This window comes from Brassica rapa, chromosome A09, assembly GCF_000309985.2.
Source record: "Brassica rapa cultivar Chiifu-401-42 chromosome A09, CAAS_Brap_v3.01, whole genome shotgun sequence".
NCBI lineage: Eukaryota > Viridiplantae > Streptophyta > Magnoliopsida > Brassicales > Brassicaceae > Brassica > Brassica rapa.
Window position 1 is genome coordinate 20,914,008 of NC_024803.2, and position 62,968 is coordinate 20,976,975.

The 62,968-nt window shown below is 37.8% G+C and overlaps 1 long non-coding RNA gene, 2 other non-coding genes and 1 pseudogene across 3 annotated transcripts; 3 read left to right on the top strand and 1 right to left on the bottom strand.

The window, feature by feature from the left end:
* Positions 1-5,938: 5,938 nt before the first annotated feature.
* Positions 5,939-6,045, top strand: LOC117128670. The gene has a single exon (XR_004452065.1). It is a non-coding gene; the product is annotated as a small nucleolar RNA R71 (small nucleolar RNA).
* A 13,577-nt stretch (positions 6,046-19,622) lies between these two features.
* LOC117128259 lies at positions 19,623-43,475 on the top strand. The gene is made up of 2 exons (XR_004451535.1): positions 19,623-21,513; positions 25,600-43,475. It is a non-coding gene; the product is annotated as an uncharacterized LOC117128259 (long non-coding RNA).
* An 8,567-nt stretch (positions 43,476-52,042) lies between these two features.
* LOC103838819 lies at positions 52,043-55,038 on the bottom strand (annotated as a pseudogene).
* Positions 55,039-58,021: 2,983 nt separating this feature from the next.
* Positions 58,022-58,128, top strand: LOC117128691. The gene has a single exon (XR_004452085.1). It is a non-coding gene; the product is annotated as a small nucleolar RNA R71 (small nucleolar RNA).
* Positions 58,129-62,968: the final 4,840 nt, after the last annotated feature.

Below are 62,968 nucleotides of genomic sequence, written 5' to 3' on the forward strand. Positions count from 1 at the left end.
AGGACATCGTAGAAAGGCAGGCACTTGTCCGTCGACCGTGAAATAAATCGGTTAAGTGCTGCGACTCTACCAGTCAACCTTTGAAATTCCCGCTTATTCTTTGGTGAAGGCATCTTGATCAATGTGTTGATCTGTTTTGGATTAGCTTTGATGCCGCGATATGTGAGTAGGTAGCCGAGGAATTCTCCTGATGCCACGGCAAATCTGCATTTTGTCGGGTTGAGCTTCATGTTATGAGAATTTAGCTGCCCGAAACACTCCTCGAGATGCGATATGTGATCTTTTGCTTGAAGGGATTTGACGAGCATATCGTCGATATAAACCTCCATCGTTTTACCGAGTTGTTTGGAGAACATACGGTTAACGAGTCGTTGGTAAGTTGCGCTGGCGTTTTTGAGACCGAAGGGTATTACCTTGTAGCAATAGGTCCCGCGATCAGTAATGAACGCAGTCTTCTCGCTATTCATCATAATTTGATTGTAACCCGAGAAGGCATCCATGAAAGACAGAAGTTCGTTGCCTGCCGTTCCTTCTACCAATCGATCGATGTGAGGCAGGGGGAAACTATCCTTTGGACAAGCCTTGTTTAGACCGGTAAAGTCCAAACTGACTCGCCACTTCCCGTTCTTCTTTTTGACTACTACAGGATTGGCGAGCCAGTCTGGATATCTTACTTCTGTTATTGACCCGACATTAAGCAATTTTTCGACCTCGTTGTTTACCGCGGAAGCACGTTCGGGTCCTAGCTTTCGTCTTTTTTGTTTGACGGGTTTGAAAGTCGGATGGATACTAAACTCGTGACACGTTATGTTGATGTCGATCCCTGGCATATCTTCTGCAGCCCAGGCGAAAGTATTGAGGTTCTTTTTCAGACAGGTTATGAGTTATGTCCTCAAGGGCTCGCGGAGATTGGCTCCGATCTCGATGCAGCGTTCTGGGAATGCTTCGTCGATACAGACTGTCACGACTGGTTCGCAAGTTGATTCACGTTTCTCCTCTAGGGCCGCGTTGTTGCGGGATCGCCAGAAGAGTTCCGCTAGGTCTTGACTTCGCGAATTTTTGTCAGAGACCTTTTTCTCCACTTTTCTAGAAGTGGTTTCGAGGTCTGGTATTTTTCGTTTTTGTTCTGCGGTGAGACACACCTGCGATACTCTCGGGTTTCCCCATATTACCTCAATTCCATTAGAGGTTGGGAACTTTATGCAAAGGTGGTACGTTGACGGGATTGCACGCAAGGCGTTCAACCATGGCGTTCCCATGATAACGTTGTGATATTACGTGTATACACACACCAATTAACCTAATGTGCACACTACCACAATCGAATAGTATGTCGATGTAGCACTTCAGGATCGAATCCACAGAAACCAACTATTACACTTTATCTTTATGGGATCAATATCAAGCTAAAACTATACGGGGGTTTTAAGATTTGAGGGTTTCATGAGAAATAAGTAACAAGATTAATTAAAGAATTCAAATAATTAAAAATGCTAGCCAAGGGTGGTTTGATCGGGTGTTAAGCAAGTGTGAGCCAAACAATTATTCAAGTTTAATTAAGAGCAAGTCTAGAACTCGGATCACTTAAGATAGATCAGCCCACTGTCGTGGTGCTTCACCTTTTGTCAATCGATCTCAGTACCTAAACTGTCCTTTGGACTGAGATGCGATGACGAACATTAAGATCAAGTCCAATATGTTCACAAAATACCCTAACATCTACTTTCGCTGGTTAGGGATATAATGCTCATTCAAGTTATGTCTAGCAACCTATAACACTTTTGATGAATAGATTAAACCTAGGATCAGGCACTAAGTGGTTAACTTGATGCAAGCCTTAAGAACAACAGTGAATGAAGACAATCGATTTATAACTTATTTATGTCAAGCTCACGGATCTAACACCCTAACACCCTAGACTTAGCAAGCTGACTACTCAGCCATGAAGTAAGAAAACACAGAGACAGAGATATAAAGCAACATGAAATATGACTGAAATAAAGTAATAGGGTTCAGGGGGTTCTTCTCTAAAACGAGAGAGATGGCCTTCTCCCTTTACAAAGTAGCAAAATCTCAAGTCTCCAACTCTAAGGTCTGGTTTCTTCTCCAAGAAAAAGCGTAGAATCCTCAGGAGAAACAGAAAAAGAAGATATATCAAAGCCACAGGCGGCTGGGAGAGAAAATAGAGAGATTAGGGCAAATGCCGAAAAATGTTGTAGTCTCCTTAAAAATCTCTGCCGCTGGAACAGTCACTCGGGTTGCTCCGCTATCCGGAACAGTCATCAAGTCTGTTATGCGTGAAAATCACCAAATTGCACTATTTTCTGCCTCTTTTGTTCCAGTTGGTCCATCTCCCATCCAATGCAACTCCAGACCTGTAATGACTCGAAAAGGACTAGGAAGACTCGATAAAGACTTGAAAACCAATTGAAAAGCATATATACAAGATGTATAAAACACCATATATCAATTCCCCCAGACTTAGATCCTTATTTATCCTCAAACAATGTCAAGTATCAAGAACAGGGAGAAAGGTTTGAAAGTGTGGGAACTCTCCTATTCTCAGCAACCATACTTTAACCACAAATCTCTGAACCATACAAGTGGTAAAACTAGGATAACACACCCTTACCGGAACCCCACTGACTGTTGTTCGAAAATCGGCTCCATACTCTACATCTCAAGCCTGAAAAAGCAACACTATCGAGACAGAACTCCCTATATTCAATTAAGAGTAGCGTGAGCTTCTCATCACAGACACTATTCAGGGTAGACGGTCTAGGTGTGGAACAAGCTATTTAATGGTGGAGTTAAGAGTGTTTAGGGGCTACCATTTCATTGTAGAGGATGCAGGATATCACACAAAATGGCAAGAGAGGATAGATCCATTGATGTTCACAGCCTCTACTCGTTTTTGCTATATCTGGTGCGACTGTTCTGATGACGGAACAGACGACTGATTGTTCTGCTTTCCACTTTCCAACTTGCTCGACCTTTCTAGTGGCTCCATGTTTCTTTTCTTTCTTCCCCTTCTCCATCACATTATTCTCGTTTTTTTTTTTTGAAGACTGATATGGTGATGTGACGAAGAAAAAGGTCATACATGATGGTTCTGAGTGCCACTGGTGGTTCTGATTTCGCAACCATTCTGGTTCTCCACCCCTGCTCTTGCGAAGTTCATTGGTTATGGAGCGGTTGCTCCCTTAATCTGCTTGTTCTCCTTTCTGACAGAATTTCTGCAGCAGTAACGAGTAGGAGGCTACGTTGATCCTTTCCTCTCCGACCTTTTTGCACATATCTGCACATATGACATTGAAAAACAAATGCATGAAGGTGGAATAAAGGCTAAGTTATAGGGTGGGAACTAGCTAAAGATGAGTTAGCCACTCAGGATCAGCAAGATAGATAAAAAGGATAAGAAGTCCTGAGTGTGTTCTCGTTTCCCTAATCTAATACCCATAACAAGAAGAATTTCAGTCAAGATTAGGTTCAAGTTAGGTGGAGTTAAGTCTACCCAGTGCAACCTTATCGGCTGAGAACTTCTGGAGAATCAAGTGAGATATGTCAGGGTGTTCCAGGTCCACATGTGTGTCCTTCGCCACTGCTAAGGTCACTGAATAAGATAACTAAAGCACGAGGTGGTTAGTGATCAACACGGAATAAGGTCCTAATTCCCACAAATTTTGGACTGACTCAATCTTAAAAACAGACTTAACTTGACCCAAAAGAAAAAACAAAAGAAAGAAACGAGTTAGTAAACAACGAAAACCCTCCCCCAGACTTACTTCACACTGTTCCTGGTGTGAAAATAAATCAGAAAGAAGGTGAAACAAGAATAAAAAAAAAAATTTTGGTTGGGATACTTACCTGAGTGGAGCGGGCGCTCCATCCAAATTCTGGGTGTTCTATCGTCAGATCGTCGCCTGGAACAATTGCTTTTTTTTCATGGGGCAGGTTGTTTCGTTTCTGCAACCCAGAATTTTTGAAGTATCTCAGATTTTTTTGCTTTTTGACCTGAGACTCAATAAACTAAAACGAAAATAAGCAACCAAAAACAAAACCAAGTTATATTTACACTTACCAGTGGGTTGCCTCCCACCAAGTGCTTGGTTTAAGTCTCTAGCTTGACTTGGTGACTGGGATCTGTCGGGTTGAACAGGAGGGCCTGTTCCAAAACAAGCTCCACAATCAGACATGTTCAGCTTCAAAATCCTGCTCTACAACCCTTTCACAGCAGCTTCCCCTTTCTCCGTCAGCTCATGTGTGAGAATAGCTCTGACTTTAGAGAATGGTTTAGAGGTACCCTTGCACTTTACCTCATACTCAATGAAGTTCTCATCACACTTGAGAGGTATCAAAGTCATTGTACGATCTCCCTTGACCCTTTTCTTCTGGACTTTCTGTTTCACCCTTGAATTCCCTCTGAATTTAGTAGGATCAGTGCATGGATCTTCATCAGATAACAGCCTGCTCTCACCCTTATCACCATGCTCCTTCTCTGGAACAACCTTCAGCTTTTCTACATCAAACACTGAGATGCGAGAGGCGTGTGATGAGGAAGATTTGGTGGGTACAGCCTTGTAGAAAACTTTCTTGTTGATGTTGGAGAAGCAGACTCTCTTGTTGGACATATCGATGGTTGCTCCAGCAGTAGCCATGAATGTCCTTCCAAATATCAAAGGCATCTCATGATCCTTGTTCATCTCAACAACTTGAAACTCAGCAGGAACAACGCATTCTCCTACTTGAACATGAAGGCTGCGGATGGTTCCATATGGGACTGCTCTGAAAGAGTTTGCAAAGGTCAGGGTCAGCTGAGAACGCTCAATATCAGCAATACCCAAATCGTCTACAATAGCCTTTGAGATGAGATTCACACAAGAACCAGAATCACAAAGAGCGTCCTTAAAGGTTGTTCCTGCGATGGAACATGGGAAAACAAATTTTCCAGGATCATCAACCTTAGGCAATACCGTCAGTGCGGGTGTAAACAGTGCTTTGGTATGGAGGACCTTGATCTCCTCTTGAGTCTCTCTACAGTTTTTAAAGAACTTGAGCAATGGACGAATCTGCAGAGCATCTTCGAATGCAAGTTCTTTAGGAAGCTTTTTTCACCATCTTGTTAAAACTTATCAGCTGCTCTTCACTAATGGGATCCATCAGATGTCTAGGTGGAATTGGATAGGGAACCTTGGGAACATAGACTCGAGATGGTGGAGTCTCAGCAGATTCGTCAGGAGCAGTTACTGCAAAGCTAGCAGACTGCTCTGTGTTCTCTTCTGCGCCTAGAACAGTCTCAACGAACGGCTGCTCTATTGCATTACAGTGCTCAGTCCTAGGATTTTTTTCAGGGAGCATCTCTTGTTGCCTCTTGACACTCTCAGCTGTTTGAGCAAGCTGAACATCGATCTTTCTTATGTGGATCGCAAGAGCGTCATACTTGTTATTCAGCTCAGTGAACATGTTGCCCATCCTGGTGTCCATTTCCGTGGTTACCTGATTCAACACCTTGGCCTGAACCTGCTGACCCTGCAACAGCTGTTGCATCATCATACCCAGACCCTTCAGCTCATCTGTTTGACTGTTCCCGTTAGCTGGAACAGCTTGCTGATTGCTCTGCGGTTGTCGCTTGTTTTGGTTCTGAATATGCCCGGCCGTAGCTTGCTCCATGCTGAAGACGTGCCCTTGGTTGTTTTTCAGTAGCTGATCAACCTTGGCAGTCAGCTCATCTATTTACTGGGTGTCGGAACTGTTCCCTTTCATGGAGCAATCACTCTCCTCTTTCTTATTAGCTGAGCTAGCAGTCATGTTCTCAATCAGCTTAAACGCTCCATCAGTGGTTTGAGTCATGAGGTCTCCATTGCTCGCAGAGTTTAGAGCACCTTGGTATTTCCAGTCCAATCCATCATAGAAAATGTCCAAGAGGTAATCATTATCAAATCTATGGTGAGGACATTCTCTGCGTTAGTCATTGAAGCGCTCCCATGCGTCGCAGAAAGGCTCATCCGTGAGCTGTCTGAAGGAGGCGATCTTGTTCCTCAATGCAGCTGTTCTCGCCTTAGAGTAGAAATGGCTGAGGAACGCTGATCGGACCTGTTCCCATGAAGTGAGAGAGCCGGTAGGGAGAGAGTTCAACCACCGTGCAGCTTTTCCATCAAGAGAGAATGGGAATAGCATGCACCTGATGTAGTCTGGTGGAACACCATTCGCTCGAGTTAAACTGCAGACTTTTTCGAAGCTCTCAATATGATCCATTGGAATTTCTGTAGAGAGACCAGAGAACACCTTTCTCTGTACTAGACCAATCAAAGCAGGATTGATCTCGAAGTCCTGCCTGGTGCAGGGTGGAGGAACAATGGCAGAGCGCGTAGTAGGGATGTTGCAAGGAAGGTTTCTCTGCCCGATTGGAACACTCTGCGCCTGTTGTTCCTGCCGCGCGAGAGCAGCCTGTTCAGCAGCATCCTTCTGAGCTTGGATGGTCTGCTGCATTTGAAGCATTTGTTGTTGCATCTGTTGCAACTGAGCAGTGAGTTGCTCTTGATTGGCGTGATCACCAATAGTGGTGTCGGTTTGCCTTGGCTGTTGACGAATTGTTCTTTCTAAACTTGCTAGCTCCTGGTTGCTAAATGTAACTAACTCTCCTTGTGCGTTTCTCCGAGTATGTCTACTGGTCATGCACCTGAAAAATTAGCTGAAACAAAAAGGATAGGGCAAGCTAGAGGTCTTAGACTAAATAAATAACCGAAAAATAAAGGTAAAAAGAAGGTCCCTGGTAACGGCGCCAAATTGATATTACGTGTATACGCACACCAATTAACATAATGTGCACACTACCACAATCGAATGGTATGTCGATGTAGCACTTCAGGATTGAATCCACAGAGACCAACTATTACACTTTATCTTTATGGGATCAATATCAAGCTAAAACTATATGGGGGTTTCATGATTTGAGGGTTTTGTGAGAAATAAGTAACAAGATTAATTAAAGAATTCAGATAATTAAAAATTCTAGCCTAGGGTGGTTTGATCGGGTGTAAAGCAAGTGTGAGACAAACAATTATTCAAGTTTAATTAAGAGCAAGTCTAGAACTCGGATCACTTAAGATAGATCAGCCCACTGTCGTGGTGCTTCACCTTTTGTCAATCGATCTCAGTACCTAAACTGTCGTTTGGACTGAGATGCGATGACAAACATTAAGATCAAGTCCAATATGTTCACAAAATACCCTAACATCTACTTTCGCTGGTTAGGGATATGATGCTCATTCAAGTTATGTCTAGCAACCTATAACAGTTTTGATGAATAGATTAAACCTAGGATCCGGCACTAAGTGGTTAACTTGATGCAAGCCTTAAGAACAACAGTGAATGAAGACAATCGATTTATAACTTATTTATATCAAGCTCACGGATCTAACACCCTAACACCCTAGACTAAGCAAGCTGACTACTCAGCCATGAAGTAAGAAAACACAGAGACAGAGATATAAAGCAACATGAAATATGACTGAAATAAAGTAATAAGGTTCAGGGGGTTCTTCTCTAAAACGAGTGAGATGGCCTTCTCCCTTTACAAAGTAGCAAAATCTCAAGTCTCCAACTCTAAGGTCTGGTTTCTTCTCCAAGAAAAAGCGTAGAATCCTCAGGAGAAACAGAAAAAGAAGATATATCAAAGCCACAGGCGGCTGGGAGAGAAAATAGAGAGATTATGGCAAATGCCGAAATAGGCTGTAGTTTCCTTAAAAATCTCTACCGCTGGAACAGGCACTCGGAACAGTCACTCGGGTTGCTCCGCTATCCGGAACAGTCATCAAGACTGTTCTGCGTGAAAATCATTAAATTGCACTGTTTTCTGCCTCTTTTGTTCCAGCTGGTCCATCTCCCATCCAATGCAACTCCAGACCTGTAATGACTCGAGAAGGACTAGGAAGACTCGATAAAGACTTGAAAACCAATTGAAAATCATATATACAAGATGTATAAAACACCATATATCACGCTGTAAGACCCGGGACGGTCAACTACTAGAAACTCTGTGATTCTTGTCACGGTCCCAGCCTTTACTGCAAGATTAATCGACCCGTACGCCGTGGTCGTTTCTCCCGAAATTCCCAACAGTGGGCTAGGGTATTTCGCGATTTCAGATTGATAAATCTCCATTTTTTCGAAAGTATCTTTGAAGATGATATCAGTCGAACTTCCAGTGTCAATTAGTACCCTAGCGACGTCGATATCTCGAAACGTTAGCTCGATAACAAGGAGGTCATTACGAGGTTTGGCTCGATCGACCATTGCTCCCCCCCTTGAACGAGATGGTGTTCGCGCATGTCGAGTCTTGCATATAGTTCCTGATCGTTGAGTGGCTTTTGCGGGTTAGATTGATCCGTACCCCCCCCCCCTCTTTCTAGCGCAAAATTGTGGGAACAGAAATTCGCACTGTCGATTTCCGTCTAAATTCGGAAACTAGGAAAACCTTAATTTCCCAGAGGTCCTGGAGATCTGTTAATACCACACGCTAAGCAATCAGAACACAACATATCAATGACAAAGTATAAAAATCGTAAGAAGAGAGCAAAATAGATCTTATTCCGAATATGTGTTTGAGCGTTACAACAAGGTATAAGCCTGGGCTCGAGAGCTGTCGGCGAGATTTCTAGTTCTAGCAACCCTAAGACGGCTAAACCAAATTGAGACGCAGCTCGAAATAACAAAAACGGAAATAGGCCTAAATCGTTCTAAGTGCTAAGTTTGCTCTGAAAAAGTCTTCCTCCATGCCTCTCGCCTAGGACTCCTTATATACTCGCTCCTAGGTTGGTTTACGCTTTTCCTCTTCTGCCCTTAAGCCGTCATAGCATAAAAATGGAGATATTCCATTTTGCCGATCTTCGTAATTATCTTCAAAATTTCTTATTTATCCGCGGAAACTTGACATTTATCTTTCCTTGCGAACTAGGCGTAAACCGTCATACGGCTTACGGGCTGTTGGTTAAGAAACCGCAAGTTGGCCCTCGAGTCATGTCTTAGGTCCCTTTGGGCCGTCTTCTGACACGAAGCGTTTATTACGGCTTCTTTTGATAAAGAACGAACTTTCCACGGTTTTTACCGTAAAGTTTGATTGATTCCTAAGAATGACGGAAAACATGAAATGGGTTCGCTATGGTCTTCGGAAGATAGCATCGAAGGGTAGACAAGAATGCATGGACTAGTGTCTTATCGACGTTTCGGAAGAGCTCGGTCGCTATGCAGCGACCGAACGGAATGCACGCTCGGTCGCTACGTAGCGACCGAGCGGGACGTGCGTTTGGTCACTATGTAGCGACCATGCGACCTTATTCGGGCCTTTCTCTGATGTCTCGTGTTTCCTCTGCAAAGTTCTTCGTAAGAATGAATATTTTCCGAAAAAGTATTTGTCGAAGTTAGTTCTTATTTTCTTCCTCGGATGTTTCGAGTGTTAACTTCGTCGCAACCGTTTTTGACCCCAACAAATTTTATTATAAAATGATGATGGATGGTGCAAGCGAAGGAAACTTCAAGACCATGACTCAAGAAGAAGCTATGAGAATGATTGAGAATTTGGTGTCTAGCAAAAATATCAAGAATGCAGATATGCACTTGATGAAATCGGCTGAAATGGATAGTGATAAGATCGTTGTGGTCAAAGCCAAAATTGATTATTTTCATGAAGTCTACATGGTGTAACAGGCTGCCGGGAAGGATGTAAATTACATCAATGAAGAGGCACAATACCAATGACATTTTTATCTAACTTGGTGAAGATAAAGGAAGAAAACATGATAATGGAAGATTTTCGGGAAGGATAAACTCGAATCCCGAAAAATAACGCAAGATAAAAGGAAATGTGACATGAGTATTTGTGGGGAAAGGAGTATATTAGAAAAGGTTAGGCAGAGAAGATAAGAAGAAGTTTTCTCTATATCAACTCTTTGCACTTAGAAACCTTAGGCTTTATTTTGTAATGCTTTGTTTTCTGTTGCTTGCACCCGATTACGAGAGGAACATTGCGAAAGCAGTTCGATCTCTTGTTCAACTTTTTGTATATTTAATTATGTTTGTCTTGATCCTCAAAAGTGGTACGTAGGCCACTTTTCATAAGGTTCAATCAAAAATTAGCGAGAATTCAAGACCACATCATGGTTTCATTGAGGTTCAACTGTTGCGAATCTTCTTCAGGGGTATTTAATTTCATTATAAAATGATGATGGATGGTGCAAGCGAAGGAAACTTCAAGACCATGACTCCAGAAGAAGCTATGAGACTGATTGAGAACTTGGTGTCTAGCAACAATATCAAGAATGCAGATATGCACATGATGAAATCGGCTGAAATGGATAGTGATAAGATCGTTGTGGTCAAAGCTAAAATTGATTATGTTCATGAAGTCTTCATGGTGTAACAGGCTGCAGGGAAGGATGTAAATTACATCAATGAAGAGGCACAATACCAATGACATTTTTATCTAACTTGGTGAAGATAATGGAAGAAAACATGATTATGAAAGATTTTTGGGAAGGATAAATTCGAATCCCAAAAAATAGGGCAAGATAGAAGGAAATGGATCATGAGTATTTGCGGGGGAAATGAGTATATTAGAAAAGGTTAGGCAGAGAAGATAAGAAAAAGTTTTCTCTATATAAACTCTTTGCACTTAGAAACCTTAGGCTTTATTTTTGTAATGCTTTGTTTTCTGTTGCTTGCATCCGATTACGAGAGGAACATTGCGAAAGCAGTTCGATCTCTTGTTCAACTTTTTATATATTTAATTATGTTTGTCTTCATCCTCAAAAGTGGTACGTAGGTAAATTTTCATAAGGTTCAATCAAAATTTAGCGAGAATTCAGATCCTCAAAGAAAGTTACGCTTTATTTCATTTCAAATTTTGAAAGTATGAATTATGGTTTCCACAGTTTGGCCCTCACCTCATTGCCTCACCACATCACATCGTTGACACCTCTCTCTCTCTCTCTCTCTCTCTCTTCTCTCTCTCTCTCTCTCTCTCTCTCTCTCAGTCCACATCTCCCCTTGGCTCTCCGACATTGCTCATTGGCTCTCCCACATCACCCTTGGCTCTCCTTGTCGTCCAAAGCCTCGTTCTCATCCCCCTTGGCTCTCCTCATCGTCAAAAGCCTCTTCTTCATTGCCCATTGGCTTTCTCTCTCTCTCTCTCTCTCTCTCTCTCTCTCTCTCTCTCTCTCTCTCTCATCATCACCCACTTTTCTGTTCATCATGTTGTAGCTTGAATCTTGTACGAAACTATCTTCGTTTTGTCGCAATCGGAATTGTCAAATTGAGATTTTATGAAGAAAAAAAGAATCACTTTGTTTTCTTTTAATATTTAACCAAACGTTGAGTCAGAAACGGTTAACTTACAGGCCAATATATTTTCGATGAAACTATGATTTTGATCATTTCGACTGAATTGACAATTTTTCTGAGAAAAATCGTCAAAACGTGTAAGTTGTAAAATAATGTGAAATGGTCTAAAACACATCACAGCGCCCACATATGACTCAGAACATTAAGCGGTCAAATCCAATGATGCTTTATCTAACTTGCAGAGGATAATAGAAGAAAATTGGATAATGGAAGAGTTCCAGGAATGATGAACTCAAATCCCAAAAAATAAGGCTATAGAGAAGGAAATGGAAGAAGCAAATCTGCGGGAAAAAAGAAAACTCAGCCAACCTTAGGGAAGTATATAAGCGAAGGTGAGGCAGAGTAAAAAGAGGTTTTCTCTAAAGAAAAGAGGTTTATTTTTTGTCATGCTCTATTTTCTATTGCTTGTACTCGATTACTAGACGAACATCACATTTTGGTTAGCATTTTGGTTAAGGTTGTTATGGTACAGTATGTTCGTTTGTATCTAGGTAACTAGGTTTCAACAATAGAAGTCTTAACATAGAAGCTAGACAACCCTTATCGGAATTGGAAGTTCCGACGTTTTCTATGTAAATAATTAACTGTTTTGGTTAAGCGGGCTCGGTAATACTTTGTAAAGCACGTAGCTCTAATGAACACAAGTATTACTAAAGAACAGAGGTTTATTTTTGTCATGCTGTATTTTCTATTGCTTGTACTCGATTACTAGACGAACATCGCATTTTGGTTAGCATTTTGGCTACAGTATGTTCGTTTGAATCTAGGTTTCAACATTAGAGTGTTAACATAGAAGCTAGACGAACCTTATCGGAATTGGAAGTTCCGACGTTTTGTATGTAAAGAACTAATTGTTTTGGTTAAGGGGGCTCGGTAATATTTTGTAACGCACGTAGCATTAATGAACACAAGTATTAACAATTTTGTATTGATCATTTTTTTTTTCTTTGAGAAAAATTTGGGTTTATCAGTTTCATATCAGCTTTTTTTATTTCTAACGATTTCATATTATTGGTTTGTTTTCGTTTGTCAACTATTATATTAGTTTTCTTTTGTCAACTATATGTATCAGTTGTCACACAAAATAAAATTACAAGCACACCAAAATGAGATCAGAATTTAAATTAAAATTTAACTTTTTGTCAAATATATGCATGCCCGTCCCTTTTACAAATCATTTGAACATGAAGATCAACTCAACGAAAATAAAACAGAAACAATCAAATCCTTAAAAGATAATAACAACCTACTAACCTATTCAACAATAATATCTAACCCCCAAAATTTAAGGAACGGGAGAACCGGGCTTCAGACCCTAAAAAGGAAGGCTTACAAACAAACAAAAAATTCTTATCTTTTTCCCTGCCGAGTTCACTTCTATATAAACCTCGTCTTCCTATATACCAAAACCAACCTAACACAAAGAAAACAATAAACAATAAGAACTTTCGAAGAATATAACAATAATGAAGCAATCTCTTCTTTCTATCTTAATATTTCTACTATCATCATCATTTGCACCCATTCATGCTCGCAACAAATCACAGCCGGCAAATTCTCCTTCATCGGTAGCAGCTCCAGCGCCGGGACCGTCGAATTCTGATTGCTCCAGCGTTATATATGACATGATGGATTGTCTCTCGTACATTACCCCCGGATCAAATGATACTAAGCCCACGAAAGTTTGTTGTGGGGGAATCTTATCTGTTCTACAGTATAACCCTACGTGTGTTTGCGTCGGTTTAGAAAGTAGCAAAACTATGGGGTTTGCCGTTAATAACACTAGAGCTCGTGCCATGCCTACGACTTGCAAGCTCCCGATTGTTGCTACTCATTGTCGTGAGTATTGTTGTTTTTTTTCCTCGATACTAATGTTTTTTGCGTTGTACATTCATTCATTGTTTCGAAGTTAACTTTTATTGCTGGTGTAGCGATGCTGGACGAAGTGACACCGGCTGCATCAACTCCTGGTATGTCTCTGAGTACTTGTTGAGTTACTTTGGCCTTTGTTCTTTAATTATTAATCGATTATGTTACATAATTAATATTTAAGGCTTTTCTGTGTTCTTTCATAATTAATATCTTAAGTTTTATTTTAAGGAAATTTACTTGATGTTCTGGTATACAAAACCATTTTCATAACTTGAGGATCACTAGACTTAATAGAAAATTACTGGTATCGCATTTGCTATAACTAAAAGTAAACTGCACAGTGGATATGTTATACTTTATTTTTAATTATATTTTTTATACTCGTAACCGAACTGAATATTGGTAAGAAAAAAAAGAAACTGAAATCTTTTGTTCTGTTCCATTTTTCTTATGGATTGATTGTTCAAAAGCCAGCTCACATCTTAGTTTGGTACTTTATGTGTTGTTAGTTTTGTTTTTAGATTTTTGGCTCACTGCAATCAAACAATTCTATGAGGAATTTTTTTTTTTTTGGTAAAATTCTGTGAGGAATTTTTTAAACCAAAGTTTTTGATTTGTCACTTACATTGCATTTGTATTTATTAGTATAATCTTACATTTATAAGTAGACGTAAATTATTATTTTTTTCAAAAACAAGGGTCACCTTTTAACTTTTAATATTATATTGTATGTTAATTAGAGATATAAAAGTAAAATATTGATACAGTTTCTCAATCGGCTGGAACACCTATGACTTCGCCATCTTCGGTCGCGTCACCGACATCTTCACCATCTTTGGCTGAGTCTCCGGTCATGACTGCACCGTCTCCCTCAAGTTCTGGCACCAACCACCTCTCAGCTTCAACACTGACCCTTGTTGTCATTAAAGTTTCTTTTGTAGCGTACATTTCGTTTTTTTTTTCTAATTAATTACAACTTTACTCGTTTTCATATATATATTTTCTAATGAGTTGGACTTTTAATGGTTGTACTTAAAGATATATGATGCTTTTTAAAATCGTTCAACATTAATATCTACTTGGGTTTTGTGTCTTCTTTTCTCTTAAAACAAACTAGATTTTTCACCCGCACATCCGTACGGATAGATTTTCATTTTATAAATATATAACAGATACCATCGCAAAACTTTCAAAGATATAATTTACATTTTAGTGTTATATATTGTGTAAATCTATAATGTTATTGGTTATGTTTCTTATTCGATATTATTAATGTATAATGATTTGTTTTATACATTTTACTTTATTATCAATTGTTATTATATATTAATATATTTTCGAGTTTGGTAAACTAAATTCATAGTATGAAATAAACAAATCGAGAATCTCGTTCATTTTTTTCTATTTTTTACAGACTGAATACAACACATTTTAAAATTTTATTTACTTACTATATAAATGATATTTTTTTAGCATAATTTATATTTCTATGTTATTTATTTTAGTATATTGTGGGATTTTATAAGTAAATAGATTATAATAATAATATATTATTAATTATGAAATCAATCGCTGCATTAATTTAAAAATATTTTAAAATTTTATTAAGATTTTGTTAGATTTTTTCCAACACATTTTGTTATAAGTAAAAATAAAATTTAAATTTACACTTAAAATTTATTTATTAATATCTATATAATTTATAAGATTTTTTAGAAATGTTATATATTAAATATATTAACTTAAATAATCAAATAGATTTAATTGATGAAATAGACCTAGTATGAATTTTTTATGGTATTTCTTTTAATAAAAAAGATATAGAATATAATTATAAAATTTGAAAAATAGCATATACTTTTATTTTTGTTTCTTATAATAAAATCTTACTTAAATTAATGTATAATAGTATATATTATTAATTACGAAATTAATCAATGGTATTAATTTAAATAAAATATTTTAAATTTTTAGAAATATTTTGTTAGATTTTTTCTTAATATTTTGTTATAACTAAAGATAGAATTTAAATTTACAATTAAAATTGATTTATTATTAATAGCTTTATATATTTAATAGATTAATGTAAATAATTAAATAAATGTAATTAATAAAATGGACCTAATAAAGCTAGTATGACTTTTTTATGGTAGATAAAAATGGTATATATCTTTTAATAGAGAAGATACGATGTGTTGGCTGCACAATTCCTTGAGTTTTCCAAATCCATATAATAACTAGTTGGGAAGTTTATTCAAACATAACTGATTTTAGGAAAATGACTAGAATCTTACAAATCTTTTTTTTATTACTGGTATTTTTCAAATACCAAGCATGCCTTTTTTTAACGTTATCAAAGAAAACGTATTTACAAGAATGTCATTACTTTTTGCTGCCACGTAAGCAAAAACCCGGTGTCACATAGGAATTCGGTTCCGTGTTTTCATTAAGTCAGCCGTAAATCACTACATACGTCGTTACGTCTGATTTATTGCTACGTGTCGGCTGAATTAATAAACGCGACTGACTTAAGAGGAAAAGGCGTATTTAAGAACATAAGTCAGCCGTCCGGTACAGCTGATTTACAGAAATGTGGCTGATTTATGGGATAACGGCTGACTTATACATCGGCGGTTTGATTTCTGGAATATTCGGCTGAGTTGTAGTTAAGACACGACTGAGTTATGTTTCCCTGGCTGAGTTAATGAATATCGACTGGCTGAGTTATTTAATTTACGGCTGACTAATGTGATGTTGTTACGGCTGAGTTTATATTTAATCAGCCGTAATAGGATGGATTAACAGTAAACTCAGCTTATTTACGACTGACTTATTAGCAAAAGATTAATTATGAGTTATTAACACTCTAGGTCAGTTTTCAAGTTTTTATTACACTATTGAGCAGTTTGTGCTACTAAGACAGTTTTTGGTGGCTAATTATAATACTAACCTCAACTACAAGAAAACCTAGTTACTGATTTAATTACCTTATACAATTTTTTATTCTGTATTTTAGTGTTTTTTATTGTGTTTGAATTTCAAAAGCTTAAATGAAGAAGATCTACTTTTTTTTTTTAATTTGTAACTGTCAAATTTATTTTGATTTGTACGCTATGGAATCCGAGACAAATATGTTCTATGGAAGTGATGGAGCATCTAGAAAAAACGTGGCGGACCTCAAATCGCGAGTTTTATTCCAGAGTATCGCCGCCATAATTTCCATGGCTTCAGTTGCGGGCACCGAAGACTCCGGAGAGAAAACGTGATGGAGCAGCCGGAGAGCTCTGTTTTCCGTGACCTCAAAATGTGAACAAAAATTCGACAGAGCTCTACCGTAATCCGCTTCAAAGTCAAGTCATCTCCTTCTCGATGTGGTCTTCATGCTCGTGATAGGAGTTATGGTCGCAGGAATGGTCATGGCTCAGTTGCAGATGAAAGAGAAAGCTTGATATGAGCAACAATGGACAATTTTTGATTATTTGAAACTATGGTCCTCCCATTCTTTCTTATTCTCCAATTTATCTCAAACTTTTAATCAGTTTAAGTTTCTTCACGAATTTATCCCCATACTTTAAAATGTGCAATATAGACCAAGCAAATATTTCATTTTTTCCATCATTAGTCCCTGTCGTATTGTTTTATTTTGTTTATGCCCCATATGTTTCTAACTTGCAAATAAACATCTTTTTTTTTTTTCCTTCAAACGGCTATTCTATTACTCAAGCTTGAGGTGGTCTGGCAAATAAACATCTTTTAAATGATAAAAATAAGCTATATATATATATATGAATACATCTTTAAATGATAAAAATAAGCTAAATGATTCATATGTACACTCGTCAAAATTCAATTCATCTTCACTGTGCATGTGTACAATAAAGTATAATAGCGTACATGTGTACATACAATATGGTGGTGTACATATGTAAAACAACCATAAATTAATCAAGGTAAGACCTACCATGAAGCTAGCTTGAAACACACACACTAATCAGAAACCCTTAAACGAGGTGTGAAGGATGATATTTGGGTGTAGTCAGATTTCAAGGATGTCCCGACCCTGCGTGTACATGGAAAGAAGGAAAATTAGATAGAAAACAATATGTGAGTTCATGAAGTCGCGGAGGCTTAGTTATTTAGATAGAAAACCTACAAAAATTAAAGTTCTTAACACATTAGAGACAGTGTTTAAACAATGTACATAAGGATTTTCTCCTCTTTTTGTTGCCTAATGTTCCATACATCAATAATTAGTTTTTTTTTTATGTACAAATGCACTATTAATATGACATTGTATACACATTTCAGCCATTGTACTAGTGTACACATTTCACAAATGCACTATGACATGTACACATGACTATGAAACCTATTGTACTTGTGTACGCATTTCACAAATGCACTATGAATATGAAACCCACAAATGCACTATGACATTGTGTACACATTTCAGCCATTGTACTTGTGTACACAAATATGATGTACAAATTCACTATGAATATATAACTGTATAAACATACTGCTAAGGTTTTACGGAGTGTACGTAAGAAATAAAGCTAAAATTTTATTAGTCATTTGATGTATACACTATACCATATACACAAATATTTCATTATCCACATGTACATTGATTCATATGTACACTGATTAACTTGTACAATAATATATGAATATCAGATAATTTCACTAATCTTATGTACATAAACATTAAACATGTAAGCCTTCCAACCTAAAGCAGTATCTATTTACAAAAAAAATAGGTACATCGATTTATTTGTACATTTCTCAAGTTGTTATGATGATTTTAACAGGTTTTAGTCAGTTGTTCAAAAATAAAGAAAAATCACATGTGTACATTTTTAAATTTCTCAAGTAATCACATATGATAAAAATAAAATTTTGGTACTACATTTAGATCATTTATACTAGTCATCCATAATATACTGTCCAAAATCATTGAATTTCTTTTGAAATTTGGTTTGCTTCAATGATATTTGCAAATTAAACATCTGAGGTATAAGTGAAAATAAAACAAAATGGCAGGAACCAATGTTTCAAAATCTGAATATTCGTTTGGTTTGGATTGCATAATTAAAAGTTTTGAGACAATTTCGTGAACAAACTTGAACAGAACAAAAGTTTAAAATAAATTAGAGAATAAACAAGAGTTGAATGACCAGATGTGCAAATAATCAAAAGTTCACCATTGTTGTACCAGTGAAGCTTTTTCATCGATCTGCGACTAAAGTAACGACGAATCTAGCGGCCACAACTCTAGGCACGAGCTTGACGACCACAGCGGCGGTAGAGCTATGTTGTAATAGAGCTCATGGTTTGAGGTTGCCGACAACGAAACTCTCGGTGGAGAAGAAAAAGCGGTTGTTCACAGATGAAGACAAAGATGATTAAGGTTACAATTTTCAATCGTGGAGGAGGAGTGCTTATGATGTATAAGTCAAAAAAAATATTTGGAAAAAATTGAGGTATAAGAAAATAAGATATGAGAAAGAAGAAAGTGAAATTTATTTTTTTAGATCTAGTTATTAGAAAATAAGATATGAGAAAGAAGAAGAGTGAAAAAAGCGAAACTGGTTATGATTTAACTAGTGAGTAACTGACTTAGTTAAGAATCATGAAAGAAGTGAGAGAAAAGTGTCTTGGTAGAACAAACTGACCTATTGTGTTAATAAAAACATAAAACTGTCTTTTGATGTAATTCTTTCATTAATTATTAGAATAACATTCGTTGACGGCTGATTTATGTGACGATACGGCTGATTTATGGTTTTTTATCCTAATTATGTATGATTTCAGATCAAAAGATTAATTACTGAAATAGTTTTCACGGTTTGGCTGACTTACATTGTACAGAAGGGCTGATTTACGTAGGCTGAGTTATATATTCGTTTGTCGGTTTTTCATGTCATCTGCCATGTCATCAACTTGGATTTTCCATGTCACTGCTAACGAACTACTTTACAACTAGGTTTGTGTGTGTTCATCTTTTTCTTCATCTTCTTTATCTATCTATCTATCTATCTATCTATCTATCTATCTATCTATCTATCTATCTATCTATCTATCTATCTATCTATCTATCTATCTATCTATCTATCTATCTATCTATCTATCTATCTATCTATCTATCTATCTATCTATCTATCTATCTATCTATCTATCTATCTATCTATCTATCTATCTATCTATCTATCTATCTATCTATCTATCTATCTATCTATCTATCTATCTATCTATCTATCTATCTATCTATCTATCTATCTATCTATCTATCTATCTATCTATCTATCTATCTATCTATCTATCTATCTATCTATCTATCTATCTATCTATCTATCTATCTATCTATCTATCTATCTATCTATCTATCTATCTATCTATCTATCTTCTTCATCTTATTTTTCATCTTTCTCAGAGATCTTATGGATCCGGTAATTATTGTTTCTGGTAACTGGATTAAGAAAAACATATATGTATTCAACACCGACAGTAGATGGTGTAGAGTTCTGCATTTAGATGAGAAAACAAAACGTGAAGAATTCGAAAAGTATGTACTCGATGATTACGGACTGAATGAATTGAGGCATCAGAACACAATTGCGCACGACATTCCACCAGTTTACAGAGAACAAGGACCCATAAATGAATCGGAATGACAGAGCAAGAGAGAGACGAGTAAAACGTTTTTTAGTTTTAGCTCAAAAGCAGAAGTTTCAGATGTTGAATCCAGAGACAAAAACTACAGTGGGAGTTACGATGAACAGAGCACTATCGTATGTTTTTATATTACGGCTGGGTTATGGATTTTAATGTTTTCGTATTACGGCTGAGTTATATTTTTTATGTTTCTATGACACGGCTGATTTTTGTGGTTTAACTTTTTGTGTTACGGCTGAGTGGATGAGTTATGGATTAATTTCCCGCTCAAAAAACAAAACGTCGCAAAGCGAAACGTCGCGATAATATAACCGTTCTCTGCCTATAAATAATGTGTCTACTCAAACAGTACAAATTTAAACTCTCTATTTTACACAATTACTCTCTATCTCTATTTTACACAATTACTCTCCGTCACCCCTCTCAAAGAAAATGAAATATTTCCCGATTCTTGAAATGCCTGAAGAAATTCAGGCATTGGTGGTTGAACGTGTGGCCGGTAACTCCTTCCAAGATCTCTATGGCCTTAGAGCATCATGTAAGTTGATGAAGGCGTTGGCAGATCGGCGTAGGGTATGTGTTGCAGGCTGGGAAGCTGGGTCGATGAGATGGTTGGGCGATGGGGCGATCTTATTGGTAAGGAGGAAGACCGGATGGAAAGATGGTGAAGATGGCCGACTTGCTGTTCCTTTTAATCCAATCTAACCTGGAAACAATGAAGAACAATTAGTTTATGAATAATTAAGATAAGAACAGGAGCTAAACAGATAAAGGGATGGAATGGTTGACGAATCAATAGAACACACGAATCACTCAAGTATCCTAAAGACAGATTTCTATTCAAACACTCTCTTTGATAAAATAAACAAACTGAATTTTATTTCTTAAGGATTGAAAGGTGGTTTCTTACAAGGGTCGACCAAGAGCTTATATATGCTCTGGAGACAATGATTACAAAGCTAAAAATCAGAAAGAAATCAAAGGAAAATAAAAACTAGCCGTTGGAATAGGATAAATGGATTTTTGGCTTAAAATGGGGAACTTGATGATTTCCTTGAATCTGGAAAGTTTTGGCAAGAAGGCATGGTGTCTTGGGACGTCTAGGTTCCTTGAAGTAGCTTCAGGAAGCTCTGGTCGTAGAAAAATAGTCGTTGGTTATTTATTCTCCAAGTTGTGAGTGATTTCGAAAAAAGAAAGTTGGTGTAAATGAAGATCCTCTTAATCCTATGCTTGTTGGTGTAGGGAAATATGATGGGAGGCTCTTCTGGACGGTTGGATGTGTATTCTGGAAGCCTTGGATCATGTAGAATACGTCCTGGTTGCTTTACCTCTGTTTGGAAACAATTGGACCAGTTGATTGTCCAATCTTTCCATAAGTTGCTCGGTTTGACCGGTTCTGGAAAAATGATTGTATCTTGAGATTTCCGTGGTATTTTCTCCTCTTCTTGGTCTTGTTGGCTTGATAAGACATCCATCTTGAAGTTCATGCTTTGGTTTTGGTCGGAATGCTTCTTTGTTGGGTTTGAAGCAACTTCTAAACTCGGATGCTCGCAGATAGACGAGATGGACGTAAAATTCTTATCTTCCTGGTCATAGTAGTTTTGGAGATGCTTACAATTGGAGATGACTCCTAGTTGAGTGTAGAATGCATGAAAATTTGTTTCATTGTAAAATTCCTCATTGTTGCGGAGATACGCCATTTTGACTGAACACTTATCCTGGTTGGTCCTTCGGTTGGCTGAATGGTACATCCGGTTGGCCCCTTTTTCAGGTGTGGTTTCTGTGCCTATATCATCCCCTCTCTCTTGAAAAGGTTTCAACCTCAAAACTGGATAACCTGCACCAAGATAGAGCAAGTCAGGTTTCATCCTCTTTTGAGATTCTAGGGCCTTACCTTGGTATTTTGTCGGTTTGGTCTTTGGTGACAAATCTGGTGGCTCTCCTTTGAGTAGGAACGACCGGACTACTCCTCTATATTGGTATGGCCTCCTGGATGTTGTTTTATGATATGATGGAGCGTCTAGAATCAAGAAGTTGTTGATGGTAACTTCTTGCTTTCCTTTGGCAATTAGACACCTTGTGATCTCTTTGTGTGGATCCCTTATGGGATCTTTGGCCTCTGTTCCTGAAATATTCTCAAAACTTTGGCAGAAAACAAGTGAATTATATCTGTGTTTGAAAATTTATAATTTTTACAAGTAAAATTTAGATTTACCCAAATGGTTTCAGCTAGTTGAAGAATGATTTTCTCTTTGGTAGCTTGTGTGCTTTTATTGTTTCTTGCATCTTCTTCAACGTTTTGTGGACAAGCCAGGTGCTGTTCCTGGCTTTCTTTCAACCTCTCGGACTTGTTTGGTCGCCCATTTCCTTGCCCTATACCTGGATCAAAACTTTTTGGCAAAGACAAGTGCATAAATCCATAATTTGAAAGCTCTAAAGGAACAAGACTATCACTTGCTTTACTTGGCTCTGGTTTCAACTCCAGTGATATGCTTCCTAATAACTTTCTAGATGGACAATTTACAGCAAAATGTCCCGTCTTATGACATCTATAACAAGTCTGAATTTTAATATTTTTAGGATTAGCGGACTTACTTTGATTTGATGATGCTGGTGGCTTCTACAAACCGTGTTGCATAGCTTCATCTTCAGGCTGTGGACCTCCTTTAATATGGAATAGTGTGGCCTTGCTCTCTGTATTTTCTGAAGTTCCTTTTGACCTTGGACGGATTGCTGGCTCTTTTGGAAGTTGTAGTGAACTCGGCTGTGAACTCTTTGATTGCTTGATAGTGGGTTTACCTATGGTCGGTTTCACCTCGTGTGGGCTGTGAGGATGATCAGCCTTCTTACTCCTAGTCCTAAAGCGTGGAGTTGAAGTGTGGAGTGCATGTGTATCATTATTTTGGGGCTGGTGGTATTGGGCAGCAGTTTCCTTCTCAGCCTCCTCAACTAATCTCCTCATTTCTAATCTGAAATCTTCCCAAGTATCAATAGATTCGTCATCAGTCTTCTCATCAGATAGTTGGTAACTGTGGTACCAGGTTTTCAAATTGTCCTCCCATTGTTGATAAGCAGCAGCTTCTTTGTTATAACCAGAAAGGTTGATGGAGGACGCTTCAAGCTCAGTAACATTTCTTCCGGCCTCACTTTCAAGTTCTTCCTCTTCAGGCAAGGCAAGTTGGGATTCTTTAACATTTCTTCCGGCCTTACTTATGGCTTCCTCCTTTTCAGGCACGCCTAGATCATATCCATGGATCTCAGCCTCATGGCTGGGCTGCCTTGCTTCATCTTCACTGATTTGAGAGTCAGTTTCCTCATACCATGACCCAAAATCTCGGTAAGGCTTCATAGACAATGCTTGTCTCTCCTCCGGACCAGAGAATGGTACTCCAGCCCAAGAAATCTCTTCTATTTCTTGATCAGAGTCAGGATGGGTTTGAGCCTCCCATGAGTCCTCTTTGACGTCCAGTTGGAGCTGAGTTTCTTCATCAGATTCATGCTCCCACTCTTCTTTGTTTTCTAGGCAGTTTTCAACTCCAACCGCTTCCTTCCATGAACCACTTTCATAGCCTTCTTCTAGGCCAGCTTCTCTTCTAGAACAATAAGTGGAGTGGTTATCAACATGGTAAGGGTCTGGTGGTACTGGCTCAGGATCTCCTACATAAGGATCCTCTTCAAAATCAGTGTTGGAGCCATCGTCGGACCATTGATCATCTCCACAACTACTTTCTTCATCAAGCATGGATTGCTCTTCTTCCCAATAGTGATCTTCCTCATCCATGGTACCTGAGATGAAAAATACACAATGTAGTTAAGTGATTTTAAAGGCAGTGGTCGAATCCTTATGCAAACAAATAATAAAAATGCTTTGGACCAACTTTTCTAAAACAATGATGCAAAAATATTTTTATTTTGTTTTTTTAATGCAAAAATGATGCAAGAACTAAATCAGACTAATATGAAATATGCAAACAAAAATAATGGCAAGTAACAAATGCAATTTTTTTTTTTTTCTTGGTTTGCAATGCAAAACCAAAAAATAAAATGGAAACAATTCTATATATCTAATGCAAAAGACTAAATAATTTTTTTTCTTTTAGATATTTAAATGCATAATATAATTATTATATGGTATGCACGAAATGGTATGAGATAAATATGAGATTCTTTTTTTATTTTTTTTTTTACATCTGAATGCAATAAACCGAAAATGAAAATTATGAAATGAACAAATGCAAAAAAAATTCAAATATGGCAAGTGGAGCTGATGGGAATGAATGCAAACAACTATACTCTGATGTTTCAAAAGATTTTCGTGGATCAAAACAAGATAACTCCTTCTTCCTTAATTTTCTTTTGTCAAGAACACAAAATGCAAAATTCAAACTCGAAGCAAATAACAATTTTTATGGCTTTTTGATTTTATAAATGAAAACTAACAAGGAATGAAACAAGAACAGGGATAGATATGGATTGATATCACCTGATGTAGGAGCTTTAAGCTCTGATACCAAATGTTGCAGGCTGGGAAGCTGGGTCGATGAGATGGATGGGCGATGGGGCGATCTTATCGGTAAGGATGAAGACCGGATGAAAAGATGGTGAAGATGACCGACTTGCTGTTCCTTTTAATCCAATCTAACCTGGAAACAATGAAGAACAATTAGTTTATGAATAATTAAGATAAGAACCAGAGCTAAACAGATAAAGGGATGGAATGGTTTATCGATAGATGATTGATGATGGAAGATGGACCAATGATGTCAGATAGATGATGATTGACTCTCTCAATCCGTGGGTTTGATTGACTCTCTTACTCTGGAATTACACTGGCTGTTGAATCACACAAACAACCTATGTTAGACGAATCAATAGAACACACGAATCACTCAAGTATCCTGAGGACAGATTTCTATTCAAAAACTCTCATTGATAAAAATAAACAACCTGAATATTATTTCTTAAGGATTGAAAGGTGGTTTCTTATAAGGGTCGACCAAGAGCTTATATATGCTCTGGAGCCAATGATTACAAAGCTAAAAACCAGAAAGATAGCAAAGGAAAATAAAAACTAACGGTTGGAATAGGATAAAGGGATTTTTGGCTTAAAATGGGGAACTTGATGATCTCCATGAATCTGGAAAGTTTGGGCAAGAAAGCATGGTGTCTTGGGACGTCTAGGTTCATTGCAAGTAGCTTCAGGAAGCTCTGGTCGTGGAAAAATAGCCGTTGGTGATTTATTCTCCAAGACTCCAAGTTGTGAGTGATTTTGAAAAAGGAAACTTGGTGTAAATGAAGATCCTCTTAATCCTATGCTTCCTGGTGTAGGGAAAGATGAGGGGAGGCTCTTCTGGACGGTTGGATGTGTATTCTGGAAGCCTTGGACCATGTAGAATACGTCCTGGTTGCTTGACCTCGGTTTGGAAACAATTGGACCAGTTGATTGTCCAATCTTTCCATAAGTTGCTCGGTTTGACTGGTTCTGGAAAAATGATTGTATCTTGAGATTTCCGTGGTATTTTCTCCTCTTCTTGGGCTTGTTGGCTTGAAAAGAGATCCATCTTGAAGTTCATACTTTGGTTTTTGTCGGAACGCTTCTTTGTTGGGCTTGAAGCAACTTCTAAACTCGGATGCTCGCAGATGGACGAGATTGAGAACCTCCGGTTTGTAAAATTCGTATCTTCCTGGTCCGAGTAGTTTTCGAGATTCTTCCAATTGGGGTTGACTCCTAGTTGAGTTTAGAATACATGAAAATTGGTTTCATTGCAAAATTCCTCCTTGTTGCGGAGATACGCCGATTTGACTGAACACATATCCTGGTTGGTCCTTCGGTTGGTTGAATGGTACATCCGGTTGGCCCCTGGTTCAGGTGTGGTTTCTGTGCCTATATCAGTATGCCCATTTTATGATGTGTTATCCGTTCCCTGGGGACTCAATATGCCTGCTGAGTTGTTGAAAACTTGCTACGCTGAGAGAAATCCAAGCACACTTTATATAAAGGGTGTTCAGTTTGTCTTCACATTAAACCTTGAAGAAGTTGCTCTCATGAAGCTTGCAGCGAATGCAGGATATGAGCGTTCTGTGTATACACACGCAATGACTCGGAAAATCTTTTGGGATGATGATGAGGGGTATTTTGCTCGTTTTCCAAGGGAATCCGTTATCAGGATCGGTAAATTAGTGTGATCTATGAAATGGGGATGGAGTTTGTGGCACGGTGATGCGTTCCGCACAAAGAGGGCCGAGTGCATTTCAGCGGTTCCGTCGTTCTGCAGTTGCAAATGTGCTCCTCTTTGAAGCGATAATGTCTCTGCTTGTGGCACATTGATACCACTAAGGATGACAACATGTGTGACCGCTGTTTCTGGATCAAAGAGGTAGGGCTGTTCTTCCGTGACTTTGAACCAATTAGTTTGATTAGGGATACAAGGAAGTGGTGAAGATGCATTGTATCAGAAACCTATATTTTTTTGTTCTTTGCTATGCCATTATGTATGTAGAACAACATATTAATGTATGGGTTTATGTTAATGGTTACGGCTGAGTTTTCGTTTAACTACGACTGAGTTATCATTTAATTATGTCTGAGTTATCGTTAATTTATATTGCTGAGTTATCGTTTAATTATGTCTGAGTTATCGTTAATTTACGGTTAAATTATCGTTTAATTAAGTCTGAGATATCTTTATGTCCGTTAATGTTTTCGCCCCTCTGTAACCTTTGTCGTCAACAGTTCACGTTTCTCCGTTAAAACAAAACACTCCGTTTCATTTAAAGAGAAAACATCGACATGTTAGCTCACATAAGTTAAATTCGCAAGGCTCATTCCAAAAACCCCCAAATTTGAAAATTAGGGTTCTTCAGAAGAGAGGATTAACTGTAAGTCTCTTTCGTCAAATCCGAGATCATATATTGGTTTTTTACTTGATTTTATAAAATCGCTTTGAGCATTTTGTGTGTTTCGCCTTGGCATAGTTTCAATCATTTTTGTGTGTTGTTGTTGCGGCCAGCAATTCAGCAGCTGAACCAGAGGTCGACCCAACACCTACTCAACCAGCCAAGGCGCCAACCAGGACATACATGCACTAAAAATACCATATCTTACAAACCAGGAGGGTTTAAATCACGAGCATAATATTTATGGATTCTACACTCAAGAAGGAGTCCAGGCCAATTGGAATCTGCCCAAAATATTCACGGAGGAAGAAGTTATGAATTTTACAATTCAGAGGTTTCTCAGCCCGTCCATCTGCGAGTATGCGACTTTAGAAGAGAATTCAAGCCCAAAGAAGAAGCGGCCTGAACCAAAACCGATCGTAGGAGTCAAGAGGAGTTTATTATCTTTCCAGAAAGCCCAAGATCTCGAGAAATTGTCAAGGAAATGGGAAGATATGATCAATTTCTCAAAACCGGCCAAACCAGCTCTATACTTGCCTTATTTGGAAGATCCGGGTTTCACATCGAACCAACCTCAAGAATGGCAACCAGGAGACCTTCTAAGTCATTCAGAGACACGCTACAACATCATAGGAAGCACCATGCCACACTGGATAAGGCGGATCCCAATCAAACCAAGAGATCAAGCCGGTTTGCATCAATTGGCCAAACCGACATCATTTAAGGAAAGTCTTCAACCAATTCAACTTGGTTCGACCCAGGGCTATCTATGGGAACCAGGAGATACTCTAGACCAGTCAGAAGACATCCAAGACGTCCTCAGCTGGACCAGCACCCAGGAGATCAGGCGGATCTCTCTTCCCATCAACCTTCCATATTTGGCAACATCTACACTAAATGCTTTGGAGAAGTTTCTACAGATTTTTGCCCAAGACCAACGGCCATATTCTCTTTTACTGAGGCCAAGGAGTATTTCAGGAAGGCTTGAAGATCATGGCCACGTCCAGAAGCTATCAAGATACAAGTCTTCACAAGTTTCTCTTTTGGAAGGAAGCAAATCAAGCCTAACGGCTATATTCCATGGAGTCATCAAAGCCTTTGCTCCCAAGACTTTAAGTTCAAGTTATTTTGTTTCTTTTTATCATTTTATGACTGTTAGAGTCTGTCCTTGTCGAGCCTATAAAGCTCTAGTCTTTGCTTCATTGTAAATCACCCATTTTTGAAAGTAATAAGAATTATTCAGTTTTCTAGTTTTCTTAAAACTATTGTTCTAAGTCTTTTGAGTTTGTGTGAAGCAGCTCCAAAGCACCTTGACTTATCAAGGCTCCTTTCCATAGAGTCTTGTGGCGTCCTCAATCCCCCATCCTTCCATTCCAATTCGTTTGCCAAGCGTGAGAGAGACATCAGTCCAGCAAGCAAAGCACCACCTCAATCCACTTCAATCATCAACTGATTAGGCTGAGAGTGTCTGAAGACCAGCAGCCTAATTCCATCCTATCTATCTTTATTTATCTTGTTTTATCATATTAGAAATCATATCTCATTTGTTTTTGCATTTGTTTTTAGGTTCATAACTTGCATTCCATCATATCGCCCATCCGATCATCTCTTTAGTCGACCCATCCAAGCTTCCATCATCCATCTTGCCCACCCTGAATCCCAGTCTGCAACAGTTGTGAAGTAGAATTCGATGGATATAGGGCGTGGAATTCCAAGGAGGTGCGACTGTGTATCTTCAACTGTTGTGTTAACGTCAAATACCGTAAGGAATCCGAGAAGAAGGTTTTATCGTTGTGGAGCAATTTTGGGTGAAAACCATGTTTTCAAATTGCTTGATGAAGCACATAATGAAGAGTTTGTAGTTGTGGCAAACAAACTGGCGACGATGGAGCAAGATTTGCCCACATAAAAGCAGACTTAGTTGATATGAAGAACGACATAAGTGAGATCGCAGTACTTATCGATTGTCTTAGGGTGGAGTGTTAGATGTATTAGTTGTTGTTGGGAGAAATAAAAATGTAGTCTTTTAATCACCATTTAATTATGTCGGAGTTATCGTTTGATTATGTCTGAGTTATCATTAATTTACGGCTGAGTTATCGTTTAATTATGTCTGAGTTATCGTTAATGCAAAGTCTTATCAAACTTTGTAAAAACTAAAGTATTATCGTCTCGATGTTATAAAGGCCTCGATATTAGTTCTGAGCCGTATTTTCCACACTTTTGAAGCGCCATAATTAATTATCATCACGGTCAAATCAAGAAAGACGAAACGTCCCATTATTGTAAGGGACGTTTAATATTATAGAAAAGTATTACTATGAATGTTAAATCAGTTTTTAAATAATAAAGTATTATAAAGGCCTCGATATTAGTTCTAAGCCGTGTTTTCCACACTTTTGCCGTATTTTTCACACTCAGCCGTCCCATTAATATTAACGGCTAAGTTATATTCTGAGTTATATCCATCAAAATGATGTCAGTGACTGCCGTAGTAAGAAACCATATCAACAACCTGTGATGTATCTTTGGCACAAGATCTACAAACTGCAGTAGCCTCATAATAAACCCCACTATTCTGACTTCTCCTGTCAACTGATGTTGTAAGAAACATCTGCCCATTTACTATGGTGTTTGTGTAAGACCTTGCAGAACAACGTGGACCATAAGCTATCAACTTAAGTGTTTTTGTATGCTCTGTAGAATCAAGAGGCACCTGACAAGGTAAGAACAAGTCAAAGACATGTATACAGTAATAAGAGAAATTATGAAAACAAAAATTAACGTGTTTTTTTACCAAGATGCGAAATTCTTAGTGTGCATACTCCATAAAGTTAATGCATCTCGGCGACATTTGTCATATGAGTCTTGTAAATGCTGTAGATGCTCACTTGTGAAAGATTGAAATCAAAAGAAATGAATCAATTGGTTGATCATACATATAAATGAGTGCGAAATGGAAGATAAATAAAGTGTTGTACTTACTCTACGTATGGTTTGACGAGAGCCATGTTCTAAATGATAGCAAGATGTGCTACTTTCTTTTCCATTTCAGTGAGTGTAATTGAAGTGCCGGTGGATATTGGAAGACCCTCTAAGATGGAATTGTTCTCATACTCTATGTTTCTGTCCATTTTATCTTGTACATTTGTTGTCTTCTTCAAAAATTCACTGCAAAACCGGATGCATTCTTCAGCTAAATATGACTCAGCGATGAACCCTTCTGGTCTTGCAGTATTTCTCACAAAGTCTTTTAGGACTTTCATATACCTGAAACGAAGGTGAGTAAAGTTTGATTAGCTAAAGCAAAGTGAAATGTAAAACAATCATATATATAGTACCTCTCAATTGGGTACATCTATCTAAATTGAACTGGTCCACCAAGCCGAGCTTCCCTTCCTAGATGCACAGTCAAATGGACCATGATATCTAAGAAACTCGGAGGGAAAAATCTTTCAAACAAGCATAGAGTTTCAACAATCTTAACTTCCATAACCAATAGCTTCTCCCTATCAATCACTTTCTGACACAGCATACTGAAGAATGCGCACAATCTCAAAATTGCTAGACGAGGTCTTTTAGGTAACAACCCTTTAAGCGCAATAGGAAGAAGTTGCTGCATTAGGACATGATAGTCATGTGATTTCAGACCTGTCACTTTACAATCATCTAATAAAACACCTCTTGATATGTTAAGAGCAATATCCGTCTGGGCCTTTGAAGTCAAATCGTCTCCTGCAAAAGATCTTCTTCTCTGACTTGGACAAAGACCACGGTGGTGGAGGAAGATATGTACGTTTACCCTGAATTGTAGGGTGCAACTCCGGCCTAATACCAAGCTCCTCCAGATCTTTCCTAGCCGGAAGACCATCCTTAGATTTCCCACAGTGCAACAATGTTGAAACTAAACTCGCAGCCACATTTCTCTCGACGTGCATTACATCTAAATTGTGCCTCACCGGAAGTTCCTATTCAAAACAAAAAGAAAACAGGAAATCAAAGTTAATCACAACACATTGAAAATGCTAAAAATCATAAAAGCACATGCAATAAGCGTCATCTACCTCCCAGTATGGTCGCCTGAAAAATATTGACCTCTTCTTCCATCTTGATAACTCATCCTCATCGACATGAACTTCTTCTTCTTCTTCTTCATCTTCCTCTGACTCACTCGGTAAACCCTTATTATCAGTGCCTAAATCAGTACTAATAATCTTTTTCCTCTTACTTGCAGATCGTTTAAAATTTACAAAGTTATTTTTGAAGTTTTTCAGGTTTTGAGAAATTTCACGCCCATTTAGTATTCTTCCCCTTCTCCCTTGTTCAACTTTTCCATCAAATCACTTCTTCTTTCCCCTAAAACTATGAGCTGGTGGTAGACCCTTTCTATGGCACATATAGACATGTTTTCTGCTGAACTTTAGCCACATACTATCGGTTTTTTTACCACATAACGGACACCCCATTTTACCCTTTAGTTTGCAACTGGCAAGATTCCCATAAGCGGGAAAATCGCTGATCGTCCAAAGCAGCATTTCCTTCAGAGTAAAAGTATCTCGACTTACAACATCATAGGTTAACTCTCCTGTGCTCCACAGTTGATTTAGATCGTCAATGAGTCTAAGTACACATCTATGCTATTACCTGGCTGTTGTGGACCAGGAATCAACAATGAAAGCATTATGTTCTCCTTCTTCATGCATAAGTTAGGCGGTAAATTGTAGTTCACTAACAACACATGCCAGCAACTGTACATCAAATTCTTCATATTGAATGGAATAAATCCGTATATTGAGAGACCAAGCGTGAGGTTCCTTTGTTCAGCTGCAAAGGTAGGGTATTTAGCATTCATCTGATCCCATGTGACTGAATCAACAGGGTGTCGAAGTTTTCCATCAGTGCTTTTGTTGCTGAAGTGCCAACTTAAATCCTTAACCATTTCCTCAAACCGGAACATTCTCTTCAACCTTGGGATTATTGGAAAGTAGCGTAATACTCTCTGTGGGACTCCTTTCTTCTTCTCGCCAGTATAGATATTAGTCTTCCATCTCGACGCCTTGCATTTTGGGCAGTACTCAAGCTTCTTCAACCACTTTCTGAATAGGCAGCAGTCATTCACACAAGCATGGATCTTCTCGTAACCCATATCAAATGATTTTAAAAATTTCTTAACCTCGTACAGTGAAGTGTGGAGCACATTATCCTCTGGTAACATCTCCGGTAAGGTCTCCAGCAGATCATTGAAGCTCTTGTCAGACCACCCATTGAGTTTTCAATCTTAATAATGAAACAATTGCAGATAGCTTGCTATGATTTACACAGCTCAGATACAAAGGTGTTTCAGCTTCAGCTATCTTTGCCAAGAATTCATCTTCTTTCTTGTCGTCTCCCTCTGCCATCTCAGATAACTCCCCTGTACCCGCTAACTCTTCATCTAAACACTCATAAGCTTGGTATAACCCAAAAATCTCATCATTCCACTGACTTGTGCTGCTTTCACAATCAACCCCTGAGTTCAGTTCTCCATGTAGATACCAATCAGACCGATTCTTGTATGCCTCCTCCATTTGCCTAGTAACGAGATGGTCAACTACAACATCTCCTGAGCGAAGATCTATATTGCGGCAGTCAATGCAAGGAGATACAATCATATCAAACCCTCCCAAAGCTTCAGCCACATCCCGTATAAACTTTGTAGCTCCATTCTCATAAGAAGGATCAACTCTTCAATGATAATGAAAAGGAAAACAAAAAACAAGTTAAGTCTCTAAACACCTACTGAAAGATAACATACGTTGTATGTTAAAGTCATTACCTGCTAAGATGAACCCAAGCCTTGTCAACCATTATACGTTCTAAACCTAAACTGAAACTTTAGTATCGACAGAGATGGCGCATATATGACACAAAAATTATCAGATAGCAAAAAGATGGGGCTGAAATGGCGGATGGGAGAAGCGGAATCGAGCTCACTTGATTTTAGGGTTCTAAGAGAAAGAGGGTAAAATTAGGTAAGATATAGAGAAAACGCGATTAGTGAGAGGGAAAATTATTAGATTAAAGATTTTCTCTAAGTTATTATGCGGAAAAGCTAATTTTGGGTTCCCGCTTACTGAAACTCTATAATAGCGTTTATATAACCCTATTATATTATACAATTTTTTTTAATTACCTAAGATAGCAGTTTAGTAAAACGTGCTATTATAATGTGCTATCAATGTGGACTTTTCTTGTAGTGATACATACAAGGAATCCGCCATGTCATCAACTCGGATTTGCCATGTCATCACTAACGAACGAAATTTACAACTTGGTTTATGAGACTGTTCATGTTATTTTTCTATCATTTTCATCTTTCTCAGTTGGTTATGGATCCGATAGTTATTGTTTCCAGTAACTGGATTAAGAAAAACATATATGTATTCAACGTCAACAGAAGAGAGTGTAGAGTTCTTCTTCATTTAGATGAGAAAACAACACATGAAGATTTCGCAAAGTCTGGTCTCGATGATTACGGATTGAATGATTTGAGGGATCATATTCATCTTAGCTACATGTTCTCGAATAAAGCATTGAAAAAAATGGCGCACGACACTCCACCACTTTACGTGTCCAATACTCGAGAATTGCAAGGTTTTCTAAGCCTAAAGAAAATAGAACAACTACGTCTATGTGTGGAGATTACAGACAACAAGTATGACAGAGCAAGAGAGAAGAGTAACGAGAATGACTGCTCACAAGTAGAAGCTTCAGAAGTTCAGTCCAGAGACGAAAACTACCGTGGGAGTTGCGATGGTTGCAGTTTGGAGAAAGAATAAGAGGACAATGAGAATGACTGCTCTAGTAATGTGGAAGGAGAAATACACGACTTAGTCAGAGATGATGAAATATGCAAAAAAACGAAGAAGATGATGAATTTGAAAGCCAACTTGATATGTTCGACGACTCGGACAGTGCGTCATCTGAAGATGATAAATTCAGCTCATACGGTGAGTCTCCTACAGAAGACGAAGATTCATTAACGCTACCTCCCAAGAAGAGATGAGCGGACCTAAAGGGAATCTGGAGGTTCTAAAGTTGGAGATGTTGTCGATAGACCTTGCGGTAGGGCAACGATACGAGAGTAAAGACGATTTGGAGAGATGACTGAAACTTCTTACAGTGAGGTACCAATTTGATTTTGATGTAGAAACATCAACCCCGACATCATACGTTGTTAAGGGTAGGGTTGAGGGATGTCTCTGGAGAGTTTGTGCTTCTACCCAAGGGGAATCCCCGGTGTTTTATGTTAGTATTTACGATTCGAATCATACATGTTCTTGTACTGACCGTTCTAATCGATCTCGACAAGCAACACCGGATATTTTAGGAGAGTTGTACAAGAACTTTCTCGGCAACGTTGGTCCGGCCATTCGCTCTACGAGTGTCGGAATAGCCATCACTAAGCAGTTTAGTGTAAAGATAATTACTTTGATGCAGCTGAGTTATGTTAACGATATGGCTGAGTAATATGAAACGTCGCGGCTGACATATTAATACAATGTGGCTGGGTTATTATAATGTTAGATGCGGCTGAGTTATAATAAAGCTAGGGTTGAGTTATTTTTATGTTGTAGCTGTCTTAATTTTATGATGAAGCTGAGTTATGTGTATCGTTCTTTCATGTGAACAGATGGATTATTGGAAATCACACCGGATGATGAAATTTGCAATGGAAATCGATGAGGGAACACCTGAGTGTGGGTTTGAAAGCTTGCCTTCTTACTTATACATGATAAGAAGGGCAAATCCGAGTACTGTTATGTATCTTCAAATTGATGAGCTTGGAAGATTCATGTATGTATTTCTTGCGATTGGTGCGAGTGTAAATGGGTTTCCTTTCATGCGCAAAGTTATTGTCGTCAACCGTATGTTTCTTAATGGTAAATACAAAGGGACGCTACTCACAGCACTAGCTCAGGATGGTAACTTTCAGATTTTTCCAATAGACTTCGTAGTGGTTGACACTTAAAATGATGATTCGTGGCATTGGTTTTTTATGCAACTAAAATTTTTATTCTTGACGACGAGGATCTTGCGATAATCTCGGATAGGCATAACTCGATAGGAAACACAATTAGAAATGTGTATCCGTTAGCTTCTTGGGGAATATGCACCTACCATTTATATAAGAACATATTAGGACGGTACAAAGGAAAAGATGTATTTCGTCTGGTGAAGAAAGCGGCAAGATATTTTATGATGTCTGATTTTACTGCGATTTTTGAGGAGATTGAAGCGGTTAATCCTGCACTCCACGGCTACCTCCAAAGAGCTGATGTCCGACTGTGGACGCGTGTTCATTTCCCGGGCGAGAGGTACAATTTGATGACTACGAACATAGCGGATTCAATGAACAGGGCCTTGTCGAATGCTAAAGGTCTTAACATTGTTCGAATATTAGAATCAATACGGGTTATGATGACCAGATTGTTTGCTGAACTGAGAGAGGATGCCAGATCGTAGCCAACCACGCTTACGCGTGGTGTGGAGAAACTACTACATGTAAGTCTGTCGTAACAGTAAACATAAGTCAGCCATTATAGTTCTTATGTCAGCCTTTATAGTTATTAAGTCAGCCTTTATATGTAATAAGTCAGCCGTTTCACATTTATTCTATTTTTCTTAATAGGGTCGTGTAACTGCTGCATGTGATTTGACAGGATTGATGATCATCACACTGAAGTTAAATATGGATCTTCTGGCGAGTATTTGAATGTTGTTAATTTGGTACAGCGAAAGTGCACATGTCGGCGTTTCGAACGCAAAAAATTACCATGTGTAAACGCAATCGCAGCCGCGGAGTACAGGAATTCTTGTTGTATATCCATGTGCCGTCCTTACTATAACAGCACTTATTTGGTGAGCGCATATGCTGAATCGGTCATACCGGTTGACTCAGCGCAACCTGTTCCAGAAATCTTGGCTAACCAACCATGCTTGTCCCCGTCAATTCGTCAACAACCAGGAAGACCTAAGAAAAATAGGATGAAATATGCTTTAGAAGTTGCACTTGCAAACAAATGTCCTAGGAAAGAACACACATGTTCTCGATGTGGACATAATGCGAAAACTTATCCGATGTAAGCAAGTGTTGTAGGGATTTTCATATTTTTGTATTACGGCTGGGTTTTTGGTTTTCAAGTTCTTCTATTACGGCTGAGTTTTGGATTTTCATGTTCTTCCATTACGGCTGGGTTTTTTATTTTCAAGTTTTTGTATTAAGGCTGGGTTTTGCTTTCATGTTTTTGTATTACGACTGGGTTTTGCTTTCATGTTTTTGTATTACGACTGGGTTTTGGATTTTCATTTTTTTGAATTACAGCTGAGTTTTTGGATTGTCATGTCTTGGTATTAGTTTCAGACGTATTTTTACACGCCAAAACAATGGCGGCATAATTAGCCAGTTACAGCTGAGGAAATGGCAAAAACATCGAAAAACGAAATGTCTGTACTTAATAGTCCCTACATAACTTAATAGGCCCTACGTAATTATTGATGTCTTGAAATATGAAACTTCGCGAAGTCAATTTTGGCTGAGTTATTATAATAAACGGCTGATTTATTGAATGAAATACATTACGGCTGGGTTATGGAATAACTTCCCGCCTAAAAGAAGACACGCCGCGATATGAAAACCGTTTTTCTGCTGATAAATAAGAAACAATTACATGTTCAACTCTCTATTGTTTTACACAATTGCTCTCTCTCTCTCTATAAATAAATTTCACCCCTCTGAGAGTAAATGGAATATTGCCGGATCTTGAAATGCCTAAAGAAATTCAGGCGTTGGTGGTTGAACGTGCGGCCAGTAACTCTTTCCAAGATCTCTATGGCCTCAGAGTATCGTGCAAGTTGATGAAGGCGTTAGTAGATCGGCATAGTGTATGCCATTTTTACGATGTATTATTCGTTCCATGGGGACTCAATATGCCTGCTGAGTTGTTGAAAACTTGCTAGGCTGAGAGAAATCCAAGCACACTTTATATAAAAGGTGTACCGTTTTTCTTCTCATTCAGCCTTAAAGAAGAAGGGCTTTCTCTAATGAAATGTGCAACAGATGCAGGACATGAGCGTGCTGTGTATACACACGCAATTACTCGAGCAATCTTTTGGTGTCATGGACAGTATTTTGCTGGTATTCCAAGAGAAACAAATGATAGGATCGGGAAACTAGTGCGATCTGTGAAATGGGGATGGGGTTTGTGGCATTCTGATGAGTTCCGTCAAAATAGGGCCATGTTCACTTCAGCTTATCTTCCGTCGTTCTACAGTTGCCAATGTGCAAATCTTGTGGAGCGACAATTTCTCTGCTTGTGGCACATTGATGTGACTGAGGATAACAACATGTGTGACCGTTGTTTCTAGATCAAAGAGATAGGCATGTTCTTACCTGATTTGAACCGATAAGCCTGTTTAGGGACACAAGGAAGTGGTGAAGATGTATTGTTCTCAAGTTCTTTGTTATGCCATTATGTATGTCGAACAACAAATTAATTTTATGAAGGCTGAGTTATTGTTTATTTTGGCTGTTTTATAGTTTAATGATGGCTGAGTTAGATCTGACTTAATAAAGGTTACGGTCTGAGTTACATAAAACATAGGCTGACTTATAATTACATAAAACATAGGCATAGTATAATTGTCGCTGAGTTATTGTTTAATGACGGCTGAGTTAGATCTGACTTAATAAAGGTTACGGTCTGAGTTACATAAAACATAGGCTGACTTATCATTAGTATGACGCCTGAGTAATTTAATACGTTAAGTCTGAGTTAAATAAAACCTAGGCTGACTTATAATTACAAAACACGACTACACACAATAGTAGTAGTATCAAAGTAACGCCATTCCAACCCCACAAACAACCACATTCCTCAAACACCGACCCTGACTCATACATTCTCCTTCTTTTCTTCCAAATTTCGTCTTCAATCCTTCAATCTCTTTCTCCAACTGAGTAACGTTAAGTCTAAATTTAGAGATGTCTTTGTTCATGCCACTTATCAGTGACTTAATATCCTAAACCTCTTCCACCAAACACTCATCCGCCCATTTGAATAAATGTCTCAGTTTTCACCAATATAACCAAATCTAAGTATTACGTTACAGAACATGCGAAATAAGAACTAAAACGAACCTTATTATATCCTTTAGCGCAGCAATAGTATATTCTTCCTGGATTTGTAGCGCTTCCAGATGTAAAAATGTAGAGGGTTCACCACACCAACATTGTATCGGCGTTCCTCTTTCCGCGTTCAAACGTCGTCTGTAAGAATTTCCTGAAACACAGGATGAGAAAAACATTTTTATTGTCAAAACAATTTCAAAAAAGCATTAGTGCGACTTTAAGGTGAGTAAGAAGACGACATCGTGAAACGGGAACGTTTACTTTTTTCCTTTTTAAGTATTAAATATATAAAAATTTAGTTTCTCGATATTGTAAGTTACTCGACACATGCGTGCCAGCCGTTTATTTCAAATTCATCATAATTAGTCTCGATATTCTCATATTGTTGGCGGAGTTATTCCTCACGCGCCATAATTAATCGACTACTCAGTCAAATCAAACAAATGGAAACCTCCCATTAATAATGAAATGGGCAAGCGATAATCTACGTTGTGGTATAAAACTTCACAGAAACATTTACGACTGAGTTAGATTAGTACGTTTTGGCTGAGTTAACTTAACGTTGTGGCTGAGTTATATTAATATTCACAGCTGAGTTACCTGATACGCTTTGACTGAGTTAACTTAAAGTTGTGGCTGAGTTATGTTAACAGATACAGCTGGATTATAGTACATAAGTAAATACGAATTCGACGTGTCGAATTACATTCAGAAACAGAAAATATCAGGGTCAAAATACAGACAACGCATCACTGTCAGAAACCAAAATTGTCAGGACTTAACTCTTCAAACATGTGGACGAGATCACGCCAAACTCTAGTTAGCATCCACGGAGGCTTGTCGCCTCCGTTTCCCCCAAGTGCTCTTCAAATGGCGCATCTGGCAACGAAATAGCGTTCTGGCCACAAGATTAAAATGTGTCCAAGCTGTCGAATTATGTCTTCGATCCGACGTGTTTTTGCGCTACAACAAAAAATATTACAAAACTGTTGTTGAGAACACACATAATGTAGACAGAGTGGACAAACTGTTGATATATCTAATGTGGACATATATCCCGTCCTTACAGCGAGTTGAAGAAACCAGCGTTCCTTAAAATGATTGGGAATGGCGCGGTATGTCCGCCAATCAAGAACCCATCCTTCTGAAAGAATCGATGGGATGACGAGGGAGATATCACTTAAAATTTGAACCAGGTAGTGCTGGTTGTGTCAAGCAAGTCACTCGGACCAGGGTATAGAAGAGGGAGGTTTTCACGATATGCAGAGCTTAGTATCGCATTGACACTGTTCTCTAACCTATTGAATTACCAGGAACAATCGGTATAACTTTTGATGGGGATAGAGAGATTTATTTAGGTTATTTCCAGAGAGAGAAAGGAGTAAGAAAAGGTGTAAGAGAGGGGACAATATATAGAGATGAATATAGAACGTCAAACGTCACGAGTTAAAATTTTCCAAGATTCAGTTATCTTTTTCCCGCCAAACGTCAAGATTAAGTTATACTTTACGGCCGAGTTACTTTAACATTTACGGCTGACTTAGTAATTGGGGTTTAGGGTTTAGGTTTGATTTTTTGGAGATTTAGGTTTAGGATTTGGATTTATGGTGCAAGAAATATAATAAATAACACAAAATCATGATAAATAACACAATAATAGTTTACGAGTTTTAAATATTGCTCACACCTTATATCTAAATGTAAGGTTTTAAGTAATCGTATGACAACGTATACCTCAAGAACATGATCGATTCTAAACTCGTAAATTCAATAAAGAAGACACATTCAGTTGATTATATATTCACTCCAAATTGATAATTGGAGTTTCAATAACATTTTAAAGTATAAACATTTCATCTTTTTGATTCTAGTGTATGTTTGAGGTATGACTCAGTTATAATAGCATAACGGCTGACTTATACTAATCGATACGACTGAGTTATATAAACATTTTTTTGATTTTAGGGTATGGTGGATGTATGGCTGAGTTATTTAAATAGATACGTCTGAGTTACATATAAGCTTTCGGCAGAGTTATATGAACATTTTCGATTTTAGAGTTTGTTTGGAGTATGGCTGAGTTATAAAAACGATAAGACTGAGATATATTAGCTAATGTCAAATACTTAATAACTTAAGTCAAGTACAAAATAACAAACACATGTTCAATTGGACAGCAAATTGTTCATCACATTTTTCCTCCTTCATCGAGGATCTCTGCTGCCATCTTCACCCTCAGACCTTGAATATTGTTATCGTTTATCCCATCAAAAGTTACACCAAGCGCTAGACACTCCACAAACTTCAACGAATACACCCCACAATCGCCAATCTGGGTGTTTTGTGGAGTGTATCTTTTGCTCCTCCTTCTGAATGCGAACTTCTTCTTACTAGGGGCTCGGAGATTGGCAGGTATAATTTCACTCAACATCACGGGAAGCATAAGCGTTAGCGGTTTAAATGAATCTAGTATTCTCTGCTCACTTTCGACTGTTACATGTCCAAAGATTGGATCGTAGCAATCAATCTTCTCCTTCTTCAGATCCACATGAAACACCACCCAGTGATTTCCGCCGGTTTGAAGACATCCGTACAAGAGATCCACATCTTCATACCACTTATAGTTTGTTGGACATTCAAGGGGAAGCTTACCATTTATTAGATCTTCATAACCATTGCCTTTGAACGTGATCATACTAGGTTTTATCTTGAACTGCTTGAAATCGTGAATCCAAAAACTTAACACCCAAACGTCAATGAAGGCAATCCGCTTGGACCAGAATGGGGTGGGATTTCGCATGGACCTTTTAATGAGCACGTTTATATACGCAGCGACATGCTACACAAAGAATATTAACAAGTCAGCCGTAATCAAATATATAAGTCAGCCATAATCAAATATATAACTCAGCTGTAATAGAATATATAACTCAGCCGTACTAAAGACTTACATTATCAAACACCCATCCATATTCCTTTTCCGACCACGGTCTTTCATGGATGAGTATGCTGTACAAGTCACTCTCATGAACAGCTGAGAGGACTGCTGGTTTATCTGCTGATGCTGGTGGTTTGGGTGGAATTCCCTTAATGTGTTGCATCAGTTTTTCGAATAGCACCGGATCAACAGGTGCTAGAGGGTCATATATTGCTAATGAAGGCTTAACATTATTCCTCATGCACGTCGTTCCATTGTCTCCAATGGATGGAAAAACTGGTGGTGAAGAAACTGTCGTCAATGAAAACCCTTTTGGAGATAATTGAACACGTTTCTCCCGATATTCCTTTACTACGGCTGATCTAACCACTTCATGATTCTCGACATCGGACTTCGGCGCAAATTCATTCTCTTCCGCAAGAACTTAGTCGTTCGTCACAGCACATTCACTGTCCTCTCCCGCATGTTTTTGCTTCTTTAACTCAGCAAGTTTTTGCTTCTTTAGCTCAGCCAGTTTTTGCTTCTTTAACTCAGCCTCTTTTCTCTTAGACTCGGCTTCTTGATTATTTAACTCAGCCAGTTTTTGCTTCTTTAACTCAGCCTCTTTTCTCTTCAACGATAAATATTCTTCTTCGCCGCTGTTTTCTTATGGCAACGATAAAAATTCTTCTTCGCCGCTGTTTGAGAGGTTATCATAGTTTTCGGGAATTTTCCCTAGAACTTTCAGACGCTCCTCCACTGAAGCTTTCACCATGTCATCAATGGTCTTCTGGTCCATCAATGGTCTGTTCCGTTCTAACTCGTAAGCATCAAACCGTGAGTCAATCTGATCAAATTTTTTGGAAATATTCTCCAGAGTACTCACAATGGTCGTCAGAGTCACTTTCTTCTCCAAATCTTTGCTACTTTTCTCCTCGCTAGAACCCTTTCCCGTTGCAACAGCTTTACCTTCAATGTTGTTCACTTCGTTATGTGTCTTAACTTTCTTCTGCTTCTTAGTGGGTGGCTCAGCTTCTGACGAAACTCTACCCTTCATTTTCTTCTTCTTCTCATTCCCCTTCCCCTGCGCATTCCCCTGCACTTCTCAAAAACCTTTCAAAAATCTACCTGCATGTATGTCTATTATCAAGCTAACGAGTTGTGGGTCGTCAGATTCACCCGGCCATTTAGGAAACATCTCTTCAATTGAGTCCTTCAGAACCATTCTCCTCACACGCACCTGCAACACCAGGTTATAATTAAACTCAGCCACCAAAATAACACATAACTCAGCCATCAAATATAATAAATCAGCCATCAAAAAACTAAAAACTCAGCGTTAAACCTTACCTCGCCATGCTCTTTGATTTTGGCAGCCAACAAGTTATTAAAACTTGCATGTGTACGCTTTCCATCCCATCGCAAAAGCGGAACGTCTTCATTATTCACCACTCTCCCAAAATTCTCACCGAAGCAAGCAACGGATTCATACGCCGAAATCAATAACGCGACGGTCATGCCGCTTATTGTGTATGACCCTCCTTCTGGATCCAACGTTTTAATAGAGTCAATGAGAACTTTGTATGCAGTTCGATCCCATGGATACGACCACATGGCTTCATCGTCGAATACCCTTATTGCACTTTCAAAAGGTATCCTTGAATTGTAATGCAAACAATAGACTTCCATGGCTAGAAGAAATAGCAGCCCCAACCACTTACGCTTTTCAAAACTCCAAAGCGGATAAACGCTAATGTTGCCTTCAGTTCATCTAACTTGGGTCCCATCCCAAGTGGCACCTTCAACTCCTCCCAAAACTCTTTGTATTAATCAGGTTCAAAACTTTATGTTGGCAATAGACCTGTGTTTAACCCAGTGATCTCACCAAACTCGAGCAAGCTAAACCTGATAGCCTCATCAACCACGAGACACCATATCTCCTTCTTATGTACTCGAACCTGTCTACATAGTAGATAGTGTACAGTACTACCAGACCATATGCTTTCGCGTACAGCTAGCCTAGCAACTACTCCAATGGGAGAGTTCACCAGTTCTTCCCACACATCAAGTCCTATTGTTTCTCTAATGTGGGGGAAATTTCCTAGACGGAAATTGTGATTAATATCTTTATTTTGTAGGTTAGTAAATCCTTCAGAGTAAAGTCTTGGAGGGTAATCCTGTGATTTAACTTCAGCAACATCTATCTGATCATATAACCCAACAATAAATCAGCCACGAGATAACAATAACACAGCCATAACATAACAATAACTCAACAAAATAAAAATAACTCAGCCACAACATAACAATAACTCAGCCATAACATAACAATTCCTCAGTCACGACATAGCGATAACCCAGCCATAACATAAAAATTACTCAGTCATAACATAACCCTAACTCAGTCGCAACAAAACCCTAACTCAGACGCAACAAAACCCTCAACCATATCACAGCCACAACATAACCCTATCTCAGTCGCAACAAAATATATAACTCAGATGAAATATAATATATAACTGACCCACAAACTCAACCAAAACACAATATATAACGTCGCGACATTCTACCGGAAAAGACGAACTCGTAGATAAGAATGCGGCGAAGACGATTTCGTACAAACGATTGAAGACGACAATTTCAGGGAAGACGATATCGGAGAAGACACAGTATCAATGACAGGGAGTTATTTCGAGGAAGACGAAGTAAACACAATGTCGACGAGGATTTTGGAGAGTGGGAGAAAGTTTGCGGTTCCTTCTTCGAGACGACGAAAATGTTCTTCGTTCCTTTTTTTAACCACTATGTAGTTGTGGAGAAGGAGACGGTTTGATTTCTATTTTGCTTATGTGGATTGTTAATTACTGATGTGGATTGAGTGTTTAAAATAATTTCAATTAAAAAAAACTAACCAAAATCCCCTATTGTCATTTACTAGGTGTATCCAAACATTCAAGTAATTTTAAAAAGATATATAACACTCTAGTAATAAACAAACTTGTCTATAACATTCTAGTAATTTTCTCTAATTAATATTCCAACTTTATACACTAACAAATAGCTAAGTCCGATTTGTTGAAATGTCCTACCTATAAAACCAAAAGTGAAGAATGATACGATTTTAAAGGAAAACTAGTTTAAGACCCGCACAATTGCACGGGATGAATGTTATATATATAACTAATTTTATCTATTATAATTTATTTATATTCATTTATGTATTATGTATATAATTAAATTAGAGTAAAGACATAAATCAAAATAATATATTTTGTTTATTTACGATAATTTTTTGGTAAATTAATCAAAACAATTATTTTAATTATTTTATATGGTATATAACTAAATTTCAATGACATGGACATAGATATATAGTGTATTTTAATATAAATATTTATTATTGAGAATTCATACTCATATGATAACACAAAATTTAAAATGTGTGATTTTTTAAATGCGAATTTCATAATTAAAAATATTAAGGTTTCAATCATTTTTCAATACAAATTTAGAAATTATCATATTTAAGTATTTTCCTATGTTATATAGTTTAATTTTAAACTATATTAATATATAATATGAATGTCTAGTAAATGAGACTTCATATTCATATGATATATGGTCATTTGTATCTTGTTATTATAAAACAAAATTAAACCATTGATCACAAAATTTTATTGTGACATATTTAACATTTTTAGTAATTTATAATTGTTTTAAAAATTCAAAATATAACATATAAGAAAAAAGTAATTTTTTTATTACATGATTAATGTGGTTGTTTAATATCTTTTAATGATATAAAATTAAACAAAAAAGAGCTAAGATACAAAAATTAATATCAAATAATTATTATTTATAATCATTGATTGTCATATATATGTTAATCATATTAGGCAATTTCGTAGCTTTTATTTAAGGAAAGTGCGAGAATATTCTTTTGTACACTATTTATCAATTTAATAATTAGTTTAATAAAAGTATATTATAAGTTAAGATGGACCAACCAATTTCTATAAGAATTCTGAATTTCATTCTCATGGTGACATGTAGCTACAAAACAATGTTGTAATGTTTCTCAATTAATATATAAGGGATTGTTAGAAGAATCCACCATTTTTGGAAAATTACCAATTAACTAATTAGTTGCAAATAATAACATGAATATCATTATTAGTGACCAAAGAAATTAGAAAATAAATTAAAAGACAATACTTTTTCTCACATATCTGATTACAAGTAATTCATTTTGTTAAATTTCATCAGTAATTTCTCAAAATCACTCTCTAACATTGGTTTCTCTTCGATCTATGTTTATATTTGATAAATGTAAATATATTTTTGGGTGAAAGGCTAACATGCTACATGTGAACAAATTGCAGGAAACTTGAAATCAACACTTGAGGAACCCAGTTCTCAGAAACTACGAGAAATAATTGATATCACTCATATTATTTTAAGGAGTGACTTTACTCTTTTAAATAAGAAGTTCAGTTGTAGTACTTAAGGATCAAATCTACAGGGAGCATGGGCACACAATAGACTCAAGGAAGCCGCGATTAACCTACGCTAATATATATGAAAGCATTACATATAGTAAAGCAGTGGTGAACAAGGCAGTTGTTCGGTAGATTAATGAGTTGTTTGATGGAAGGATGTGGTTGCTAGACTTAGGGTTTCAATCAAGTTATCAGAACTATAACCTACATATGTTAAGGGTTGATCCCAGAACTCGAATTCATATAAGCAAGTAAACTAGCTCTCGCATGCGCTTACTAATCAGATGTCTGGAATCACATGATTCCAGCTCTCGCATGCAAATTTATGAATGAGCGTCGATCGATACCAATGGTTTGAGTATTAAGAACTGATTCGATTTGTTCACTAAGTTATCTAAACCAGTTTTCGTGTGCGCCTAGAAACTTAGCTCAACATGATTAGATTCATGTAATAGACCATGCTTCTGCATGCGCCTAACTATTCTTTGATCAAGTTTCTAGTTAGCTACTCCATAAACAAGCATTAAGAACAATCATGTGAAGGATACAATTATCACCCTAGAAATTATATATCTGAGAAGACATCAAAACCGTAGAAAACCTAGATCTAGCAGGTAGATCTATTCAGACATGAAGTTTGTCACATAAATACTATATAGTTGAATAAAATAAATATAAATAAAACCAAAACTAATGGAGTTCCACGAAGACTCTGAATGAGTTCCTCTCTTCTATCCTAACCTAGGAGAAAACCTAAAACAATAGAAAAGAAAGCATAGAAAGTGTAGCCGTCAACAATGGCTTAGAAAACATAAAAATAGAGTTTAAGTCGTGCAGGGACATTTTGGTAATAATTGGTAACTTATGGGCTTAAGTCGGTCATGAAATAGGCTCAAACCGTCTTCTGGATCACCGTCGATCGACACCAAGGCTGTGTCGTTGATCGACATTCCTTCATCTCCTCGAAAGCTTCCTCTCGTGAGGTAGACGAACCACTCTTCAGTAAAATGGGCATAACCTCTGCTACAGGATGCTGATTGACTTCAAACCGATGGCATTGGAAATTTAACTCAAAACTCTATCGTGAATCAAAATATGGCCTCAATCGCACCGTGGTAATGTCTTCATCCATAGCTAAACATATTACACGTCTGCAGTTCTACACCTCAAAAGGCTCCAAAATCACCAAAGTTCTCCAAAACGTATCTGAATCTGAAAACACTCTAAAAAATACTCCAAACACATATAATATACTCTAAATAGGTCATATACAATGGTCTAAAAGTGGTAAAGTCCACGGTATATCAACTTCTCCAGACTTACTCTTTTGCGTCTCCTCAAGCAAAACAAGATTAAACATGTGAAAGAAGTTGAAAACAGCAGGGACTCACACAATTTTAAACTTACTACTTTAACCTCTGCAACATTGCAAGCCAAATCAGATCAGCGCCAACTTTAGAGGCATTTCATGTACTAGACCTTAGCTTGGCAACCAAACTATCCAGCCCACTGCTCAGCTGATTCCGCCTGACATACCCCTCTACTGACCTCATTTCTGCATATAAATGTGTAGGCTAAATCATGGGAGTATCGATTAAAGGACACATGGATTTTTACCCCAACAAGTATCTGAATACACATGTAGTCTTCTCTGATTCTTTTCCTTTCTCTTCTCTGAATCTTTTTATCTCAATTACAATGAATAGTGACGCTGATGCAGTCCGTCTTATTCATCTTCTTTTCGATATTTATTTATTTTTAATTTTTTGCAAAGTGTAGGCGAATAGTGGGTCATCGGTAATGTACCTATCCCTTGCTTTCCAACAATGTGTGTTCATTCTATTAGAGTAGAATAATGGGGCTGCGGGAAACATTCCTACCCCTCTAAACCGCAAAAAAAATCATTTCAATCTATTATAGTATATATGCCGGAGAGAGGTGAGAGGGGAACCAGAAACACACATAATTTTACCTTCTAGAGTTGCAGGAGGAATCTGATCCAGTGTATACCAAGCCTAAAAAAAAAAAAGTTAATTTGATTAAGGTTGGAGGTAAGCTTTGGTTCCTTCAGACTTTCTCAGCTAGCGTGGATGCTATTGGCAGGTGATCTACTTAGGCGTATCCATTCAGTACACCCTGCACTCAATAACCTTAAAGAATGGTGCTAGAGAATGGTTAGATAGTAAGTAAATTGAAAGAGTTCATCATTCCCTTCTTGCTTCTGTTGGGCCTTGTTATACCATGGATTTTACCACTTTTAGACCATGGTATATGACCTATTTAGAGTCTATTATATGTGTTTGGGGTCTGTTTTAGAGTATTTTCATTGCATTTGAGTTCTAGGATCAACCACTTAGCATCTTTAGATTATAGTTCTGATAACCTGAATGAAACCCTAAGTCTAGCAACCTCTATCCCATCCTTTACAAACTACTTTCTATTTACTTTATATTATTTACTGCTTTTTGTTATTGATATACCTTGGATTTGACCCATTTTTATCCATGGTATATAAGTATTTTACTATATATATATATCTATGTTTTCTACTCTTCTAGGTATGTTTTCAGGTTCAGGTGCATTTCGGAGTAAAACTATGACTTTGGAGCATTTTGGAGCTTAAAGGACATTTCACCTGAGCTGACCACTTAGAGGTCGACGAGAGGAAGAATAATCGATCGATGCGCATCAGTGTTGACGATCGATATCAGGAAATGCCTCGACAGATGAAGATTAATATCGATCGATGTACACAAGTACCGTCGATCGATGTCGAGACACCAGATGCGACATTTTGGATTCAACAGACTTAAAAACCAAGGCCAAGCCAAATTACCAAAATGTCCTTACGAGTTTTTAACCTAGTAGAATATATACTGCCTAAGTGTTTTGACGGCATAAAGAACAGAGCTTTTTCTAGACCTAGTTTTGTTACAAGTTTCATTTGGGAGAGAAGATCACTTGTGATTGGAACTCCTTGTTTCTATTTCTTTCCATCTATTCTATGAGTTTCTATTTCTTTGATATGAATTGCTTTGCTATGTCTGAGTAGTTCAACTGTTAGATCCAGGGTTCAGATAGGTTTGTGGGATTAGCCCCAAACTATAGATCTACCTTGTTGTGATATTCATGATAGATTTGTATTCATAGCTTGTTTTAGCCTTGCTAACTAGAACTTGATCATAGGATTGCATATTCAAGCACCCTTGTTATCCCATCATGACATCTATCTATCATATTAGGATTGCTAGAGAGGGCTAACCGCCAATTTAGAATCTTAGTAGGGCATTTCATACTCGCGCATAGGCCTGGCTAGAACCCGTCGATCGATGTCCTCAACTGACAATTGATCGACGTTGGCAAAGGTGTATCGGTCGACGTCTTAATAGACTATCGATCGACACTCTCTCGTTGTCTGCATACTAACCGTTGAGACACGAGATCTAGTCTGTTAACCAGTGGTACATGCGACAGCTGATCACTGAGTTAAGCGAATGAGCTCTAATATATCATGCATGCAACAGTTAGGCATCTATAGGTATTATAATCTCCAACACCTGAATAGTGGCCTAGCATCTAATATCATTTCCAACCAAGTTATATTTATTATTTACTCGCTTGTTACGATTGCTATTTCATTTAAACATTTACAACGTTTAGAATTAATAACACTAGATTTAATTGTTCCCTAGCTCCTTGTGGATTCGATCCCTAAGTACTACATCTGAACCTCTTTTGATGAGAGTAACACTCCTTAGGGTAATTTGAGTGGTATCAGTTATTTAGCCTATCTTAATTTTAATATCTCTAGTCTATTGTGTGCCCACACTCCATGTGTATTTGATCCTCATGTACTGCATCGAACCTCTTATTTGAGAGAGTAGCTTGAAGGTTAATTTGAGCATAACAAATTCGGCGCCGTTGCCGGGAAGCATTTGATTCACCATTAGACCTGATTGATATGTCAGTCTAGGTTGTTAGTCATTTAAGTTTACTAATTTTATTTTTCTTTGATGTAGGGCTGTTGTAAGACTACCCCAACCCAAAATTAAGACTTTGGGAGAGAGAGTATTGATTGCAATTTTATTGGATATGCTGAGAATTCCAAAGCTTATATGTTTTATGTAATAGAACCTAATGATTCAGTAGCAGTTCACACTGTAATTGAATCAAGAGATGCAATATTTGATGAAAATCGTTTTTCATCTATACCTATACCAAAGGATTTGGTTCCAAGTTCAAGTGGAACTAATAAAAGAGATGAAATTCTTGTGTCTCCTAACATGTCATCTATGCTTCGTAGGAGCAAGCGAGGAAGGATTGGAAAATCATTTGGTCCACATTTTCAAATATATTTAGAGGAAGGATCAAGAGATGAGATTGGTTTACAACACTCATATTGTTATCATATTGATAATGATCCAAGAACTTATAGCGAAGCTATGAATTCTCAGGATGTTGCCTTTTGGAAAGAAGCAATAAATGATGAGATGGACTTGGATCTTGTCGGATATCCACCTGGTTGCAAGCGTTTAGGCTGCAAATGGATCTTCAAAAGGAAGATGAAAGTTGATTGAACAATAGACAAGTTTAAAGCATGATTGGTTATTCAAGGCTTTAAAAAAAGGGAAGGTATTGATTATTTTGATACACATGCTCAAGTTGCTAGGATCTCTTCTATAAGATTATTAATTTCCTTGGCAGCAATTAATAACCTTGTGGTTCACCAAATGGATGTTATGACAACGTTCTTAAATAGTATTTTGGAAGAAGAGGTGTATAAGAAGCAACCTGAAGGTTTCATTATGACTGGTAATGAGCATAAGGTGTGTAAGTTGATCAAGTCATTGTATGGACTAAAGCAAGCACCTAAGCAGTGGCATCAAAGGTTTGATGAGGTTGTCTTATCAAATTGTTTCCTGTTAAACCAATCAGATAAGTGTTTATATAGCAAATTTGATGAATCTGGAAACGGAGTAATCATTTGCTTGTATGTTGATGACATGTTTATCTTTGGTACTGACCTTAGTCATGTAGAGCTTACAAAAGCATTTTTGTCATCAAATTTTGCAATGAAAAACATGGGGGACGCGGATGTGCTTCTTGGAATTTGAATCAAATGTGAAACTAAAGGACTATCTTTGACACAATCTTATTACATTGAGAAAATTCTTAAGAAGTTCAATTGTGAGAATTGTTCTCCAATGAGCACTCCCATGGATGCGAGTGTGAAGCTTATGCCTAATACAGGACAAGCAGTATCACACTCGAATATTCACAAGTGATTGGCTGCTTCATGTTTGCCATGACGAGCACTAGGCCAGATATAGCTTACGATGTAGGAAGGTTGAGTAGATACACTAGTAATCCTAGTACTCAACATTGGCAAGCCTTAAAAAGAGTGCTCAAGTATTTTAAAGGAACCATTAATTATGGTTTGTCATATGTCGAATTTCCTTCGGTGCTAGAAGGATATTCAGATGCAAGTTGGATTACCAACATAGAAGATCATTCTTCTACAAGTGGTTGGGTGTTTTTGCTTGGGGGAGGTGCCATTTCTTGGGCTTCCAAGAAGCAAACTTGCATTACAAGTTCGACTATGGAGTCGGAATTCGTAGCATTGGCAGCTGCTGGTAAAGAAGCAGAGTGGCTAAGAAACTTAGTGTACGAGATTCCATTGTGGCCGAACCCAATATCACCAATTTCTATCCATTTGTGATAGTTAAGCTACCTTGGCTAAGGCCTATACCCAAGTGTATAATGGTAAGTCAAGACATCTGGGCGTTCGACATAGCGCAGTACGTGAGCTGATCACTCACGGGGTGATTACAATAGAGTTTGTTCGGTCTCAAAAAAATTTAGCTGATCATTTGATGAAAAACTAGGGACTTAGTGATTAAGTCGGTTAAAGGGATGGGTTTAATGTCCATTTTAAATCTTTAATGGTGGGATACCCAATTCTCCTCTAATACGACGTTAGAGGCTGAATTCAATGTGGAAAGTCTACACTTAAAGATTGAAGCACATTTTTTTTATATCATCCCAAGTTATGTGCTTGGACCTTCAAGAATGAGATAGGTTGAAATATTAATAAATACTTTGAAAAAATACATTTGCAGGTGCATGAGTGTGAAGTGATGCCGCTTCAATAAGCTGGGACTTGGCTTTGTACGCGTTCAAGAATGGATAGAGACACATGGCTTATAATAGTGTCAAGTATAAACACTTAGAGTAGTGTGGTAACACATGTGTGTGTTATCTTCATGTGCCCAAAATGGGTTGAAGGATTCAATCCGTAGGACATCTTGATTCTCGGACATTTGGAATGTGTAGTACACTAAGATGAAAACTCAATTCTTCGTAACATTTTCATTTATGCATGAGTTTGATATATATATTATTTATTTAATGAATCTATGATTACACTTAAATGGGGGAGGAATGTTATATATTTAAGTGAATAAGTGTAATGTTTCATGTGAACCATTACAATTGTTTGTATGAACAATTGCAACTATAGAAATAAAACATTGCAACTATTGATGATTGCAACCTTTGGTAATCACCATATTAATTAATTGCAACCTTTGGTGATTAACCATTGTAACTCTTCACTAACCATTGCAACTCTTCATTAACCTTTGCAACATTTGGTTTAACCATTGCAACTATTGGTTGCAACTTTTCACTCTCTATATAAGGAGGTGTAGGCATTGACAAATGGAGATAGTAAAAAAAATCAGAAACTAATAGTTAGTAAGAAAGAGAGAGAGAAAAAGATTCATTGTGCAAAGATCATCAAAGACTTTGAAGAAACACATATAAACACTAAAGCTCTATTTGTTTCTCTTGTATCTTAGCCTAGAACAAGAGTGAGACTTTGATTGTTTTATCCAACAAAAGAATTTTGGTAACCCAAGGTTTGGAATAGGGTCGAAATACTCTTTAAGGAAATCACGGCGATTCAATCATTATCCAAGTATATAATTCACAATTTTACGGGTTACAACCCCTAATAACCAACACGGTCTACAACATTTGTGTGACAAGTTAAGAAGAAGCTACTCAGGGAAAATTACATCACTGTACTATTTTTTCTTGTCATTATTTTTATCCCATCAGATTTTTATATGGCTAGATTTTTAACGAGACAATACGTAATACAAGATGAATAATAAAAGGAAAGTATTATAAATGTGATGAGTCATCTAATACGGACAGGTGTCCTCATCTATGCCTTAGTCATCTATCACTACTTTACACTTGTCTTTCTTATGTTTAAAGACAACATGAATAAGACATTTTGGTTTTACTATAAATAGTATATAAAGAAAAAAAAAATATTAAGTCACAAGTTCTATAATCTCTCTCTCTCCCTAAGGGAATCTATAAAAAGGACGTGAAAGCGGCATTATAGTGCTAAGATTTGACTTTTCTGCTCCAAAGAGATGGTATACTCAACGACATTATAGTGTTTTGATGTTTTTTGCAACAGTGTTTTACTAAATATAGTATCACAGCGATGGGATAACTTTTTCTTTGAATTTCTTTTATTGTTTAAGTAGTTTAATTGATTATATTTACTTTTACAAAATTACAAAAAAAATTCACTTTTATGTAATTATGATATTAAATTTACTTATCATAAATTTTTATGTATTTCCTAAATTTTAGTTAATATAATTATTAATTAATGTAATATTTAAAATACATAAATGTATTTGAAATATATAAAATTACCCAACTAAACACCAAACAAACCTAAAAAGTGCATACAAGAAAATAAATTTGCAAAATGTTTTTTGGAAAACATCAAATGAGCTAACATTATAATCTAATAGCCCGGAAAATTATTATCAGCTCCATCAAAATAGTTATAATACAGGGTATAATCTTCTTGATCATTTGGTGACATCTGATTTTCACCATGAAGTTGTTCTATGATATTGGTATTGGACACCTTCTCCTTGTTCGTCTGATTGAATTGTTTGGTCTCATTTTCTTAAAATTCCTTTTTTTAATTTCAATACACGCCCAAGATGCAGGATTAGTTATAGAATTCTAATCTTATAATAATATTTTATTCTCTTCTTTCATTTTTGCTACCTCGATTTTCTTTCTTTGAATTTTATTTCGTTATGAATTGCCTTTACTTAATCATTTTTCTCAATCAATTGTTTAAATTGTTTTTCAGATTGTAGCTTTCTCTTAGCTTTCTTCAAACCCATAGGTCTTGGAGATAAATTAGAAATGCCTTCTTCGGAATTTATTGTTAGATCAAATGAATTCATACCAGGGGATGTTGATGACTCGGGATCAACTGAAAATGATGGAGTGATGTAATATTACGACCTTCTTCTTGGAATGCACCCGGTGCATTACGGTTGGTATTTATTAAAATATTTATCCCTTTGAGGATAGGTCATACATGGTCGGATTTAAAGCCTCTCTTATACTTAAAATCTTGGGCTGATAATATTTTTGCTTGGTTCAACTAATTGAATTATGAGAATATTAAATAAGTTAATAATATGTACAGTTAATTTATAAAACATCGTAAATAGAAAATAATATATAGTCACAATGTCTTGTTCAGAAGCACCACTAGGATTCTTGTTTTCAATTTGGTTAACGCATCCTCTCAGCTTGAAGACAGCTGAAATAATTGTAGTCGTTCGATTTTGTAAATATTTTCTTGGTCTTGGTTGATGGCTGAAAATATCAGACTTTTCGTATTCAGTTTTAACTCTTGACCAGAATTGATCTTTTGACTGGTTTATTCCCATGATTGGATTTTGAGAAACATCAAGATACACATGACATAATAGTGGAAAGAAATGAGTTGGAGATGTATGATCATTGAAAGAGAAGTATACATTTATATAGAGAAGATATTCGTTTACCAGCGGATTCAACTAATGAGCATATCAAAATTGGAGAGTCAACTGTTTAAGAAAGTTTGAAGCGATTTTTTTTGTGATATTGTCGAGGTGTTTTCAAGCCACAATCTATGATCACCTGACGCTAATGATGTGCATGATTACTCCATATCGGTGAACGCCGAGGATTTTTAAGTATGTTGGGTAGCTTAGATTATATGCATTGGAAATAGAAAAATTGCCCAACGGCAATATGTCGATCGTAGTGGTTCTCCTACAATTATTATAGAGGATGTAGCCGATTATGATCTTTGGATTTGAAATGCATATTTTGGTCTGTCGGTATCTAATAAGGATATTGATGTGTCAGAGGCATTTCATAATTTTGCTAATCTAGTAGAAGGAACAGCTCCACCCGCTAATTATGTTATAAATGGAACGGAACACATTATAGAATCGATTATATTATCTTGCTGATGCATATATCCAAAATGGTACACTCTTGTCCAAATAATTCACGATCTGGATGGTCCTTGATACCACTCAAATTACTCTAAGGAGTGTTACTCTCATCAAAAGAGGTTCAGATGTAGTACTTAGGGATCAAATCCACAAGGAGGTAGGGAACAATTAAATCTAGTGTTTATTAATTCTAAGAGTTGTAAATGTTTAAATGAAATAGCAATAGTAACAAGCGAAGTAAATAGTAAATGTGATTAGAAATGATATTAGATGCAGTGCCACTATTCAGGTGTTGGAGATTATAATACCTATAGATGCCTATTTGTTGCATGCATGATATGTTAGAGCTCAACCGCTTAACTCAGTGATCAGCTGTCGCATGTTTTACTGGTTAACAGGCTAGATCTCGTGTTCCAACGGTTAGTATGTTGACAACGAAAGAGTGTCGATCGATGGTCCTATTGGGACGTCGACCGATACACCTTTGCCTAAGTCGACCGATAGTCAGTTGAGGACATCGATCGACGGGTTCTAGCCAGGCCTATGCGCGAGTATGATATGCCTATTAAGATACTAAATTGGCGGTTAGCCATCTCTAGCAGTCCTAATATGATAGATAGATGTTAGGATGGGATAACAAGGGTGCTTGAGTATGCAATCCTATGATCATGTTCTAGTTAGAAAGGCTAAAACAAGCAATGAATACAAATCTATCATGAATATCACAACAAGGCAGATCCATAGTTTGGGGCTGATCCCACAAACCTATCTGAACCCTGGATCTAATAAATGAACTACTCAAACATAGCAAAGCAATTCATAACAACGAAGAAATGGGAATTCATAGTATAGATGAAAAGAAATGAAAACAAGGAGTTCCAATCATAAGTGATATTCTCTCTAAAACTCTCTCTCTCTCTCTCTCTCTCTCTCTGAAAGTAAAACTGTAACATAAAGCTCTCTCAGCCGTCAAAACACTTAGGCAGTTTATAATCTACTAGGTTAAAAACTCGCCATGGTATTTTCGTAATTTGGCTTGCACTTGGGCTTCAAGTCCGCTGGATCCAAAATGTCGCATGTCCACTGTCTCGACATCGATCGATGGTACTTGTGTACATCGATCGATATTAATCTTCATTTGTCGAGGCATATCTTGGTGTCGATCGACAGCACTGATGCGCATCGATCGATTGTTATTCCTCTCGTTGACCTCTACATGGTCAGCTCGGATGAAATGTCCTTTAAGCTCCAAAATGCTCCAAAGTCATAGCTTTACTCTGAAATGCACCTGAACCTGAAAACATACCTAGAAGAGTAGAAAACATAGATATATATATAGTAAAACACCTATATACTATGGATGAAAACAGGTCAAATCCAAGGTATATGGTCGTAGTGGATGTTGGGGTCTATCAGCGTCAGACACAATTTGTTTTTGTTCATGTCACATACAGCTCCTATTGTAGCTAGGAAAGATCTTCCAAGCAGAAGTGAAGAGTTCCAGTTAAGCTCGATGTCTAGGACATGAAAATCTACCGGGACAAGGGCATTACCAATCTGTACCTTCAGATCTCTTATGATACCTCCTGATTGTTTTTCTGAAAGATCCACGAAGGTGAAGGATTCTGTTGAAGGTTCGATGGTCAAACCAAGATGGTCTGCCATGATCCTAGGGAGGATACTAACTGATGCTCTTGTGTCACACATTGAATGGGGAAATTCAACACCCTGGACTACGCATGGTATTGCAAACTTCCCAGGATCACTCTTCTTCGACAATGTGATCCTGTGTTTCATCTTCTCTCTGACTTGATGAAACATTCTCCTAATGTCCTCCTCAGTTACCTTTGTTTCTCTGAAGAACATCCACAACCGGTGTGTGAAGTAAGCTTCATTAAAAGCTTTTTCGATTGGGATTCTGAGGATTCTCTTAGTGAAACCATCCATCTCCTTATCATTAGCTTCCCTCTTAAGGTTCTTAGGAATTTTCTCCTTTCTCTTCCTTAACCTTCTCCCTTCAGTTTCCTGATCTTCTTGAACTGGTTCTGGTGAACTATTTAAAGGGTTGGGTTTTGGTTCGGGTGGGCTAGCTAATGGTTTCGGTGGTGGTCTGAGTGCGTTGATATAGTCATTATCGATTGAGGGTAATGACACTCGGTATGTCAGAGGTGCCTGTCGATCGATGGGAGGTGTGTTGTGACGATCGACGTTGGACTCACTCTGTCGATCGAAGGTTGGGTCAACCGATCGATCAATTTTATCATAGAAAGGGGAGGGTGGGTGAGGATGCTTAGCTGCGAATTCCTCATGAGTTAGAATTTGAACTACATTGCATTCAGTCGATTTAGCGGACGACGTCGAACGATGACTGGAGTAATCCGTCCATCGATCTTCATCATGGTCTGTCGATCGATTCGAGTTCATCGACATCGGTCGACACCATTGGGATCCACCGAGACTCGTGGAGCTTTCGATTTCGAAGTCTCCTTCCTCAAGCTTTTCATGTCTCACCACTTGCCAGAAATCATCATCTATGATGGCATTTACGTGGTGTTTTCCTTTATCAGCTCCTGCCTCTCTAGCAAAAGCTTCTTGCCTCTTTATAGTCTCGCCAGGCTGAATTACTTGCGTTTCAAGTTTTCTCACCTGAGTCCCTAAGGTCTCGATTTTGGTGTTCAGACTATTGTAGGCGGAGTCTATTTTACCGTTGAAATCCACAGTGATTTGTTGTTGTCCCAACAGTACTCGATCAAGCATTTCTTCGATCTTGTTTTCCTGAGTCTGGGGTGGTGGATTCTGGTAGCAGGAGTTCGAGTAGCTTTTGCTGTTGTTGAAGGGTTTTTGAAATTGTGAACTCTGGTTACTTCTTTGACCATTTCCAAAGAAGTTTCTGTTTCCGCCCTGGTTTCCAAATTTCTGGAATCCGGTACCTCCGATGTAGTTCACATTTTCTTCTCCTTCCGTATCTGCTACTTCTCCTTCAGCTAAACAGACTTGCTTCCTAAGAAGCTCGTGCACCACATCTAACTTAGCTCTTACTTCGTCCATCTGTTCCTTCCCGATAGAGGCTACAGACTTCTTCCGTTCAGAGTTAGTGTTTTTGGTGCTGCTGGTGTTAGCAAGGTTTTCAATAAGTCTCACAGCTTCTAACGGATTCCGAGTAGTGAAGTTTCCTTCACTCGCCGTATCAAGAGCCATTTGATACTGTAAGGCGAGACCTCGGAAGAAAGTGCTTAGCAGCTGCACTTCGTTAAATCCGTGGTGTGGACAGTCTCGCTGGAAGAACCAAAATCTAATCCACGCATCTTTGAAGGACTCTCCAGCCTTCTGCGAGAATGTGGAAATCTTGTTTCGAAGTTCCTCAGCGCGCGCCTCATCGAAGAACTTTCGTAAGAAAGCATTCTTGATGTCGGCCCAGGATGTTAAGGATCATGTGGGTTGCTGCCTAAGCCAGTGCATTGCTTCTCCATTCAGCATGTATCTGAAGAGCTTGCACAGTAGGTAATCTTCGGGGACTCCTTCCATCCGAATAGCAGCGATTAAATCCTCGAACCGTTCTAGATGGTCCATAGGATGCTCGTGCGTTAACCCAGAATAGGGTATCTGCGACACGAGAGTGTAGTATTGAGGCTTCAGCTCGAAATTCTGCTTCTGGATCTCCGGAAGTCGAATAGCTGATCTGTTGGAATAGTACTCATCTGGGCGATTGTAGTCGGCCAGTGGTTTCGATCGAGCGTCCTCGTCTACAGGTTGAGCAGCTCCTGTAGTATCAGCATCAGGGATTACAGTCCCCTAAGCGTCTATTTTCTGACCTGTTGCATTATGCAGATTACCGTCCTGGTCGTACAGGTTTTCGTTCTCGTCCTGTGTTAGAATAATAATATTTACCATTTTTGACGACACAGTATCGATTGACGTACGCGGTGTGGTATCGATCGTTGTCGAACGATTAGGATCGATCCACGATGAAGGTCTGGTGTCGGTCGACGGTTGGTTGTGAGTATCGATCGACGACGAAGTTGTGGAACGTTGACCTCTACGGATGATGCGTTTAAAATGAGCAGGATCGTCTGAGAACAACAATCTCCTTGTTGCTTCTGGTACCGCTGGGCATGCACCTGAAAAGACAAGAAAAATATTATGTTAGAAAGGGGGTAGAGAAAAGAATAAGAATCAATAAAACTAAATCTAATCGCGATCAAAGCTCTCCGGCAACGGCGCCAAATTTGATACCACTCAAATTACCCTAAAGAGTGTTACTCTCATCAAAAGAGGTTCAGATGTAATACTTAGGGATCGAATCCACAAGGAGCTAGAGAACAATTAAATCTAGTGTTTATTAATTCTAAGTGTTGTAAATGTTTAAATGAAATAGCAATAGTAACAAGCGAAGTAAATAGTAAATGTAACTTGATTGGAAATGATATTAGATGCAGTGCCACTATTCAGGTGTTGGAGATTATAATACCTATAGATGCCTATTTGTTGCATGCATGATATGTTAGAGCTCAAGCGCTTAACTTAGTGATCAGCTGTCGCATGTTTCACTGGTTAACATGCTAGATCTCGTGTCTACAACGGTTAGTATGTTGACAACGAAAGAGTGTCGATCGACGGTCCTATTGGGACGTCGACCGATACACCTTTGCCTAAGTCGACTGATAGTCAGTTGAGGACATCGATCGACGGGTTCTAGCCAGGCCTATGCGCGAGTATGATATGTTCTATTAAGATACTAAATTGGCAGTTAGCCCTCTCTAGCAGTCCTAATATGATAGATAGATGTCATGATGAGATAACAAGGGTGCTTGATGAGTATGCAATCCTATGATCATGTTCTAGTTAGCAAGGCTAAAACAAGCAATGAATACAAATCTATCATGATATCACAACAAGGCAGATCTATAGTTTGGGGCTAATCCCACAAACCTATCTGAACCCTGGATCTAATAAATGAACTACTCAGACATAGCAAATCAATTCATAACAATGAAGAAATGGGAATTCATAGTATAGATGAAAAGAAATGAAAACAAGGAGCTCCAATCACAATTGATCTTCTCTCAAAAACTCTCTCTCTCTCTCTCTCTCTCTCAAAGTAAAACTGTAACATAAAGCTCTCTCTGCCGTCAAAACACTTAGGCAATATATAATCTACTTGTTTAAAAACTCGTCAGGGCATTTTCGTAATTTGGCTTGGACTTGGGCTTCAAGTCCGCTGGATCCAAAATGTCGCGTGTCCACTGTCTCGACATCGATCGATGGTACTTGTGTACATCGATCGATATTAATCTTCATTGGTCGAGGCATATCTTGGTGTCGATCGACAGCACTGATGCAAATCGATCGATTGTTCTTCCTCTCGTCGACCTCTACATGGTCAGCTCGGATGAAATGTCCTTTAAGCTCCAAAATGCTCCAAAGTCATAGCTTTACTCCGAAATGCACCTGAACCTGAAAACATACATAGAAGAGTAGAAAACATAGATATAAATATATAGTAAAACACCTATATACCATGGATGAAAACGGGTCAAATCCAAGGTATATCAGTCCTAAAAAAAATATTCGCAATGAAACAAGAAGCGTGTAGAAAAGTTGTTGAACGTGCATTTGGAGTATTACAGTTGATAGGCCATAGATTTTACCCACTTTTAGCAATGGTTTATAATTGTTTTAATATATATTTACTACGATATAGTCTATTTAGAGTGTTTACAGGTTCATGGACGATTTGGAGGAATGTGGTGATTTTGGTGTCTCTTAGAGCCTTTTGAGTGTAGAGCCGCACAGACGCGTCAGATGTTTAGCTATAGATGGAGACCTTTCCATTGTTAGATTAAGCCCATATTTTGCCACAAGATAGATCTTTGAGTTAGATTTCCAATTCCACCAGTTTGAGGTCAATCAGCATCCTTTAGCAGATGTTATGCTCGTTTTACTGAAGAGTGGTCAGTCTGCCTCGCGAGAGGAAGCTGTCGAGGAGATGAAAGACTGTTGATCGACGGTGCACCCTTGGTATCTTTCCAGAATATGGGCCAAGCATATTTTATGACCGAGATGCCAAAATATGGGCCAAACATATTTTATGACCGACTGAAGCCCATAAGCAACCACAAATTACCAGAATACCCTTGGATGACCTAAAACCCTATTTATGTGTTTTCTAAGCCATTGTTGACGGCTAGGCTAAGCTTTATTTTATTCATAGTTATAGTTTTGGAGAGAAGAGATGAAATCCTTCAGAGTCCTCTTGGAACTCCAATGGTTTTGGTTTTATTTATATTTATGTTCTTGATCTATTAATCTATGATTTATGTGACAACTATCTTGCATGAGTAGATCCACCTGCTAGGTTTAGGAATTTCTAGGGTTTTGAATGAATTTCTGAATTATATGATTGTTAGGATATCTAAAGATCTCTACATCAGAATAGCTTGTAATACTAGGATCTAGAGTAGTTGAAAAAACTCGAGAGTGTGACTTATTGCTTGAACCTAGAATCATAGGACAATTGAGAGGCACGAGAGTGCAATCAATTAACGGAACCCGAATCCTGCTGGATTAGATACCTAGGCGCATATGAGAGTTGGTCTAGGAATTTAGTTGAACATATTCGATTAGATCTATAACGCTTGCCTAAGGCAGCGGCGATCGATGCTCATACAATAGCATCAATCGACGCTCATACCAAAGCATCGATCGACACTCATTCCATAGCATCGATCGACACTTGATCTGTGTTGACATGCGAGTACTGAAACATGGAACTTAGTCAATAGATTAGACTCACAGTGAGAGCTGGTTGTCTTTTGTATTAGATATCGAGTTCTAGAATCAATCCTTAGCTTCTATAGATTAGAGTTCTAATAACCTAAAAGAAACCCTAAGTCTAGCAACCATCTTTCCATCAAACAACACTCAGTCCCATAAGAACAACTACCTTGTTCGCCCCTGCAATTTATTATATTTACTGCTTTAATAAATTATTAGCCTAGTTTTATCATATAACTATTAGATCTTTTGTGTGCCCTAGCTCTCTGTGAATTTGATCCCTAAATGCTACAACTCGACATCTTATTTGGCACTGTTGTGGGGGAGCTTTGATCGCCATTAGATCTTGTTTAGTTAGATTTAGTCTAGGTTTTACTACTGTTCTAGAAAACTCATAATTTTTTTTCTTCTGTTTCATGTACATACATATGAGTACCAGAAGTATCAAGGGAATATGGCTCTTACTAGTAGAGCAACTAGATTTGGAACGCGTGATCCATAAGTCTAAGAGGGCAGTCGACACCCTCCAAGCAGCGATTGGCAGCATAGAAATCTAAGCATCGATCGATACTATTCACCCCGCGTCGATCGACACTATTCACCCGACGTCGATCGGCACTGTTCAACTCGCGTCGATCGATACTGTTCATTCGGGTATTGTTCATCCTAACAGTGTTCATCCTGACAGTGTTCATCCGAGGGCACAACAGATGTTTCTCACAGCTATTTGCAAAGCTTCGAGCACTCCTAATTGCTGAGATGATAGACAAAGGAGAAGAGTATATGGAGGAGGCTTCCACACATGAATGATAAAGCTTCAGAAAGAAGACATTGAGACTTGTTTTGAAGCATGTTTTCATTCTCATCTGGACAAAATCAGATCTCCAAGGTCAAGCTAAATGACTATAACAAAGCGTTGAGTGGGATGCAACCCACTATTAGGTAATTTCATTCATTTTATGTTACATTGTTACTGATTTTTGTTTTTATTTTTATGCAGGTTAACAAAACAAAAAAGGTGAACAATAACGACGGTACTGTAGCAGCGCCGCGTGATACTGTAGCAAGAACATCGACCGACACTAGCAAAAAAATCGAGCAAAACTGTAGCAAGAAAATCAAGCGACACTGTAGCAAGAACATCGACTGATATTGTAGCAGAAAATCAGGAATCACTGTAGTTGTGATACTGTAGCAGGGCTACACTGTAGCAAGAACATCGACTGATATTTATTTATTACGAACTTTTAGTGTTTTATTTATATTAGATAAAAGTTAATTGATACGAGGAAGATGAGTTTTGTACCTGCATCGATAGACAACCGACCGGTGTCGCTCGACAGAGCATCATAAGTATCGATCGCCACTTAATTGTGTTGATCGATACTCACATTAATGGCAGGTACACTCGCGAAAATTTGTTAAT